This window comes from Macrosteles quadrilineatus, unplaced genomic scaffold, assembly GCF_028750875.1.
Source record: "Macrosteles quadrilineatus isolate MER2022 unplaced genomic scaffold, UCM_ALF_1.0 Scaffold_2__2_contigs__length_208266976, whole genome shotgun sequence".
NCBI lineage: Eukaryota > Metazoa > Arthropoda > Insecta > Hemiptera > Cicadellidae > Macrosteles > Macrosteles quadrilineatus.
Window position 1 is genome coordinate 30,999,524 of NW_026542595.1, and position 72,089 is coordinate 31,071,612.

Genomic DNA, 72,089 nt, shown 5'->3' on the forward strand with positions numbered 1-72,089 from the left:
CTTAACTATATGCTATTTTTTTTACGTGTATGATAGAGTGACAACGCTTTGGCAATAGCAATTATCATACAAAAAATGCATGTATAAATTGATAGACACTATAAAAAACAAAAAGATGCAAATTATTTATTTGCTAATTATAAAAGATTATTGGCTATATATTCGACAAATATAATATTGTTTTATTAATAAAAATATCTGACGTGTTTCAAAATATATTTATAAATAATTTAAATATATAATATAGTTTCAAAAATATTTTATATATATATTTAAAATATTCTCAACACATAATTTTTTTAAATATGTAATAGGAAGAATATACATATAAAATATGTATATTATAGATTCTATTCTTGTTTTATCAATATATATTATGAATCTATTTTATATATTCAAAACTTATATTTAATTTATATTTTGCATTGCTTTTTGGTAATATTTTAAATATATATTTGAATATATCAAACTATTATTAAAGATATATTATATATATATTTTATTCTAGGTTCTATCAAATACAACTTTAAATACATAAAATATTTATAAAATACATATTTGTGCTACTAGGGTGCTTAGCTCTATTGACCAAGTTTGTCAGACCAGAACACAACGTTGTACCTACTAAATTGTAAACTAATACATCACTTTGCCTACCCATAATCTCTTTAGGGAACTGTGGTTTTATAAATCCATAAGTAATACATATTAAGCTTTAACTTGTCCATAGATATAAAATACTTAATGCTTAATGAGTTTAAAAAAATTAAATTTCTCTCAAAATAGTATTTTTACATCACATTACAATAATGTTAGAATAGGAACATTGGAATTCTGTTTGATACAATTTTATAGGTTAAAATAATCTTTAAAAGTATTTTATATTTGTTGTAATTTCAAACTTAATGACCAAGTGCCCAAAATAACCTTTTTCATTGCACCATTTCCCAAACGGCCTAGTTTTCCTTTAAAATAAGTTTTCCTTTTAAATAACGTTTTGTTTTAACGCCATCGATTTATAAATACACCGACGGTTAGAACAACCTAGGCGTCTATTCGCAATGCTGATATTTTTTTATTTTTTTATTTTGGTATTATTTGTTGGTATACTGATTTGCATTTGTTTTAATGAATTTAGATGAGAAAGTTGTAAATAATACATTTATAAATACAACCAATTCTTGAATATGATCTAATGTGTTTATAAAATTAGTTTAATCACATATAATGTACAGTATTTTATAATATTATTGCTTTTTAACGAAAACTAAAATCCGTTAGAAATCATTAATACGCATACAAGTTAACCTATTAAACAAATTAAATACCACGGAGCAATGTCTGGTCCTCTGGTACAAAATTTATGATGTGCTAAGCGAAACCAGTCTGAAAAATATATTTTTAAATTAGCTATCATAACCACGAATTAATCGACTGTTTTCTGAGTTTTACAACATTGAGAATCTGTAGTAAACATCCACATATTCATAATACAGTTTTGTTGATTTTTGTAGCATTGGTTTCAGTGTTTTACTACACTGTCGAAACATGTTACAGTAACATTTCAGGCACAACAAACATCAAAGCAAATATAACCCCTACGTTCGTGTGGACAGTGTTGCCATTCCGGGTTTGGTTTTTTACATCTTCAAATATAATCTGTAATGTGATCCGGTAGTCAAACAAGAAATGCAAGCAAACGTAGGACAGGACCCAACGTCAATAAATCGTCACCTGCGGAAATTGAACAAATAAATCCCTCTGACTTATGACAGTAACTCGGACTTAGGAAATAAATGCACTGTCAAATTATTCTTCGTTTGAACTTAACTCAAATCTCTTCAGTAGAAATAGTAACTTGTGGCAAAGAAATATGAAACAATCATTAATCCTTATAAAGAATTATCTTGCAACTGATATGGTTAACAGAGTTACCACACGTTGAGTTTTAACGATTTGTTTACAAAAGAAAATCTAAAAACCATAGAACAAGATAATCAAATACAAAAGAGTATTACATTTAAATAACATGACGTTTATTGAAATCGACTATATTATTGTAGTACGATATAAATGTCAATTCAACTGATACAATATTCCGGTTAAATGCTTGACTGCTGCAAGACATAAATCAGTTCTGCCATATCCAATTACTTACCTAAAGTAGTTGTGTCTCGCAACGCTTTAGGGCCTGTTCTGTGGCAATAACCTTTGACAAATGATTTCGAAGAGCAAATAGTAGTCCATCGATAATATAGTATGTATTTTAATGCGTAGTATGTGTTTTCAAAAAATCTGTATACAGAATAAAGTTGTTAAACCATAATTTATGGCTTAATTTAGCATACTAAGACTATTACGCAATATAGTGACTGGTTATGAGAAGCGCCAAGGGTCGAAGTCTATGATTTTTTTTTAATTTACCTTTCTCTACATAGCTCATCGGGACATAAGCTGTTTTCAATGGCATCCTTAAGGAATCGAACATTTATTATAGGCTACATACGTTAGCCAAGTGTCACAACTAAATTATCCTGTGGATATTACATCATTTTAGTAAGTAAACTGTACGAAAAGCCTGAACGGATGTAAAAAGGAAGAGTACTGAAGGGGCTTTCGGCATCTTAAGTGCCACTGACGATGAAGCATTACTTTTTATTGCGAGCTAGATGGCTTTTACACTCACGCGCTCTGTGCTATATTCGTAGCCACATAAGCGTTAAGGGTTGCCTTACTTTCTTCAAAGTCAAACCATCAATATATTTATTATTTTACTACTTTTACTATTTTAACAATTTGTCCATTTTGCATTTTCAAAACCATTATTTAAAAAACCCCTATTTTAATGTATTTTATTTAATATGCATACTAATCAACTACTCCTAAGAGTGAGGCTCATCTGGTGATTGGAGCGAAAAATCTCTGTCCTGTAAGCCCGGGGCTCAAATCTCGCCGATCACTGTTGGCCATAAAACGATTCCAGACCTAGAGTAGTTAAGGTCCTAACTTAAACTGTCCTAAGGTAGGTGTGTTAGATCTAAAAAAAATATATCACTCAGGTCTGGAGAACTTTCTCTTTGTGACAACTGCTTTCACTAGCCTTAAACTATGATTATAAACAGTTCAAAACAATCGTTTTGCAAACCAAATAGAAAGTTAAGAAAATATTTAGATATTGTGGACCCTAATAGTTTCAAAATAAGGTCCTTAGGGGATCTCAAACGTGGCAACATTTAGCTACAGATTGTACGTATGAAGAGTATTCGTCTACCTATCAACGCAAGAAGATATTGTTCCATGTTGTTCCCTGCATTGTTTCCCTCAGCAGCCCTTCTATTAGGCATCATAGCCGATCCCTTAAACCAAATGGTCAAATAGGCCTGGAGAGAAATTGATAGAATCCTAATGGTCTAAGCAACATCATTAGTTTGCGTTAAATCCAAATACCAGCTGGAGATAACTTGATAAAACGTTTGCAACACGTTGAAATACAAACTTGTTTGCTTTAAAACTAACAATTGAGCCCATTAAAATCAAATTTGAAGAGAAATTAAAACCTAAATCTTTGAATTTAACGAACTTGTGTATATAAGCGGAAGGGGTTGCTAAAGATGGTTGAATTAAACCATCAATAGAGCATTCACAATGAAGGACTTGAAAAATCTAGTAAAAGAATCTTTTATGATTGCGGTCTCTTAAAATATCATTATATTTAGTCTGTATAAACTAACCTCGGTAACTATAAACACACAAAAAAATTACCAGCAATGAAATAAATCGGTGTATAAATATACAAGTGCATTTCCACTCACATTTTTTGATGACTGCTAGTTACCATGATTACCATACATGACATTTGTGTACATCAAACAAAACTATCAAATAAGTAAAAAACCAGTAAATTGAATTTCATATTAAAGTTTAATGTACTCCCTTTTCGAGAGGTTTTATTGGCACGGCCAGCGTCATACGGTGTAATAGAGTTCAGTGAGCTATGTTTATTTTGTCAAATACCTACAGTATCTTTATATTTTACGTTTTAAATCGGCGGTGGGGAACGCTGGCGCCCAAAGCGGCTTATAGGAACCGCTTGGTTCATTTAGGATTACATGTCAGTTGTATTGGCTCCACGAGATTGAAAATTGTACTTACTGTATTTTTGAAACATTACACACCCTTTAAAACTGACTACAGCAATACATTACTACTCATGAAATTATTGTAATTTTTTGCATAACTTTATTTTGAGTTTTCGGTAAGATGAGGGTAACAGGCTTAACAAGAAAACGTTTATTTAAGTGTTTTGTCCTACACATAGATATTAACGCTACAGTACTTCCTACGTACAGCAGATGGCTGTAGTTTATCGGTTGTAATGCCACTTGGGCTTGACAGGTATATGGAGGTAAGCAGCTTTCAGTCGCCCGCCATAACATAACATCTTACAGCCAATATCATCACATACGGTAATACTGGTTGCTATTCATGGATCAAAGGTTCGTTTGTGAATCTTTATAATCTTTACAATCTATCTTTTTTGTTAATTAGACCATAATAATCCTTACCCAAATTTGAGGTGGGGAGTAAAAAAAAAGAATCGTTCAACCTTGTTACCTATTGAATAGGCAGACCAATCTCAATCTCAATACCGCAGTTACTAGTGTACGAACTATTTAATGAATATCAAAAAGTTTTAAAATATTTTTCTATCGATCTCCAATGTCAAGGAGCCCCATACAAAAGATGTTAGCAAACGCGCGAACAGGGCCAACATTGAATATTCTAAATCTATATGATTGGTCTGCATGGAAAGAAAATACACAAGCTATGTGCACTACTACTTTGTTTCTATATTTGCGGCGGATTCCTGCGTTTTCGTGTCTATAAAGATTGTTTGTTCGTGGTAGTGAGATGTACCTCAAACTAAATAGGCCTATACTATATAGGTCATATAGGGGTAATGTTAATTAGAATTAGTTAATTACAACAGCTCTCCATTTGCTCCCGACTCCTAGCAATGGTACCTATACCTAAAACACTAACAAACTCTACTTAAATTCATCTCACAGCTCTCAATCTTAGCTATCTCAGGAGGTTTATCGGTCTACACTACAAGCAGCTTCCAGTCGTTAGAAACTAACTTTCCTTCCAAAGAGAGTCCCATACAAGTGGCGTCTTCTTGCGTATCTTTACTTCCGATCCAACCGCAATGAACGTTCATTTAGTGAAAGCAACCGCATCTAACGATAGGATTGGTAGCAAAACAGACGTTTGTTTGGGGGTAAGAAGGTAAAAATAAGGTCATTGCTATGAGAGATTATGTTGTCGTAAAGCTGAGTCTGAAATTATGGAGCAATTAGTCGATAGATGCTGGATTGCATCTTACCCAAGAGGATTTGCTGGTCGACAAAACTCAATTGAGCCACCACTCTAATGGTTTTACTTTTCAGAATAATAAGATGTTAATTTATTCATTTTTTATTGATATAGATATATGAACTTACACGGCTATCGTGTACTTATAATATGTACTTTACGTATTCAGCTACGCATGATGCTGTATTAAACAGTATCACAAATTAATATTCAAAATTGCTGGATAACAGACATAATCATTTAACTCAATTTATTTGATATAAGAAATCGTTGATTTAGAAACGAAATAATAAACATAAAAAGGTGAACAGGCACGATTATAGTGTTGTAAAAATCGTAATTAAACTAACTCAAGATAATACAATATGCATACTTAACGAGCAAAGATATCTAATGGCAGGTTAGTATAGCATGCAACACGTAACATGCTTAACAGACGGCCTTTGATGTGGTGATAACCATCATGTCACCCGGTGATATTACCTTTGCCAATGTCATCACATCACACTAATCATTTAGATTGGGATCAAGTAGTGTTCTACAGACTTTCAGGATATCACAAAGGAGATGTATAGCATCTTAAGAGTGCGGTTCTCAATCCCCTAAGTAGAAGTACTGAAGATTTCCTAGGAGTATTGAACTATCGTTTAAATAGTACAATACTTTAAATTAATACTGTAGGACAGTATTTCGCACCCCAAATTGGCATGTATTGTACCCGAATTGCTTGTGTGGTATGGTTTTGATAAAATTTCTATAAACTATCGGCCAAATTATAAGTCTCGTACTGTGCTAAAGGGAATTTAGTTTCTAATTTCCACCAACATGAAGAATAGAAATGCCTTAGGGCTTCTACAATGCTATAACTAGTCAAGCCAACACATAGTAAAACTTCCTACTGTCAAGATGTCAGGTAGAGTGGTAATTGTATATATTGTTAAAGCTCTCCAAGAAAAATGGGGCACAAATGTTGACAAACAAATTCTAATAGTGACAATCTTTTGTCGTTTTATGCTATTAAGTATTGAAAAGGTTATTTAATAAAATGATTTATTTGAGAAGTTTTACTAATAGCAGAATATCGAATATACCTTTTCATAATACTAATTTCGAATACCATTCAATATTTATACACCATTATATAAGACTTCAAAGAATATTAAACACCTTAGAAATTAAGCCACACGTTGTTTGTAATTTAGATTTAAAAATTATCATTCATGTAGCATTTTGGAGTTACAGTACTTATGGAGTTATGGAGTTAGTTACTTATGGAGTTAGTTACAGTAAATTATGGAGTTATAGTACTTACCAAAAAATGTTTGGAAAACTTGTATTCCATCTAAAGAAAATATAGATTCTAAAAAAGTGATGGTAAGCTCCTTATTGCCGGACAACATTCTATCGGTTCAGACATCGGCTCTGCTGTCTTGGTCCAGCTCCAGAGCTACTTACGCTCTCTCAGTCCCTTATACTTGTCTGATAACAATAAACAATCTTCCATCATAAGAATTGCAAATGATTGTTGGTATTATAAAGAGTTATTATAAAGCATTCAAGATGTATTGAAGAGTAATATGAACATTCAAATGCATGTTTTATTGAAGATATAAAAAATTTACATAGTTATGAAAGGATAACAGATCTTGTAATTTTACAAGATAGTTAAACTTAAAATTTATTTTAATAATAAAATAATACCTTGATATAAAACTAAAAACAAGCTACCTCTCATCACGGGTCGTTGTTCACTTCAACAAGCAATGCTGACTCATGAAACTGTAATTGTTTCTGTCGTCTGCTGGACTTGTCACTGTCGTCTGTCTAGAAATGCGTTATTTTATACATTTAGACATGTCACAAATGCAATTAACATCGTGCAGTATTATGATTTTTCTCTTTTTACCTTTCTTTTAAGCCAATCTATGATTTCCACATTTTGTCTTTTCCATCACATAGAATATCACTGTAATTTGTTTATTTTCAAAATGAAAACAAGTTTTTTTTACTTAAAAGAAAGCAAATTAGAAATAAATGTGTACTACAATATTGTATACAGTTTAACTACTCTTATAATAATATTGCTCATTTTTTGAATAATTTTTTCATGATTTTTGGGGAGCTAAATCATCCATAGCTTAAGATATTTAGAGTAAACAATAGATTCCAGATACTTTAATATTAACATGAACTAATGTTGAATTTGATCATTTCGTCATAAAGGAATAACAGGTATACTTGTGTTGTATATTTTAATAAGTTTTTAACACATGTAAATCTAAATTAACATCGCCAGCGCAACTAATCAGCACACTAAGCCTTTTTAAGATTTGTTTGATGGTATTATTACAAAAATATTTCCATAAACAAGTCTTATTTATTCTATTCAAATAGCATTTAGGTTTGTCTTAGGTTCCCCTTGTCTACAGGGGAGGAAGCACGTGTTTGATTATCGGAAATGTTAATAGTATATGATGAAATGAATAAATTTGCTAAATGCGATTAAAACACATCCATAAAAACTACAGTTTTCATTTTTTTCTCTATAAGAATAAAATAAGAATTAATAAACTAAAAAGTTTTTTAGCGAATTTCCCATATATTGAATAAGCTATTACCGTAGGTCTCATGGTAAGATATAGACCCGGGACCGATTTACTTTTTCGTCTTTAGGTCCCCAGAGGCCAAAAACACCATCCGTTTAAATTTATATATATTTGATTTTGATGAAATTTGGTACAAACGTGTAAACCTACGTTTATTCGAACGATTTCGCGAACCAGCATAATCGGACAATGAGAACAGGGTTTTATGGGGTGAAAATGGGTTTTTCTCATTTTTGACCCTAAAAACAAAAAATTTGTAATTTCTTTCTAAACCATTTTGTAGAGCTTAAAAAATGAAATGATTTAGTATAATGAAGCGTTGTTGTATGCTTAACGGTCACGGAGAAAATAAAAAAAGTGTAATATAAAATTCCCATGTTATTCTTATGGAGGAAATGAAAACTGTTGTAGTTTACTTGTTTATGGATATATGTTGATAAAATTTGGCAATTTTTTTACTATTGACGTATGGTCATAAAAACAATTTTTACCTTCTAATAAATGTGGGTATAAAATAACCGTAGCAGCAAACGTAAGCACTCATTAAATCTAATGTTATCATAATTAAATGTAATCAGACAAGTTGAAATTCGCTTAGTCTGCAGGTTTGCTGTGGCAGTAGTATTTTAGTTTTCTTACTTCGGGATTAATCTAGTGGATTTTTAGACCCCACATTATATAGCTGTGATGAAAATTTGACATTTCCATGTTTCAAGGGTTGAAATTCTAAAAGCACATATACAGGGTGTTTAGTAGTCAGTGTCAAATATTTTAAGGCATTATTATGCACACAAATTTTGCTATAATAATACGCAATTTGGGTAGTTATATCTCACTCCTACTTTCGGCAACAGCCATTTTTAGAATTTTCTCAATTTCTTGACATTGCCTAATAAAACCTCATATTTCTCAACTTTTAACCAACATAATGATATTTTCAATGGCATTTTTAGAATCTTCATTACATTTTCTATCAAAACACCTATAATATGGTACAGCTAAACCCATTTAAAAGTTCTTAAATTTGACTTAAATAACAAATTTTGAAAAATCAATAAAAAGGGCGCTACAACTCGCTTAAGAAATTTTTTTACCAAGTCGTGTAAAAACTGTCAAATAGTATAAAAAACATATCTACATTTTAAGGTACAGTTTAAAATTATATGCAATATGTGATATGTTATGTCAGCCTAAGGGGAGAAATATTGCTTTAAACATAAAATTAATCATTTTTTCATTAACTGCAATCATTAATTACAAGAACGCATGTATTGAATGTTATGTGCAAAAGGTATCTGTATAATAAAGTTTACCCCAAGTAAACTTATAAAATCTAATATTTTAGTACATATTGAATACCATAGTACATAGTCAAAGGGCTTTGAATTATTTTATACCAGGTTAATATAGAGAATTTTATAAATGCACAAGTCGGAGGTAATTAAGATAATAAATATTTAACATTATTTTTAAAATTTAAGTTATTTTACAGAATAATTTTTAAATACAAGGTAATATTTTTTATATAATTGAATACAAACAGAAACATGGAAAAGTTGCACCTTAAGAGTTTTATGTGGTTAAAACTACCTGACTTTGCGTGTTCTTTAGATTTTCTTTATTGCTTTAACTGTAATCTTATAGGAAAGGGTTTCTCTCAACTTTTGTGCAACTACTGTCAATTATAGAACTTTCTCAAGTCCTCTTCACTGTATACATCTGTAGTATACACTTCACCATTAAGGAATGCCCAAACAAGGAATAAGATAGGCATAAGATCAGAGAATCTGGCTGCCCATGCAAAGGGTCTGTCTCATCACAAAAATCCATATGACTAAGTGTCTTACCACATTAGTGTAATGAAGAGGAGTGCTATTTAAATCTTTGTTTTACTTTTTATTTAAGTTTGACCAAAATCTATGTGATCAAAGACTGAACATAGGGTGTGTTACAAAAACCTAGATAGGTTTGTCGATTAAGTTTGTCGAATAAATATATGCCCCATTAAATCAATTGTTTGTAAAATAATTTACTTGTGCAGTAGGCCTATATGCATCAGAAATAATCTGTATTTAAGATTCTTAAGGTGTAGCTTATCCATGGTTTTGTATGTTTCAAATAAGAAATATATTAGGCCTACCTTGTATTTGAAAATTTGTTCGGTAGAATATTCTTAATTATGTACATATGATAAGTATCTTCGTAATCACAACTAACGTGTGTATTTATAAATGTCACTACTTTTACGAGACATTCAAAGCACTACAACTAGTTTGGGCTGTACTATACTACAGTATTAATTTTTACAAGTTTACTTGGGAAATACTTAATTATACAGATACCTTTTGCACACAACTTTTACTAAATGCGTTCTCGTAATTAATGAGTGCAGTTAGTGAAAAATGATGAATTTTATGTTTAATGCAAATTTTCCCCTTAGGCTGACATTACATGTCACATATTGTATATCATTTTAAAGCTTAAAATGTGAAGATGTTTTTTATACTATTTGACAGTTTTTAACACGGCTTGATAATAGATTTTCTCAAGCGAGTTGTAGCGGCCTTTTTATTGATTTTTCAAAATGTGTTATTTAAGTCAAATTTAAAACTTTTAAATGGGTTTAGCTGTACTATACTATACGTGTTTTGATAGAAAATTTAATGACGATTATAAAAACGCCATTGAAAATATCATTTTGTAGGTTAAAAGTTGAGAAATATGATTTTATTAGGAACAGTCCAGAAATTTGGAAAAATTCTAAAAATGGCTGTTGCCGGAAGTAGGAGTGAGATATAACTACCCAAATTTCGTATTATTATGGCAAAATTTGTGTTCATAATAATGCCTACCTAGTACCTATTAAAGAAATAAAATTGTAAAACCTATGAAGGGAATCAGCAATAGAAAAATATGAATTCGTACACAATACTTAGTAGAATCTTTTATTGACTGGGTAGTGTATGAATAAATTGATTCAATTGAAACTTAAATTAGAACTCAAATGTATCCTATTTAGGGCATTAAATACAAATAACACGAAAACAATTATTCTCACCCCTCCTGACATAAAAAATTACATTAAAACGATTCCACAAGCTGTACGATGTAATAATTGTTCCAAATAACACGTTGCCAGCTTTATTGCTTATTAGAAATGTTTGGCTAACATAAAACAAAGGAATTGTGAAAGATGTATCGTCTTACATTGTATTGCGTTTGCCGATTGTAATTCACAAATCTATAAAGTAGCTAAATCGTGTGTATAAAATGTCCCTCTGTCAAACAATGGATGGTTTTGTGTTCGTTCCGCCATATCGTAAAACACCAACACGATCGTTCCGGAATTTTACTCGAATGTTTTCTAAGCCATTTTGCGTTACAGGCTCAAATAATTTTTAGTGAGCTACGGCTACAATATCAAAAACGCCACCCAATAAGTTTTCTGTTTCTAATTCAGTGAAGATACACACAAATTCTAAATACAATACAACTGGTTTTACTACCTCTGTATAGTAAAAGTTGGGGACACTCAATCTTAGGGGAAAGAAATTATTAATTGAATTTTATAAATACGATATATTTCCGTTTCACTCCAGGCCTTCATTATTCCGAGGAGGATTTTGGCAGGTAAACTGTGATTGAATACAGCCTCGATGTTATATTGTACATGTACACTGAGTGTATAACCACTTCTTTATTTTTGTTTAATCTGTAAATAAATATAAAATATATTAATCAGACCTTGATAAATAGCACGATCAAATTAAACAATGCTACCAGCAAGAATAAGGTAACCTGACAAATAAATGTTTTTTTATCAACAGCGGTACAAGTGCTTTTTCGTGGTAAATTTAGAGAACATCATTTTCTTTTGTGCTCTCATCCCGTTGAGAATCATATCATAGAATATCTTTAGTTTGGTCAGGTCTAAACAATTAATCTCTATGTTCAATTTTAACTAAACATTTTTAGCATTGGAGCTGTGATAGTAATTAAAAATAGGTATTTACCTTCCAGGGATCAAGTTCAGATCGCGGCAATGTCAACCGGTACCGTGTGTACGACAGGCCTGTTATTCGTTGTAGTTATTCGTTGTATTTTCGTTAGTTGTAAAATGCTGTTCGTGTTATGTGTTTTGAATATGACGACGCTACTTCAGCTGAATGTTTTACGTCTGGCGATGGCATTATAATGCAGAAACGGCCGTAACTCAAGTTACAACAGTTTGAACTCTAGAGAGGAAGATAAATACCTATTTTTTATTTCAATTTTAGCCATTTTTATCATTTAAACTGAAAGGACAACTCGTACTTTAAACTATAGCATCTTTTGTGAAACGACCACTATTATCGTTACAAAAATACTAACGAAACAAATTTAACTAAGCCTGTAGTACAATCTGTGGGTAACTCATTCAACTATGATATTTTCTAATAAAACAATTGGCTCAAGCTAGTTTTAGAAATCCGGTGCCAACTTCAATATCTAGAAGTTGATGTTATTATTATTTAGATAAGCGAGGAATGCTGCAGTATACAGATATTTAACTATGTTTCCTCTGCTAGAGAATGAGATTCAAGCGTTAAAAACGTTCGAATCATAAGTGCTAATGAAGATCCAATTGAAATAATTAAAATATACACATCAGCTGGAGCAGGTCGCCATCACACAATGGCTGTAATGTGAGTGACGTCATCTGGCGCTTCTCCAACGCCTAATGGGCTTTTACGCCATTACAGACCCCATTAAAGTGGAGACGTATCATTTGCAGGCTTTTAACTGTGTTATCATTGATTTATGTCAATAATCGTACACGAATCAATATTAGTAAGCAATATGTGTTATCGAGTTATTTAGTACAGCGTAAGTTCAATTGAGATATAATATCAAACCTAATGAACCTTTGTAAGAATCGATTAGGTGCTTAAACAATTATTGGTTGCTGAGTACGTTGGAATGCCTTGACTTGAGAATTTGTCTCACTGTTTAAAAGTAAATGTACCGTATGCAATTGGTTTTCTACGAAAACCATTTTATTAAAAGAGAAAAAACCTTTATTAAATTAGTACGATGTCAGGTTTCCCGATTCTTGGACACTATAACCGAAATATAGTATTTTTGCTTTCTCCCCCTTGTAAAATATATTTCGAAAATTGTTTGGGATTACTACAACAATAATGTTATATACTAAACGTCTAATCAATATCAGCAACAATGACTAACTTTAACAGTTTTAACTAGATAAAGCTATTAAAACAATATTATGTATTGCAGTGGATAGAGTTAAACTCAAGGAAACCCTATAATGTAAACACTTAAATCGGAAAGGTGATTTCTGTTCGAATCGTTGGCTATTATTGACGTTCTTTTAAACATACGTGTATCGTACGAAGGCTGTTACAGCTATTTCAAACGTTGGTTTACTAAAACTAGTAGTTATAAAAAGGCTATGATTCCAAATTAGTTTAATTTGATCTAGGGGTTTTGTAGAATATACTAATTTGGAGCAAGGTCCAATCAATAAACACAGTTTGCCATTGGGCTTGTGTTACACTAACTGAGCTCTTGTTTTGTTCTTGGTATTGGAGCTTCCGGCGGTCTTACAGCTTAGTCTATCGATTTGTCTAAACTAATAATTAGCTTCCAAAAACAAACTCAAACGTTAACATACAAATGTTGATCTGTATGCAACTAATATCGTAATTATATGTTTGTTTTAGTTCTGAAACTGTACTTTAAAAGTCTTAGATAACAATTGCTTATCATTTGACTTACAGTTGGATTATTTTTACTAGAAGCTGTTAAGTGGTGGACAATCTTTGACAATGAACTTCTTTGTCTATTGTGTCATCATGTGATAAAATTTATCAAATTTTGAGATTAAATCATAACAAACAATCTGTTATTTCTATGGAGCAAATGACAAAACCATTGAAGATAGGCAATGTTAGATGGTAGCAATGTACTTACTACTATATATAATTCATCACTAATGCCCTAATTAATAGTTTGTCCTGTTCTACAGACAAAAATCCTCATTACTCTTTTAATTTAATGCCAGTTTAATTTTACAACAAATTACATACAATAGTTTAGTATTGTATTAAAATCAATCTCTCTAGAATTTGGATGACTTATTTATTCATTAGTTGATTTCTGATTGGAAACACTTTAATATACTAAATTATTTGTTTTTTTAAGCTCCTTAAAAAGACCTGGAGAGAAATTGGGAAACATATTGTAAACAAATCACGTGACCACCTATTTCTTTCATCCGAATATAGGTCTATACGATATGCATTTTAAATCCGATAATTTTACAATAAAACAGCGATTGTGTTGATTTGAAAAGCCTTGAAGAGGGTTTGGTGGTCGAATCACACACACTGGTAACTGGTTTAAAATATAGTAGCTAAACCACCTTCCATTGCATACTATCACTTACACCGTACCTCATTTTACGTCAGTGGCCACGGAACCCCAAGAGGATTTTGGTCTCCCGTTATAAATAAATAAGGTCTTTATTCATGAGCGAATTTCAGTAACAATACTGTTTTACAAATTGACTCAAGTCAGGACTAAAACTAAACTTGAATCAAAAAATTCGTTCTCTTCTATCCATTGCTTCTTTCTAATGTTGATCCCAGTCTGGAGAAGTTATTGTGATATTTTAATTCTTTATAACACTTTCATTTACCACGATATAGCAGAAGATTACCTGCTAATAGGCAAATGCCAATATAACCAAGCAGACTATTTGCTCGGTCGTTCATAAACTAAGTTCAATTTTGTACTCAGATTTCTTGACCGTAGTCCATCTGCCATGACATTGAACAGATAAATCTTCTTACCCTTGGATTAAATGCAAAACATACAAGCTAATTTATAGGCAAAACTCGACCTGCTGTACAGTTCTTGTTCCTCTTCGACTTAATAACCAGACAGTTTCAGAATACTTAAGTAATGACGACATACCTTAAACAAGAAAGCTACCCTAGTATAAGAAATGGCATGTTCTCGGAATATACCTAATGAAGGTTACTGTTGGAGATATGATATTAAGTAATGTTTTGTGAGAAGACGGCTTTAAATTAAATTTTCTTCTTCCTTTGTCAGTGGTCTGTGTCTACTACACTTTCCAGGCTTCGTCCGTCCTTTTGTTTTTACAATGACAACATATAGTTTATGAAAGGATATTATTTTTCAAGAAAATTTCAGATTTAGCATTTTATTCACTCTACTAAAACATTATAAGTGGTAAATTAATAGTGAATGCAGACACTTTATACATTATAAAATTAAATTTAAATTTAAAAAAGAAATATAAATTCATGCTATAAAATTGCGAATCTATTGAAAAGGGTATTTTCATAAATCTAATAACAATTAATAATATTTGACATTAATTTTACATGTTTATAAACGTGTTAAAGGCGAATCAAGTAGGCCTTCACAGTTTGTAGCACATATATTTATAGCATATATCTGTTTTCAAATGTACTCTTTAACCCTTTCAGACCCAAAAGATTTTCTGCTATAACAATTTTACCTTCAAATTCCTTTAATTTAAGGTCGAAAAAGATGCCAGATGGCATGATTCAAAATTTAGACTCTTGTTACATTTTTTACAACGTCCACAAAAATGGAGACTGGCCGTCAATGCTTGAAAATTTTAAGTAAACTGAATTGGATTGAAACATTGAATGGAATTTGATCAAAAAATTTGAATTACATTTGAAAATGTATAATATTTGGAAGATACTGTATTACCAATCGTCTTAAAAGCGTGTTGCCCAAATCATAGAACTTGGTGTCTTATTCCAGAAAAAAAAGTTATTGGAAATGCTACAAACGTACTATTATAAGTCTCCAGAGACGGAAGTGTAAACATTTTTAGTGATAGCTTCGTAGAGAATTAAATATCAAAGGTCCAAATAGATTGGTTATGTTGATTATTAAATAACCTTTATAATAATAAAGTTTGTTCAGCTGAAAATAAAGTTTCACAGAAACGTGGTGTATAATGTTTTGAATTCTTCCACTACAAGTTTGTTTAAGGTTTGGTTAATTGTAAATGTTGAGCCATGGAATATAATAAACGTGGAGAGATATTCGCACACATTCGCCACGCAAAAGTTGAGTTTTGGAATTAAATGTCTACTTATGTTGGCTGAATAAATTATTATACGCCGACTACTACACACAAAACTATACAGATTTAATGGAAAATGAACTCATTATAGCTTACAAGCCCATTATTAAAATGTATTCTTGACAAATAAGAGACAGTTTTGGCCAATCATATAGGTGTTATCCTGTGACTAGTAAACAATTATACAAACACATTAATAATGTTTTGTAACTGAAAGGCTTTTTGCTGTTATTTGAACATTTGTGTATCGCTGGGGAAAGAAATGTACTATGGTAAGATAAGTAAACTATTCAGCTTTATGCACGTATATTCAGAAGATATTCGTAAAGTATACTTTCAAAAATAAATATTTGAATTTATTTTATTTTTTACATCTTAAAATTTGATTGTGTAAATAGACTTGTAATATCACATGTGTAGGCTAAGCCAAACAAATGTCACACCACAATAACTATAAAACTTGTCATACGAATTAAATTACTAAAATACTCCTTTAAAATTAAAAGCCATTTTATAATAATTTATGTTATAAGTGAAATTGAGTCGTGAAGTAAAACAACGGTTATATAATGAAAAGCAAACACAATTTTTGTAATTTATTATAAAAAAATGATAAAGGTCATAGAGTAATAGGGTGGTTGGTTGTCATCATCTGAGACATCACTGTGTTTCAATATTACAGACAACAGCAGCACGTACACTCACCACATGTCTTCATTCGCTTGACGTGGATATGAGGAAACGTGTGTCTTTGTCTGTGAATTGTAATTTTTCTTCTTCTTCTTCTTCTGCTGATGGATATTCGTGAGCTTCATATTTTACAACTCATCCAAGGGGTATTAGTTTCGTCAGATGTAAATCAATATTATTATAATTTACCTGTAATTGCTTCAGCGCTTTACTTCAATCAAAATCCATGTACTTTTTCCTAGTATAAAAACACATATCATCAAACGATAACATATTAGCAGTTTACAAAAGAAATATCCTAAAATATACACACATAAATAGAATATTATCACGCTAAACCGAATGCCAAATAATAGATGGCAAATATGTTCCCATCTAAGAAGATTTGTATGTTATTTACAAAACTGTCTTTACATTTTGTGGTCAAAATGTAAAAAAAATCATTTAACTTAATAACCTACACCGTTGAGCTTTGTATTGTGGAAACTAAATAATAATTCTATAAAATCTATTGAACCTGGGTATATGATGTTTGACAAACATAAACCCTATACTCTGACGTTTCTATAGTAAAAGTACTTTACAAGTGCATACAATTGAAAAAAGCGAGTAACGTATTATCTTAATTCAATGGCGCCGATGATTCTTCCATGTTTGTGGCTGAGGAGGAACCATTACCATGTTTTAGCCAGTACTGAACTTTGTAGAATGTTTTATTTCATGCTAGTATCACTAAAATAGCATTGCCTTCGTATCATGAAGAGGATCCATTATAACAATGACCGTTTCTCTTAGAGCAGAAAACAGTGTATTACACGGTTAAATATTGGTCACTTGTGATCAATGACTAACTAATCTTAAGTGAAATGTTTAAGTTTTAAATAATTCCAGCAATTTGTACAGTAAAGCATTAAATCGGCAACAATGATTTCATCAAGACACCTTAAGTAATAATTGATTGGTTGTATGCACACAAGCATAGCTTGTAAAAATATCTTCTAGCATAATCCATGATTATGTATTGTATTTGTGTATTATTAAAAACCGTGAATAGACTTTTTCAGTAACAGCATTGCAATATATGTACCTATAGATGTCTTCGCAAGTGTGTGTGCACAAGAGGATATATGTAATTTATGATGTTGTATTGAATTGAATACTATAAGTCTAAGCAATCGCTTTTAGCCACAATAACGCCTCGGGATTCCAATTCAGAGATCAAAAGACAAGGTCAGTTCAGTTTGTGTTACAGATGGCTGTAGGCTTCAATCTGTGTTTATCTAATACTAGTAGCATTGGGTTTTACCATCCTGATTATAATCTCCTACAACCCATTTCAACCCTCAAGTACATACACCTACAGTCTACTGACTCTATTGACGTCTTTACTGCTCATTTAAAAACACTAGTAACTTCACTAGCTGGCTACTTTGTTTATTGATATAATTCGTGGAGATTTAGATTGTACAAGGACAATTTTCCAATGGCAGTTTGAGTTGAATCCTACGACGCTTACGGTATACATTATAGTCCAAGCATATAAAATAAATCAATGTCGATAGCCAAATTATCTATATACATAGTTCATACGGCAAATATATATTATAAATTATGTAAACTCTAAATAATAAGAGTAAATTTAAAGTTAAAAAGTATGTATGCATTATAATCGTAATGACTCAACCAAACTAGCACACTCACGATTCGTGCTGAGCTAACCAGACAACAGTCGACAGTATCTGTGTAGAAAAGAGATTATCCTCTGTCAACCCAGGCTTTCTGTCCAAGTAGAAAGTATATGAAATTGCACATATAAGTGAGAAATTTCCCTAATTACCACAACATGGTTGTCGCTATAACATTTATTTCAGTAGTTTTAATGATACATTTTGTTATGATAACTACTGTGAATGCGAGTAAATGCGTGTAACTGCATATTATGAGAGGTAGAATTTACCTGAAACCTACTTCTTTCCTTCAAGCGAATCCTAACTATTAGGCTAAGGGTTTTGTTTGCAAAGTGTACATACGTATTTTTTTATTACCAAATTTTAAACTATTTTATAGAACTTAAAAATAAGCAATTTCCCCAATGGTGTTTGTACTACACCAGATTGTCATAGGTGAGGTGTTTTGGAGTTTTAAAACTGTTAAACATGTGTGTTTTTTTATTATACTTTTAAAACAAAAAAATCGCATTTATTTTTAATACATTTTTTATATTAAAGCGATGTTGTATGATTAAAGGTTACGGAGGAATGTCAAACAATTGTATATTTAAATGTTATTCTCATGGGGAAAGATAGAACCTGTAGTTTGCTTGTTTATGTATATATTTTAAACTAATCTGGCCGATTTATTCATTTCATAGAATACTATTAACATTTTTCATTAAAACCCCCTCTTTCCTTCTTAGTAGCAGGAAACCACGGTACTCGTAAAATCTAATGGCATTTAAATAGGTAGGGAATAAATCTGACATGTTTAAGGAAATATTTTTGTCAAAATCCATTATGACAAAAGTAGGCCTAAATCCGGCCAACATTCTCTTAACCTGCAGGTTTGCTACGACGGGATTATTATAAAATATAAAAATGAGTATAGTTAGTAGCGCATTTTAACACATTTTAATTACGAATGTTTATCAACTGTTTAAGCCAGTAAACGTGAGGGTGTAGGCCTAAATTGAGTCTCCGGATCCGTCAACATTTTCTCATGTTTTGTGGTTGACGTCAAGACAGGCCCGGGGATTATTGCATTCCCAGGCAAAAGTTGGACGTCAAGCGTACGTCGTTCCTAAGCGTCTTTGTCCAACTTAGAATTTCTTTGAAAGTGGCTTAAAAGAATGCTTATTCGTGAGTACAATTGAGTAGTCCTAAAGTAAGAGTATATTTACCAACTAATAGTATCATATCTTGTAACACATACATTTTGCAATACCTGTTAAGTTTTTTTTTTTACTAAAATAAGTAGCCAATGTTGGGAATGATAAGTAAATTTGTAAAAATTATATTTGGACCCTACAATTACTCAAACACCTTTTTTTTAATCACTTTATTGGTTTTAGACTCTTTATTTATGTTAAAGGCGAAGCAGTATCTACAAAATTTCGACAAACATAAAACGCATAACATGTTTGTACGCGCATAAAAACGCATGCAAATAACATTTAAGACTTAAACATTCAATAATATACCAGCTTTAGATTTTTTGTTTGGTAGGCAAATACGTCCGTATTATTTAGTAATACTGTATAGTAAACGCGTATGAAGTAATTATTATTAATTTATACAGTATATTATAAATACTATAGTTTAAAACAAGTTGTTAATTTTCAGGTATGGAGGCCAGCTGAGCACTCATTGGCCCAAGCAACCATTGGTAAATGCACCAGTAGCTGACAGTGCTCCAGAAGCTGACAGTTTGAGTTTCTTTACATTATAATGTGGTCTCTTAAAAATATGTACACATGATTGCATTGTTAGAAGAACATATGTTTATTCTTTATTTGTTTAAAAACAAATCAGTGAAATTTAGCCCATACTCGCTGAATGGTGGTGGTTTGAAAGCGACCCAGTCTGTACACATCACATTTAGTCGATTCCCTTTATGAAATTGTTAAGAAGATAAGTTTGGTTTTTTGTCATTTCGCTAAATTTCTTAAATAGTATTAATGATTAGGCTCATTATTTTTTATCAATTATACCTTTGTTGACAATTTCATGATAAAATTGGGGTGTTAGGGGTTTTGGATTTAAAATTATATCAATGTCAGGCTTTGGTACACAAAAGCCATACAAGTTCCACTTGCTGACAGGGGATATTTGCTACTTGCACAATATTAAATTGGTTTTACCCATCGAAATTTGCATGCTATTTCACACATTTGAATTTTTTAATTAATAAGCCAAATTATCTTAATTTTTTTTTATATATATAAAACATATATATTTTTTAATGTAAATATTTTTTATTTTTAAATATGTAAAATAAATTTTCTTAATAACGTTTTACATGATTTTATAATTTAATTATTAAGTTAGATTTTATTCGTCTTATAAATTATAAAACCCTTAGGTTTAGCAGCTATATAGTATATAGTACATTTATAGTTCCAGTGTCAGCTACTGGGACAACTGACAGTCAGCTACTGGTACAAGCACTTTTTCACTGTCAGCCACTGGAACACGTACAAAGGTTGAAATAAGTTTAAAAATGTTATTAAATATATTTTAAAAAAAAACCTTTTTGTATGACAAATTTGAAAACTACACTAAATTTAGAACCACATAAAATCCGTAATATCTCTTAAGTTCCTATTTATTCAAAACCACGGATTATTAAGTGCGTATAGTTTCTTATACTGTCAGCTACTGGTGCGTTTACCTTAGCACTCATACCTTGAATCTGAACAATTCAGAATAACATTCGAGTTTTACACAAATGATAAGTTTTACATGAGGCATTTAGTTGCATTACTTGATGCTTGATCAAACCTAATTGTAAATCATATTTTCAAGGCTCTAATGTTCATGGTGTTAAAGAATAACCCATATTGACCATCAACGTTTCTGAAATCAAGTATATATTGTCTTCATACTCTAATTGATACTAGGATCAATCAAAATAATGATACAAAATAAAAATTAAATTAGAGTGATCTCAAATATGTCCTTTTGTTATTTTGCAATGTAAATAAATGTCACAGCTTTTGAGCTATGGTAAGAGTTTAAAGCTTGATGATCATTTTGTTGCATGGAATCATATACCAGGTCTCCCACAAATAGAGTACATTTTTTTTTTACAAAACCGACGCATCGAATACGGTGCAAACGTAAAACTTTACAGCTACACCTAAGTCATGTGAAATAATATAGCCCACACAGTTACTCTTGATTCCGACCACTCGTAACAAAATGGCGCTCCGTTGGAAGAATTATGCGTTTTCGTTAAAGTAATTGTACTTGCAATACCATTTAAAAAATTTTTTTGATTTGATGCCAAATTATTTCAGTAAATAGCTTTATGAAATTAAAAGATTAGCGGTATATCATAAATGCAACAAATTTGATTCATAACGATCCAGAATTAATCACATGTATGTTATAACTGTTGAGTTTAAGTTTATGACGTCTTCGGTACATCTAGTATAGGCCTATTGATTCAAAAATAAAAACTTTTCCGTGGAGCACCCTGTATGTTTAATGAGAATTTCTGTCTCAATTGAAAATCCCTTAGTATTAGTGGCTTTGCACGACTTTATAATCAGAGGTGTAGGCATAGTAATATTTCAGATCATTCAACTTAACAGGGTTTTATTGGCTTAGTCTGCAGGTTTGCTGCAGGGGGATGTTTACTTTTTTCTCATGGGTAGTTCTTAGTTTGTTACCAACTAACTCATGTTGAGCCGATATTAGCTTTCAAAGCCCCATTGTAAATGATCGCACACCATTAATCTCAATTACGGACAAAGCAATACTAATTGGACTGTTGATGATTGGATATGCCCCGTATCACGGCGGCCAGTATATATACCTTCCACAGTGTGTGTTAGCAGTCAGTAGTCAGTGGTCAGTGGTAGCAGAGATGGCAGCAGCATCAGCAGCATTGTGTTCTGTGGTGGTGGTGGTGGCGATGTTGGTGACCACAGTGGCTGCCAGTGACGTAATGAGTGACGTCATCAAGTGTGGTGGTGACCAGGACGCATCCTCGTGTCTCAAGATGACGGCTCTCAGACTGCTGGACACGGCATTGGCCGCGGACTCTCTGAGACTCACTGATGACGTCACTGTGGACCGTCGACCTGACGTCACTGTACCTCGTCACTTTGGTCCTCAGAACGTCACCTCTCTGGACGGCGTGCTCCTGGACAGAGTGTACGAGCTCATCACTACCAGGACTGTCCACGTACACGAGCAGCCCGAGGACGCCGAAGGTAATGGAAAAGGATTAATCTGTTTATTATAAAAAAGTAACTATCAGAAAAATTTTATTCTGCGATACAGTAATTAGAAACCAAAGTAAAATATAAACCGGGAAAACGTCTAAATGATTTTATTCAATTTTCCATTCGTGGAGAAAGCAACGTATTATTACACGGCAGTACCTAACATTTAGGATACTTGATCATATCCCGTTATCATCACTAGAAACATAAAACACAACACTATTGCCATGTCACGTATCATTCCGCTATACCCATGTTAACGCTTAGTCAGTGGATGGATACAATATCACAAAGCTGCAAAAAGAACATTATCTTTTAAATGTATGTTTTTAATTAGAACAGTAATATTAAATTCCACGCAAACGAGCCACTTCAGCGCTCATCATTATCTGAATATTTCACATGGAAAGGCCTGACATGATTAAAGCAGTGTCTGGAAATTAAAGTGCACGTCCTTATTTTGGTATTTTTGTTATTAAAAATTTATATGTGGTATGTCATTTATGGAGAATTGAAAAATTGCTTTATAGCTTTGTGAATTCTCTTAGTAAAAGTTGTGATTTAGCATTTCAACTAAAAATAAAAGTAAACATCTTTATATAAATTTAAATGAATATTGAAAACATAATATTTGTATTTAAAATTAAATATAAAATTATCTGTTGTTGTTTCAAACTGTTGCTCCGATTAGTTAAACAAAACAGAACGTTGTCATCACGAATATTGAAAACTTAATAGAGCCATCAAGATACTTGTTTTTTTGTATATTTTTTTCTGTCGTTCTATAGGTTAAAAAGTTCATGACCTTACCAGACCTTACCAGGCGTAACCAGACGTTTTAATTGCCATACGATACTAGGTTATGTGTTGAAAAATGTTTAAAAACAAAACCTATTGGGTCCTATCATAGCCATTAAATATTACTATCTTCAATATGCACAATTAACATCACTCAAGAGGTGTCAGACTTATCAATTAGTCAGGACTACTTATACATCTCAGTTTCCTATGGCATTATGGCGGTATTTACCTACCTATTCTATACTTACTAGAAGCTATATACATTTATTTATTATGTTTAGATTACATTTACTTTAGGTTGTAAATATGTAATTGCTTATTCGGTGAAGACAGTTTCCCGAAGTTCAAACCGATGAAATTTATGCTTACGGTTTCTTGACCAATGTAATAAAATTGAAAACAAAACACCATATCTTTGTGGTACTGATTTATTCTATGGAAGCTTGATTTTAATCTTAATTCGTTTATACCATCAAGATTCTTATTCTTTCTATGGCTGCAGGTCGAGGTAGGAAGAAGAAGAAGGGTGGTGGCATCTACTTAGCCATGTTCGGTGCTATGGGAGTGATGCTGCTGAAGCTGGCCTTGGCCACTCTGGCGCTGCTGTCTGGCAAGGCTCTGCTGATAGCCAAGGTGGCGCTGCTGCTGTCAGCCATCCTCGGCCTCAAGAACTTGCTGGCGCATCAGCCGCAGGAGAAACACGCACCTCAGGTTAGACATGTCGTACAGTTTTTTAGACTCGTAGACACTAAATACACCACCTTTCTATTAAATAGACTGCAATGATAAAATAGTATTTTTCCTAAAGTATGCCTACTCAGTGTATGGTTTCAAGCACACCAATGTGCAGTAGCATCTGCCTAAAGTGTATTGTAAAGCAGTTTTGGCGATTCTGGGGTTAGTCTGAATATGTATTTGATTTGTTTTATGATCCATACAAAGACATTTATACAACCAATTGATTATCAATAACGTGGTGGAGTTAATATACTTATTATGAATTAGTTTTAAAATTATTACTTTCTTATAAATAGGTCCTTTGTCCAAACAAGTGGACACATTTTGTAATTCTGGATCCATCTTAACGCCACGTCACGCCGCGCCGGTTGGTTGAATTTAGTGTATTGTTAAGAATCAGTTTTGAAATGACTTGAATGTTGGTAAAACAGTCTTATAGACTTTGACTTGGACGGGTGGAGGTAATGGGTATGGTTGAGCTTGCTAACATCATCAAACATCAATTAATGAAAATTACCAACTATTTTTGGTTCAGATACCATTTATAAGAAATATGAATTTACTATACGATTCCATACGCTGATATGCCGAATATTGTGAATACTTTAATTGTCACACTAACTAAGAGGTAATTCAGGTTGCTCATAATCTGTGATAGAGTTAGCAGCCAATCAACTCCTCTAATCAAATCCCGCCAATCACCAATGGGTTCTATCTATGTGATAATAACGCTCTCTAGGACTAACCTGAAGCAATGAGTAAAACAGTTCCGAGCTAGAACCTAGCGTCCTAGGCTGTAAAGATGGGACAAAAAAGGTAGCATCTTTTCTATGAACGCATAACTAACTGTCTATCTAAAAAATGTACACTATTTTTAAATGTTACTCAGTCAGTTATTTGACAACAAATTTGACTTGTGGCGCTGAATTTTAATTTGAAATTGGTATTTGCCTTGTTCATAGACATCTATTTATAAAGTTTTTTATTCAAAGATCGTTTGTTATCAGGTTATCTACGCAGAGCCCGAGGCCCCTCACTCTGCCTGGTCCCGCAGTACACAGGTTCCCGAGGCCGCACATGATATTGCCTACAGAGGTCAACGTTCCCTACACGCTCGTCGTTCCTAATTGTTTCCTCTATCCACAGTCACCCCAATGTGTATCTAACAACTGTTTTTACACATTTAGTCGTGCATCTAATAGATAGTGTCGCATTGCATAGTATATTAAACAGATGTCACACAATTCCTTATCATTCCTGATCATTCTCTCCCCACAGTCATCATAATCTTTTACATATCTCGGTCATACAGCCCTTACATCCCTTATATAGCTCCCTTGGATGAGTTGTCACATAACATGTAATGTTGAGGTATTTTTTACACATTTATTATTTATAATCATTCTCCACACATAATCATCTCCATATGTTAAACATTTTAGTCACCAAGCCATCAAAACTTAAATCACACACTTTATTCGGCATTATTGTTCCATTCACTCTCGTTAGTCCATTCCACAAAACGTACCACAATTTCCTTTTAATAATTCTTTGCTGCACACTACGATATTTTCGTTACTGTTTCATGTTTATCACGAATACTAGAACAGACACGGTATGGATCGTAAACATAAACAAATGATGTTACTGAACCAAAAGTAAACATTATTTAACTTTGCTCAAATAGAACTGTATAAACCAAAATTTTAATGCTACTAGTATAGGGTTCGGGCCAGAAACGTTATTTGTTTATGTTTATGATCCATACCGGTTTGTTTAAGTATTCGTGATGTGTATATAGTAGTTTAGTTCCTAGCATTAGCCTCGAAGTAAAATTTTTAATTATTGTTATTTTATTTGTAAGTGTTTATTTATATTCTGTTACACTAACTGTTTTACTTGTTACAATAAATATTTCTTTAAAAAATATTGTTTTTTCATAATCCGAAACATGTTTTTCGTCATACTGCAGCAAGGACAGCCGTTTTTTATACATTGTGTACTCTCTAGGGACACAGGGTTTGTTAACAGGTTGTAAATCATGATTGTGACAATCGCATGAAGGAATACAATCACAATAAACGAAAAGAATGAATAATTTACTAAACAACTACTTTTTTACATTAAAAGAATTCAAAACAAGCTGGAAATCGTTATGAGAGGTTATCTTTACATCTTTTGTGAAGCTTTATTTATATTTAGGAAATTTGTGTGTTATTTAGTAAGAGGGTTGGTTAAGAAAGGTAGTAAACGTTTTGTAGATTTTTGCTAATAGTATTTCTTTTGTAATTTATGTGGTAAGCTACAGGTACAGATGCTTGACTAAAATTTTAGGATTATGGTAAAACATTTGTTTCATGCAAAGCGTCAATATCTAGTAATTGTTATTCCACTGTATGTTGTTAGATTAGCCCACCTATGTGTTATGTTGGTATACTTTAATGCTTTTCTTTGAAATGGCGACCATACAAAGTAGGTATTTTAAGCCAAGTATGAATGGAGATGAGTGTAGGCAAGCATGTTTCTTAAAATCCGTTTTCTCAGTTCGTGTGCATGGCAGGAAAAATATATGCATACCGTTAGGAAGATATGTAAATGTGCAGAATCCTTTTATAAATTAAAATAGGCTAAAAAATACACAAAAGTGAATATAAAATTTAAAAAAAATTAACTTGGGCCTTATGGGTTGTTATGCTGGTGACTATATAACAACGAAATATAAACAGAAAATCTAAACGAATGGAATAAATTCCAATCACATGTTTTATTTACAGCTTGGGGTGAAAATAGAGAAGTTTGTACATTACATATTTTTGGTTGAGTTTTTGACCACTGGACGACATCTAGTTCTTTTGGATTTATTGTCATTAAAATATAGGTAGTTTGAAAGTAAGTAGGTCTACACCTTTAAACAAGTTTATCTTTTAAAAAATCATAGAGTTACAGCAAGGTATTTTTAAACACACACGAGCACCACTTGTATACTGTAATGGCTGCCTAGAAAAATTTAAACTCCTTATCTACATAAAGGAAAACATTGTAGGCTACTTCACCAGGTGTTAAAATTGAGTTTCTATTCTTAAATTTATAATAGATGTGTAACTAATTTATACAGAAGATCTAAAGAGCAGCATTATTCTCTTCTCGGTGTCTTGCAAAGTACGGGTAAAGTAACTCGTCTCAATAAATATTTGTATTTACTAATTTATCAGATTTTATGTTGCATAACTGTTTGGGAGTGAACAAATTTAGAGCTGGTTTTTATAAACATATTTCTTGATATTTCAAAATAGTAAGCTAAAATTTTACTTACTGTGTGTAGGTTTGAAAACAATAATATTTAGGCTATTCTTAACTCACCAAGGGTGTGACTTAAAAGTGGTAAATAAAGAAATCATAAGAAATTTAAATTGTATTTGTGGTCACTGACGCTCTTTGAGGGGAAAGTTAATTTGAGTGATTGTGATTGTTGTGGTTTGGTTAAGGCTTATTGAGTTAAATGTTATTGGGACTGAGAAAATGCTAAAAAGTACTGAACAATTAGCAACAATTCGTTAATGGGGACAAGTAAGTAAGTTCGCCTCGATCGTACAACTTGAGTTCGGGGCAAAAAGAGTCACTTTACGCCCTTGTGATGAAATATACTGTTAAGTATTATTTTACTTTGAACACTTTTAGAGACTATGTTTATTTACGATACCTGCAGTTGGTTTAGATTGAACTGCATATTATACATCCTTTGTTATTTTAATGTTTCATGATCACCGCACGAACGAATATATATGGCTAAAATGTACCTACGTTTAAATAAAAGAATAAATATGCATAAAATGTTATTTTAAATGATGTTTCTTCTTGTTGCACTGGGTCTCCCTATAATATTTATTCCTGACTACTTAATGAGTATTTTTCAATCAAGAATGATGAATTGTTTTACAAGAAGCAATTTGTTTCGGTGAAAGGCCAGCTTATCTAGCAATCTCCTTATCTGACGAGCCTTAATCTAGACAAAAGAGCGTTCTTTCTCTGAGATAAATAATGGACTTGTCTGGATGAAAAATGTACTAGGATTGAGTTAACTTGATTGAAAAGAAGTTACACTATTGTGCAGAGATCGATAAGCTATTGAAGTCACAAATTTCCTTAACGGCATCAGCTCTTGTAAACAAAGTCTTTTTTGCAATTTTTTCGTTTTTCTTTTTCATTTTTTAATGTTTTTGTTACATTTAGTCAAATATTTATATTCATCTTCAGTCTATTAATTTAATCTTGAAATGTTGGAAATTAAATAAATATGATGAACTGTACAGAAATTGCTGTATAAAATCATATTTATAAAACATAGTCACATTCAAGATCAAAGTTCTTCGATTTTAACGAATTTCCCATATAGAGAATAAGGTATTGCCGTCCGCAAAATTGCCATGTTATTCCTATGGAGAATTAAAAAAAAAACTGTTGTAGTTATCTTATTTATGGATATTTTTTTATCAAGTTTGGCAATTTCGTTTATTTCATACTAAGCAATCAACACATTTCAATTTTTACAAAAACCTCAATACCTTCCCTGTAGCAGCAAACCTAAGTACTCATTAACATTAATGTTATTTAAATAGGAAATAAATCTGAAAATTGTAAGGGAATATTTTAGTAGAAATCCAGCCAGACAAATGGTCTACAAGGTTTGCTTCGGTGGGGGTATTTCTCCTTTTTTACCCTCAAAAGATAAAATTTCCCAATTTATCTCTTAACCATTTTGAAGAGCTTAAAAAACAAATGATTTATCATATTGAAGTGTTTTTGTACAGTTAGTTTTTGTTACAGAGAAATTTCAAAAAGATTTTAATTTAAAACTCCCATGTTATCATTTTGGAGGGTAAGTAAACTTGTTGTAGTTTGGTTGTTTATGGATATACAGGATGGCCATGAATTATTGGATATGTTTTAAGATTCAATAGATAAATAAACAAGCATTTTAGAAACACGGGAATGTTTTCATTAGATAGAAAATTTAAAGCGGTTTTATACAGTAACTGCAAACAATTATTTTTTAAATGTCAATAATCCTAAAAAGTAGTTATAAAAAGTCTTATTGTAAGTTCACAAATAAATGTTCTGTGGCTAAATATATGGTACCACTATGTCTATACTCGTTTAAACTATGGTACTACTACAACATGGCCAAAGGGTGTCCAGCCTAAAGTTTTCCAATAGCTAACTTTTTAATTTTAAATCTATAAACAACTTGTTATGGGGGACTTCCCTTTATTTTTTATTCTGCATTTTGGGGTGATTTCGAAATTTTTATAAATGGCCGCCATTTTCCAATATGGCGGACAACTTTGTTTTTTCTTATGGAACACCCTGTATTTTATGGTGTTTTTGGATACTACAGGTTATTTTAAGACATTTTCGTTCTTAGGTATTTTTTCATAAAACCAATGGTTAAGAGATATGAACGGTTAAAGTTTATTTTCCGCCATAAGAAATGCCTTAAGTTTTCCAATAGCAAACTTTTTTATTTTAAATCTGACAAACAACTAGTTATGGGGGACCCCCTTTATTTTTTATGCTGCTTTAAGGTATTAATTTAAATTTTTGAAATTTCTCGCCAGTTTTAAAAACGTTTTTGTACTTGGTATTTTTTTTCCTAAACCCAACCAATCAGGCTCTAGTGCATTTAAAGGTTTAATTTCACTGCTACTTTCACGGAATCATATGGTCATCAGGCACAGCTGTGCAACAATGGAAATTACACATGTTCAAGTAAATTAAAAGTATGAGGTTTCCTGTTCCTGTTTATTCATTATTGTGGTGGTATATGCTGTCTTAGGAGTACAATTTAATGTGAGTGTGTATATAGTTCAGTGTTTTATTGCCGTTATAATGACTTTTAACGAACAAGTGGATATGTTATTAATCCTAGGGGAATGCCACAAAAACAAAAGAACCGCTGCTGAACTGTATGCCACTCGTTTTCCTGACAGGCGGCATCCATCAGATATGAGCTTTTTACACCTTGAAAAAAAAAGCTCGTTTAACAGGCAACTTAGGTCCCAAAAAACGGAATCGAACACATCCTATCACCAATGTTGATACCGAAGCAGATGTTTTGGCTTCAGTTTTGGTTGACCCGCATCTCTCTACTCGAGAAATTGAAAGGTATACTAATCTAAGTAAAAGTTCAGTTTCAGTAATATTACGGAAACACAAATTTCACCCATATCATGTCATTCTTAATCAGGAGATACGAGAAACTGATTACCCTAGAAGGTTAGAATTTTGCACATCGATGACAGAACAAATCCAGTTGCAACCTCGTTTTTTGTCAACTGTTTTATTTTCAGACGAGGCAACGTTCCTCAGCACCGGGCATTTAAACAGGCATAATATGCATTATTGGTCTACTGTCAACCCTCACTGAATGCAGACTATTGACCATCAAAGAAAATGGTCAATAAACGTGTGGTGTGGTATTTTTGAAGGCAAAATTGTCGGACCTCACTTTTTCGACGGCCCGCTGAACGGACCCGACTACGCTCACTTTATAGAACACCACCTTCCTGCACTTTTAGAAATGTTTCCTCTTCAGGCCAGACTGGAAATGTGGTTTCAACAGGATGGTGCTCCACCACACTTCTCCAGAGTGGCTAGAGAAGCCGTCAATGATATGTTTGAAGGATGTTGGATAGGTAGAGGAGGCCCAGTTGCATGGCCTCCAAGATCGCCAGATCTCACACCACTAGACTTTTGTCTTTGGGGTGCGATTAAAGACAAAGTGTTTAAAACCCGACCAACGACACCTGCAGACATGAAGTGCAGGATCCAGGCCACCTGCAGAGACATTGATGAACAAACCATTATTCATTCGCAAAGAGCACATGAAGAGCGCTTGGCCATGTGTATTGACCAACATGGTGGGTTGTTTGAGCATCTAATGTAGAACTAGGATTACTGAGCTCTCTTGTTGTGAACGTGTACATAATTAAATCTAAATGTTTTAAACTGTAAATAAATAAAGATAAGCTGTTATTTCCATTAAAAAACTGTGTTTTACTTACCATTGAATTTGAAATTTTTTAGAACTCAAAAACTGCTTAAACTGATTTTACATAACTATACATAGAATTTTATGTTGGGTTTAGGAAAAAAATACCAAGTACAAAAACGTTTTTAAATCACGTTTTCTACCGAAAATCGTAATAAAATACAGGGTGTTCCATAAGGAAAAACAAAGTTGTCCGCCATATTGGAAAATGGCGGCCATTTAGAAAAATTTCGAAATCACCTTAAAATGCAGAATAAAAAATAAAGGGAAGTCCCCCATAACAAGTTGTTTGTCGGATTTAAAATACAAAAGTTTGCTATTGGAAAACTTAACGCATTTCTTATGGCGGAAAATAAACTTTAACCGTTCATATCTCCTAAACCATTGGTTTTATGAAAAAATACCTAAGAAAAAAATTTCTTAAAATAACCTGTAGTATCCAAAAACACCATAAAATACAGGGTGTTCCATAAGAAAAAACTAAGTTGTCCGCCATATTGGAAAATGGCGGCCATTTAGAAAAATTTCGAAATCACCCCAAAATGCAGAATAAAAAATAAAGGGAAGTCCCCCATAACAAGTTGTTTGTCAGATTTAAAATTAAAAAGTTAGCTATTGGAAAACTTTAGGCTGGACACCCGGGTATACCCACCACTGGTGAATAAAACGACCGCCAGATCTAGGGTTAAACCAAAGTATCCTTGCATATTTTATCTTTGCTATATTTACCTCTTTCAGTATTAAGTTTTGGAGGTTATTACATCATATTAGATAGCTCTTGACAATATAATATTGTTATACAATATTTTTTTCAGGATAGGCCTACAAGAGTCTAATGCAGGTATTTAGTGTCTGTAAAATCGTTGAATATCCCTCTTCTGGAATAGTTTTTAACAAAAACGTGATTAATAGTTCTTGGAGGTTATCGGCCATCTTGGATTTCTTCCGCACTATAAACAGATACCAAAGTCGTTTTAGTATGAATTGCAGAGTCAAAGAAGGATACAGTTTAAAGCTAACTATTTTGTATTCTTTGAAGAAAGAGGCTTTGCTTCGTACCTTATACCTCAACCGTAGCATAGATGACAACTAGGAAGTTAATATTTCTTACAACAACAATCACTGATATTTAAACACCATTTATGATAGAAATTTAGTCGTGTGATGTGAAAATGTGGTGTTGTCAACTTTAAAATATTCTTCCTGCATAGGTCACTTATTCTAGAATCGTGGTCTTCTGGTAACGACAGTGTAAAAAAATTTAAAATATTTCAAATGTTTACATCCTTTTTCTCTTAGCCATATTAAATAAGTGGATTAACATTAATTATGATTTTTAAATTTTAAACTTTATTCATAAGTATATTTTACGCCGTTTAGGATACAGGATGTAGGCGTCAGAGAGAGTCGTCTGAACCCAGGATGACACAGACACACGTGACACACAAGATGGATCGCTCCCTGAACACCACTTCTGCGCTATCTACACTACATCGAGGGAACACATTTGTTTGTTGTCGTATTCAAATGTCTTGTTTTCAAGCTGTTACGTTCAGCCACAAAGATTGTCTTGAGTTGTAGTAATATGTAAAAAAACTCATTTAAAATCGTTTAACCGTTCCCGTACAAACTGAACTCTTATAACTTACGTGACAATGATTGTACCCTACGCATGTTATTGGAATTTCTTCATTTTTTTATTTTCTGTTTATATTGCGTTGTTATTACGTCACAAGCTTCGCAACCCATAAGGTCCTTGTTACTTTTTTCAATAGTTTTAATTAATTTTTGTGCTTATTTCTGAGCCTATTTTAATTTATGAAGGGATTCTGCACATCCACAGGAAAATATCTTTTCAACTGAATGCGTATATTTTCCCTGCGATGCACACGAGCTGAGAAAAAAAAGGTTTTAAAGAAACATGCTTGCCTATTAATGTATAGATTACTAGGTGTACAATGCAGTTGTCTGCTTGCAATATTGAGCGGAGCCAGCATATTCAATATCAATGATTTTTTTGCATTTTAAATAGAATGCCTATTTGCAGAGGTATCCAAAGTCAATCATAAGTCAGGATTAAGTGAATGAATCGTCTACTTGCAGGAACCGTATTCTATGTTTCATCTGGTTCTCATAAATTAAATGTCTACTTGCAGTATCCAATGCCAATGATATATTTGGTTCGCATAAATGGAATGCCTATTTACAGATTCTAAAGTCAATAGTACGTATGGTTCACGTAGACGGATTGTTTACTTGTAGTATCCAAACCCAATGGTACATGTAAATGAATAGTCTACTTGCAGTATCCTCAATAAATCAATGGTCCATTTATTTTGTTCACATAAATAAAATGCCTAATTGCAGTATCCGAAGTCAATGGTAGGCTTAGGCCTACTTCTGCTTCACTTATATGGGATGTCTATGTGCAGTATTCAAAGTCAATGATACGTCGGGTTCAAGTCAACGAATTGTGTTATATTTGGTTCACATTAGTGGAATTCCTATTTGTAGACTGCAAATAGGAATTGAACATGTTCCAATCAGATAGATATTCAAAGTCTAGATTAATTGCACGTCTTGCTCACATAAAATGCTGTAAGTTATTTACAGATTCCAAACGCAATATGGTGCATCAGCCTAATTCCGGCAACCCTTATTATTGGTTTAAGTCCTGTGGTCCGAATATTACCATTTCAGATTTATACCTTCCCATATGGTTGGTTACATGACTGTGCCAAATTTCCTGCAGATCGCTTAAGCCTGTCGGGTGGAGCCTGACCTGTATTTGTAAAACAAAGGCAGTGAGTGTAGTATAAGAGCTTCGCTTCACTCCGCTCAATAATTTCGATACTGCAAATGAATCATGGTAGGCCTAAGCAATACCTGTATTATTAAAAGGCAATAACGATTATTATTATATTATTATTACCCATTGTATGTAGAATTTGCTTTTCTTTATTTTTTTTCAATGTCTTCTTTCTTCATTATTAAAAAAAAGAATCATTTATTTGTACAGAAGACTTATTTCCATTGAACATTCATAAAACTCACCAATTCAATTACCTCAATAACTGTTTACCAGTATTATTGTTGTGAGGGATTGGGGTTAGCCTCACTTAGTATAGGCCTATAACTTAGGTCTAGTTTTATTTTAGCAGTTAAAAGTAAGAAATTGTCGTCAACCACTTTCAAAATTTCCCTATTGTGCAATAAAATTTATCAATACAACTATTTTATTGTCTAAGTTACACCATTTAGTCTTAAACCTTACCTGTAAACCACGTGGTTGTGATTTCATTTCGTAAAACGATTTTGTATTTTTAGCTACAAGAACATTTTTTACAAAGTTTCTTGCAAATCAAGGGCGGTGTGATTTTTGTTGGTATAATTATGTTGTAGTGTTTTTTTAATGACCTCGTTTTATCTTCTCCTTCTCCAAGCAACATAAACTTAGGCCTAATTAGTTAACTATTCATTGTTGTTAAAAAGAACAGAACCATTTTACAATTAAATATAAACGGCATGGAGTTTAATCACTCAATATAGAACTGATTGTTAATCATTTCGTATTACATACAATATACTATAATATGCTCTTTAGTATTATCCAATTTTTTCTTTTGTACTGTATTTATCATGTGGTAGATTTGTTGACTAATGTTGAGGCTCTTGTTTACTTTTTAGTGTTTACTCGCAAATAATGACATGGCGACCAATTAACCCATAAGGCCCATGTTAAATTTCCAAAAGTTTGCATTCATGTAGGGGAAAGTCCTATGGTCCGATTTGTACCGTTTCAGATTTATACCTTCCCATGGTTGGTTACTATGACTGTGTTAAATTTCATGCAGATCGCTTCAGCCGTTCAGGAGGAGTATTTATAATAAAAAAGCAGGAGTGTAGTATAAGAGCTTCGCTCGCTTCGCTCGCTCCGCTCAATAATGTGTCATTAGCACAATAACTCATGCAAAGATTATCGCATTTTTATGAAATTTGGTACAAACAGGTAAGCCTACGTTTATTCGAACCAGTTTGCGAACCACCATGATCGGACTATGATGACGGGGGTTTATGGGGGGTTTTATGGAGTAAAAATTTGGTTTTCCCATTTTGACCCTAAAAACATAAGATTTCACAATTTCTTTCTAAACCATTTTGTAGAGCTTAAAAAAGAAAGAGTTTTGTATATCTTTCTGTATATAATTCTGCGTTGCTGTATTCCTAACGGTTACGGAGATAATTGAAACAATTAATTGTATATTCAAAATTACGATATTATTCTTATCGGGAATAAAAAAAAAAAACTGTTGTAGTTATCTTGTTTATGGGTATGTTAAACAAAGTTTGGCAATTTTGTTTATTTCATACTAAGCTATCAACATTTTAATAAAATAAAAAAAAACTCAATACCTTTCCGTAACAGAAAACCTAAGTCGAATTAAAATTAATGTTATTTAAATAGGAAATAAATATGACAACTTTAAGGGAATATTTTAGCATAAATCCAGCCAGACAAATGGAAATTTTCTTAGTCTGCAGGTTTGCTGCGGCGAAAGTATTTAACATGTTCTTGAATTTATCTTTGTTTCCTAATTACGGTAGCAAATATCTGTTTATGAGCTGTCAAATTGAAATATACACTTTTTCACAGTAAATTACTTTACGTTAATAAATATTTGCATTTTTTAGCACGGTAAGGCCTACACCCGATTTACTTTATCATGTCCCTTTAATGGTCTAAAACGCTAGCCATTCAAAGTATTATACATGTGTAATACGGACGGACAAAATACTTAAACAAGACAATTAATAGACTTTATCTGTATTTAAAAAAAATGGACAGTATGATTTGTTTTATCATAAAATATACAAATATTACGTGCGTCCGTGAACACACCTCGATTAGCACACTTTAATTAAATCCAAAAACAGTAATGCTTATTTTTTACCACGCTTAATATGAAGGGTCCAAGCACGATTAATGATTAAAGTCAGGAGTGAATATTAAAAATAAATCAGCGTCAACCACAGAACTCATTAACGTTGAGTTTGAAATAACTTGACGTTTTTACTTAGAAACTTTGAATAACTTTCTGGTTAAGTCCTAATGATTTTCACTCTTTCTTTATGAGTAACAACTCGTAAGTAATCCTATCGCTACCAAAGATACAATTATTTGTAAATATAATGACATCAATCATATTTGTTGTTCTTTGTTTACTGTTTGTATTGTATTAATCTGGAACAATATTTGATACTATACATTGCTTCTTTACAACTTTATTTTTTAGAACAGTGCATATACATTTTGTCCTCGCCTGTAGAATGCGATACAAATTACAACTAAACTCAGTTTTGTTAACACGAGATGTTTTTGTTCCACAGTCTACATCCCACATTCTGAGAACAGGTATACTCGAAAACATTGTTTTATCATCACCAAAATCGATATCTGCATCTGAAGCTCAAGCCACTCTATCCAAGTACATTAAGAATCATTTATGAAACGCGAAGAGGACCAAATATTCTCAAAGACTCAGTACAATTAAAAAAATATTAATTGGAATTTCACGATTTGTATTTATACAGTATATATTTTTTTTTTGCTTATCCACACTGGTTCTTTATAACATGTTTTTCTTAGTGAATCTTTGAATATAGTCTATTGGTCTAATAATAAAAACTAAACCATGGGACCAATTTACTTACCTTATATATTGATGTTTACAGAGACCAAAAACAACATACCTTCAGATTCATATATACAGAGTATATATCATATGTGTATCCATTTAGTTCAATAACTCGATCAAAAATCATCGGGTTTTTATTACATATTTGGTACAAATGTATAAAACTACGTTTATTAAAACGAGTTGGTGAACCAGCCGGATCACACTATAGGACGGAGTTTTACAGGGAATGAATTGGTTTTCTCATTTCACACAATTTTTTACAGCTTAAAAAACAAAAGATTAAGCCTAATGGAGTATTGCTGTATGTCTAATTAATACTGAGAAAATTCTGTAAACTGTAAATCTAAAATTCCTATTATATCTTACAGTGAATGAATAAATAAGCTGTTGAAGTTTTCTTGTTCATGGATACCAGCAGCCAGCTTCACTTCATGACTTCTAGATTCGTGATATATTATTTGAATTTATTTACATTTTTCTATTGTAAATCCTATCTCAACACAAAATCGAACGTTAGTCATTTTCTTCTTTACATTTCATACAAATAATGGCATTACAATATTTCACTTGAACCCACCAAAACATCACCAACTGTAACGATAGCTCCATTTATGGATGTAAACAAAATTGTATCATGGCCACCTGTTTTGATGAAGACAAATGTTAACTTGAAATAGTTCGGATTATTGACAACGGAATTCAGCACAAACTCTGAAATCTTGAAAATAGGACGAAGGGCTTTCACGGAATATCATGCAAACCCACAAAAGGCACATCTAGAGGTTAAGAGGTTTAAATTAATAGCCGATATGCCTACAAAAAATTATTTAGGGATCGATTTGCTGAATAAAAAAGTTCAACCAATTCTTTTAATAATATAGATTATATTTTGATCGGATCGGGCAAATTTATTTATTTCATACTAAGCTATTGACAGTTTGTAAAAATAATGTTATTAGGCTACATTCCCTCTAGTAGCAAATTAAGTACTCATTGTGCCCAATGTTATTTGAAAGGAAAAGAAATAAGGATTTCTGAGAAAATTTGTTCCTGATTATTGAATCAGGCAAATGTAAAGTCGCTTCGTCTGCATGTTTGGCTGTGGTAAGGGCATTTTTGAAGATTTACGAAGTAGTTAGAAAAAGTGTTACATCAATAACATTTTTGATATTTATTGTTTGAATTAAAATTATTTTTTAGTTAGAAAAAAATTGAAAAATCTGAAAAACCCACTTTGATTGAAAAAAAAAACTTGAAAGAACTAGCAACAATTCGTGAAAATTAAGCTTTAAAGTACCAAGAATTGTGACTTATATTCCTTCTTACCCTTGATGTTCGAAAGATTCAAAGAGAATTCAACTTAGTCGGGTCGTGATAGAGCATCAAGATCAGAATCGTATTCCTGGAAACTATAAAGGCTCGATAGAAACTCTAAGCTTGTATTGAGTAATGCTTTACTGTTGCCTGTGAGAAAGCTCCGTTTCATTACATAAGTACGTACGTGACATTATACATTATACCATGGGAATAGTGTATCTGCATCCACTAATCTTCAGTACTGCACGTTTAACATGGGTTTTATATGGGCAATTGAAGTTTTTGGTTAATTACTAGAAAACGACCAGAGATAGACGGTAGGTCTAAATTAAAAAGTAGTTTGCTTTTACAAGACCTTCAAAATTATACACAATTTTACATATGTTGCCATTTAAAATTTTCATTTACAAGGCTACAAACTAAAAAAAAATTTAAATCATAGAAAGAATATTTAGTTTTTAAAATGTTGGCTTGTCGTATATCAAATTAAAGCTGAACCTACGAGGATTAAGAATTTTCAAACAGAACGAAAATAAGTTTAGTGATTTTCAAGATACAGGGTATTCTTTAAGTATCAATATTTTCTATAAAAATGGCCGCCATTTTGAAACGGTCAAAGATAAATGAGTTCTGTTTTCACTCGATTGTTTGTCTAGTCTAGAGCTTTAAAATGATGCATAACATGACATATGTTTACATTCGAAAACTCTGAGATTCGAACCCATGACCCCCAGTTTCTTGAACACCCTGTATTTTAAAAATTGTAAAAATATTTTTACGTTGTTCCTTGGGTATGAATTAGTGGGGAAAAGTTTTGTTTGATCTCTGTATGTGAAGCCGTTCGTCTGTAATCTGTTTAGGACAGCTTAGAAGACTCACCCTGTATACCAATGATGTATAGTAAAAAAACCCTTTTTAAATCTGTTAACTTATAATGCCAATATTTACTTATATTATGGCACTAATGTTGGTGCAATATATTAAACATTAAATAAAAATATAGCTTGAAAAAGGAATTCATAGAATTAAAAGATTAGTTCTTTAAGTTAAGGTGTAGTATTACGTTTCGGTCATATACGGATAGTAAGCGTAATAAGTATTTTTCATTTAATTTGTATAGTAAACACATTGAGTAGCTTAAACATGTTCTACCTTCTTACCCTACTTTTGACTTAACCAAAAGACGTCTAGATGTTTATAATTGCATCTAATTTAAATCAAACTAAAAGTAGATATGCGTTTCACACAACATAATTCAAATAAATAGTATGTGAAGACTTGTTGTGATATGAGTATTTGGTATATTAAATGAGTTCCAGTAGTGGTGAACCCACAAAGATACCTCACTTTCGGCATTTTTAGGCTCATTTTTAGAGGGCATGAAGACGTTTATAGGGGCACTGGAGACGTTTTAGAGGCTATATGTTGGCATTTTTGCACTTTTTCTATGAGAAAAATTGAGGATAATTTTTTAGCCACTAATTTCAAAAATCCTGATCTTTGCCCATAAATCCGTTGTAAAACCTTATTTCTTACTTATTCCCTATATATATATTCGAAATCAAGCTTAAAAAGCAATTTCTTATATTTATTGATCCATACAAGTGTAAATTTAGAGTAGTGGTGAACCCACAATATGACCCCACTTTCGGCGTTTTAGAGGCACTTTTAGGGCACTTTTTATAGGGGAAAAATGAGAAAAAAATGGAAGAGCTTTTTTTGGCCACTTTTTTAAAGACCCAGCTCTCGACCTATACACCCCTATATAAATTGTCTACTTTTTTAATACTGAAAAACACGTCTGGAATATGGCTCATTTTTTTGGCCACTTTTTTAAAAATCCGGCTCTTGGCCCATACAAGCCTATATAAATGTTCAATAGTATTGTACAACACCATTAACATTTCGAATCCATATTTATTCACATGTATATTCTCAAAATCATATGAGGTTTGCACGAGAACTCGGGTGCGCTCTCGACCCATGGCGTGCTCACGGCCTATGGTCAGGCTCCTGCTTCTTGACTCTAGTGGCGGGGCTGTGAAATGGCTTGCTCCTTGCTTCTTGTCTCCAGTGGTTGCTCTTGATTGAGGTGACACCAATATTTTTTAGTTATATATATAAAAATGAAGACCACATGTCACCAGTGTTCTGCTTCTTTTTCTAACAAAAGCAACCTGATTCGTCACTACAAGTTTATACACCAAATGAAGGTAAAACTGTGCAAAGTTTGTAATTTAATCTGTGATAGTAACATAGCTCTAAAATCTCATATATTACAAACTCATATGACTTGTAATTTCTGTAAAAGAAATGTTGTTGGTCATTTTAAAAGACACGTAAATTCTTGTAACAAATGTCCATATACAATGATTAAATTTGTCGGTGAATCGATTAAAACTGAACTTAAAAGTACTCTTCAGTCTTGTCCTCTACCGATAAAATGGACTTTAGTAAGGAGAATCAAATTTATAAAATATTCAATGGATCAAAATGGAAAATTAGTTAATGAGAAAGAATGTATTGCAGATTTTAGAAGCCTTACTATCCTAACCATTGAGAAGAGAGATTTAAAGCATCAAATTGAAAATGCTCTTTTAAAGATTGACACTTCCATGCACAAATACCAAGCCGAAGGTAGTGGATGGATATATGACTATACTAAATATTGGCAGTTGCACGTTTACAAGTATAAGCCCCTAACTCCAAAGTCATATATCCCCACACCAAAAAGTATTAAATTGACAAAAGCAGTTTTAAATATAAAGAATGCTGATAATAAATGCTTCCTTTGGTCAATTTTAGCAGCTTTACATCCAAGGAACTCCAATGAACATGCTGAAAGGGTATCGAAATATGCACCCTATGAAAATCAGTTAAATATGACAAACATAAAATATCCCGTAAAAATATCTGACATAGATCAATTTGAAAGAAAGAATAATATAAGTGTTAATGTATTTGGAGTTGAAGACCGAAAATTTATATATCCATTAAGAAGAACCAAACTGAATAGTAATACTCATATAGATCTATTATTATTACAACAAGGTCGTAAATCACATTACTGTTTAATTCGTGATTTTAATAGGTTAATGCTGCGGTCTACAAAAGATGACCATAAGAAGTATTTTTGTAAGTTGTGTTTACAACATTTTTACACTAATGATATATTAGAACGTCATGCAACATATTGTAAAAACTTTGATGCCCAAAGAGTGGAAATGTCTAAACAAGATACATTACAATTTAAAAATTATAAATATCAACTTAAAGCCCCATTTGTGATTTATGCTGATTTTGAGTGCTTTATAAACTCAAACAAGCATATTCCATCGGGATTTGCATTCGTTGTAGTAAAAGATTCTAAGATTATTTCTGAAGAGTTATATAGTGGCGAAAATGTTATGGACGTGTTTTTCAAAAGGTTATTTGAGACTTATGACTTCATTAAAAGTCAAATGGCGATATATATTCCCCTTGTAATGACTCCTGAGCAAGAGGCATCTTTCCAAAACTCAACACATTGTCACATTTGCGAAAAGCCCCTATATTTTGATAGGGTACGGGAACATTGTCATTCAAATGGCCAATACCATGGAGCTGCCCACAATGATTGTAATTTAAACTATAAAGTAACAAAGAAAATCCCAGTATTCTTCCATAACTTGAAAAATTACGATGGACATTTAATAATGCAACACTTGGGAAGGTTTAATCGTAAATTAAATTGCATAGCCAAAGATATGGAAAAGTACATTTCATTCTCTGTTGATGATTTAGTATTTTTAGATTCCTATAACTTTCTGTCCCTTCCATTATACAAATTAGCTTCCAATTTAAATACATTTAGATTCATAGACAATCCACTACTACAACGCAAAGGCGTATTTCCCTATGAATATATGACAGGACCAGATAAGTTTACAGAGTCTCTACCTCCAATTGAAAAATTTTACAGTACTTAAACTAAAGAACATATTTCTCCCATTGAATATGAACATGCTAAAAATGTCTGGACCCATTTTAATATCAACAATTTACAAGAATATCATGATTTATATCTTAAAACAGATGTATTGCTACTGGCTGATGTGTTTGAGACATTTAGAGACCTGTGTTTAAAAGATTACAAACTTGACCCCGTACATATGTATTCACTTCCTGGATTAACATGGGAGGCCTGTCTTAGAATGACTGGCATAAAATTACAATTATTTCAAGATATTGACATGCATTTGTTCATAGAAAGTGCAATCAGAGGAGGAGTCAGTATGATTTCCACACGTTACGCTAAAGCCAATAATAGATATATGGGTGAACATTATGATCCCTATCAAGAAAGTGTATATTTAATATATTTAGATTGTAACTCGCTATACTCCACAGCTATGTGTGAGACACTACCCGTGGATGGATTTCGTTGGACGAATGAGATAGACTACAAAATATACAAAAACAATCAAAATTATGAGTTTGGATATATTTTAGAAGTTGATTTAAAATATGATAAAAGCTTACATGATTTACATAATGATTATCCATTAGCACCTGAGAAAACGAATGGCAAATTAATACCTAATTTAAATGACAAAACTAAATATATTTTACATTATAAAGCATTACAAAAATATGAGGAATTGGGTTTGGTTGTTACAAAATACCATAGAATTTTAAAATTTAGACAGTCCAAATGGCTTGCACCGTATATTAATTTTAATATTGAAAAACGCAAATGTGCTAAAAATGATTTTGAAAAAGACTTTTACAAATTATTAAATAATAGTCTCTTTGGTCGAACAATTATGAACCAACGCAAGTTTCGTGATATATATCTCAAGAATGAGTCACTATTAACTAAATATGTTACTAATCCAAGGTTCGACTGTAGTAAAAAGTTTGATAACAATTTACATGCTATACATTTAAATAAATTAGTTGTAAAGTTTAATAAACCGATATATTTGGGAATGACCATTTTAGATTTTAGTAAAGTAATAATGTATGATTTCCACTATAATTATATGTCAAAATTTAAGAATAAAAGATTTCTAATGACAGACACTGATTCTTTAATGTATTCTATAGTTACAGAGGACTTTTACAAGGAAATAGAATGTGACTTGCACTATTTTGATACCTCTGGATATAGTAAAGACCATTTCTTATACTCTGATAAAAATAAAAAAGTCACTGGCAAATTTAAAGACGAATTAGATGGTCATATTATGTATGAATATTGTGGTTTAAGACCAAAGTTATATTCTTATATTCCTCTAAAATGGTTATATGAAGAAGACAAACAAGCTTTAGAGGTGAAGAAAGCTAAAGGAGCTGATGGTGCTACAGTTAAACATCTCCTTAGACATCAACATTATTTGAACTGTCTTGCCACTGGGCAAGATTACTATGAGAATGTGACAAGAATTAAATCTACAAATCATCATCTTCAAACCTTAACTATGAATAAGAAAGTACTATCGTTTGACGATGACAAGAGGTTTATTCTGGAAGATGGTATCAATACTCTTGCACTTGGTCATTATAAAATTGATCAAACATAAATCTATATTTGCCATTATTCTTTGACCTTTCTTTGTCTATTACAAAAAAGCCATATTTAGTTTTATCCCAACATTGATGACAGAGATTTTTAAATTGTTCAAATGAAAAGTCATTACCAACATGATTGTGATATACATGTTTTAAATTTAAATCATCTTGTTTGAATAATATTAGGAAATTTACATTATCACGTAAATGTTTGTGTACTTTGCTGTAAGATTGACACAAGTAAAAACAGTTAATATTTTTATGTCGACCCATTGAGAAAAATTGTGTAATATTTGGACTATTTATGTCATCAAATACAACAACTGACTGTGATTTTACATCATTTGGTGTGATTTCACAGTCAGTAAACGTGTGTAATTTCACTTCGTCACACAAACTAAATATTTCAATTATTTTTTTATATTTTTCTTGTTCTAAAGATTTTGATATTAAATATAAGTTTGTAAATTTTAATCCTTCCTTTTTCACAATTAAATTATAAATTACAACCGTCTTCCCAATTCCACTGGGACCACAAATAACACATCGAATATTGGTAGGAAATAGACCCAACTTTTTTGGTATATTTTCCTTAGTATGTACTATTTTAAATTTGTGTTTTTGTTGAATAAAAGACATTTTTTATATAATAAAAATGGTAAAAAATAATAAGAAAACATGTAAAAAGGGCAAAGGTTTATTCCTAAAGCCTTACAGGGGTCGAGGGTTATTGAATACTCTTATAAATAACCTTCCATTTCCACTTCACATACCATCATATCGGTACTGTGGACCTGGAACGAATATACGTGAGAATTTAGCTAAAAATGTACCTCCAAAAAATAAACTAGACTCTTATTGTAAAGAGCATGACATATTCTACATGAATAATCCCGATACCGCTGCTCGGAACAAAGCAGACATGAGATTAGCAGACTTAGCTTGGACTAGAGTAACGGCCAAGGATGCAAATCTTGCTGAAAGAGCAGCTGCTTATGCCGTGACAAATTTGATGAAGGCAAGAGCAAAGATGGGAATGGGATTAAAATTTAATAAAAAATATGGACAACTACCAGCTGTTAGAGGCCGCAAAAGACGTGCCTCACTTCCGGGGGGTGTACCTAAAAAACGAGCTAAAAAATCTAACACCAAGAGTAAAAGAGTGCGGAATAGTTAATTTAGACAGTTCATCTGGCACACATTGGACAGCATATCGTAAAAATAAAGATATTGTAATTTATTTTGACCCATTTGGAATCCAACCTCCAAAAGAAGTAATTAAATATTTTGAGGGACATAAAATCTTCTATACTACTGATCAAATACAAGATTTAAATAGTTCCATTTGTGGAATTTTATGTTTATCATTCATAAAAAATTTTTGTTTATAAAAATGGATTCATTTACTATAGCATTTTCGGGTACAGAGCCAGAGCTAAAGTCAGTGTTCTTTCCTCCCATTGAATTAAATGATGATTATGTAATTGGATAAGTAGATTTTCAAAGTTATAATTCTATATTTAATGTTAAAAAACCACTAAATACTTTAACATATTACAAAGTAGAGAAAATAACATTACCAAAGGGAGAGATCTTAGTTGATGATTTAAACCAATTATTAAATGGTAAACTTAAAGTTATAATAGATAAAAATGGAGAAGCATTAATTAATACTAAATCCAAACTTTTATTTAAAGGGCTTATTCCAAAATTAAATCAACTTAAAGGCAACAAATTAACCATTGGAGAAGGTGATGATGTTTTCTATTATGACCACAATGCTCCAGTTACAATAGAAATTTCTGAAGGAACATATGAGGTGGTTGAGCTTGCAAAGGAAATTCAAAAGCAAATTCCAAACTTTTTCCTTACAGCTAATAATAAAACTATGAAAGCGACATTACTTTCTAGCCACGTGTTTGATTTTACAAAACCATGTTTAGGGTCTTTTTTATTGGGATTTAAAGGTGTTTCTACTCCTAGTGTTCAGTTTGAATCTACAAATAAAATAAACATTAATAATGTAAATGTGATTAGAGTAAAATGTAATATTGTAAACGGGTCCTATTTAAACGGAAACAAATCACACACCATACATAGCTTTTATCCAGAAGCTCCTCCTGGCTACAAAATTATCGAAGTTCCAAGAAATATTATATATTTTCCTGTAAATAAGAGAAGTTTAGATGTTGTCAGTATTACATTTGCCGATCAGCATGACAAGGCAATTGACTTTAATGGAGAAGAAACTACAATTACTTGTCATATAAAAAAGATATGAGAATTTATAAGAATTTATCTATAAGTGTACAAAATGCTAGGTTCCTAAAGTCAATAGGACTAAAGTTAAAATTTTCTATTAATAAAAATGGAAGATTTTCTAGACGTTACAGGGAAATCCCAATTCGACGATAGTTTGGTTAAAATTACAAATCACTCCTATGTTCCCCACAACACTTTGGCAATAAATAATTCTGATGAAATTCGAATATGTATTAATAATCAAGATTTGCTAACTCTCCCATGTAGGAGTTATCTGTATATTAAGGGAGAAATTGAGAATCATGATAAAGGTCATTTTATAAATAATGCATTTGCGTTCTTATTTCATGAAATTAGATATGAAGTTGCAGGTAAAGAAATAGACATTGTAAGAAACCCAGGAATTTCTAGTCTTATGAAAATATTGAGCTCTTACAATAAAACTACTAAATTGTCAAATGTAGCATTTGATTCTGACACAAATTTAAAAGAGTTCCATAAAGGTGGCAAGTTTAGTACATGTTTGCCATTAGAGCTGTTAATGGGTGTATTCGAGGACTTTAATAAGGTATTAGTAAATGTCAAACAAGAATTGGTGTTGAAAAGATCCAAAAATGATTTGAATTGTATATTAACAACCACTAGTGCTCCAGCCAGTGGTACTGCTGATACGATTCCTAAAATTACACCTAACTCAATTCAATGGGTGATGCCACACGTGATACCATCAGATGGGGAAAAGTTACAATTACAAAAGATGTTATTGCAAAATAAAAATTTGCAAATTGCATTTAGAAGTTTAGAGTTGCATGAACTTCCATCATATCCCAATACTACAAGACATACATGGTCAGTAAAGACATCTTCCAGTTTGGAGAAGCCTAGGTATATTATATTTGGTTTCCAAACAGCTAGGGATAATAGTGCACGAAAAAGAACTGATGGATTTGATCACTGTAAATTAAAAAATCTCAAAGTATTTCTAAACTCTGAATATTATCCTTATAGTGATTTAAATCTCGACTTTGAAAATGGAGATGTCTCTAAAGCTTATGAGATGTTTATGAGATTTAGAGAGACTTACTATAATACTATCCCAGATCCTATGATTAGTAGGGCTGAGTTTATGAAGAAATATCCACTAATTGTAATAGACTGTTCTAGACAGAACGAAATAGTGAAGGAAGGAATTGTTGATATTAAATTAGAGATTGAAACTGCAGAAAATGTGCCAGCAAATACATCTGCATATTGTTTGATAATACATGATAAAGTGTTTGAGTACAATCCTTTGTCAAATGAGATAAATAAAATGTAAATAAAAGATGAAAAACATTCAACAAGAATTGGTTGACTCTGCAAATCAAATACGAGAGAAATATAGAGCTTTAAAACGTGGCAAGTTTCTAGAGGCTGAAGAGAGGTTTCAAACATTCCAACCTTTAATAGAGCCATTACAAGAATTAAAAAAAATTGCCAAAACAGAGAGGCCTCGAATGGAGATTCTCCCAATGACTCCATCTAGAATACCAATAATACCAAGATTGCAACCATTACAACAATCTACTCCACAGAAATTAGATTTTGGTCTTTTAGCATCAGACTATTTAGGAAATTACCTCAGTAAAAGTAGTATGACAGACACTACATATGGTATTAGACGAGAAGCAAATACATTTTTTATTGGAAATAAGGAAGTTAATATTGCCAATGATGATGTTACAATTGCAAATAAAACCTACAAGGGGACAAAAGGTTTGTGGCAATTGTTAACTTTAAAAAAACCTGAGAACTATACTCAGGCTGATTTGCAAAATTATAAAGAGATTTTGGAAGCTACAAATGGACATTTAAAGAGTTACAAAGATGGTGCACCAATTTCAAGTAATAGACATACTAAATATCTTAATATAATTAAACCTCTTTTTAAATCTGTTGGTGAAGGTTTGAGACAAGTGACTGGTAATAAAATAGACTATATTTATTGGGATGATCCTAATGAGCTTGTAGATAGGTTAAGACTTCTTTGGCTAAGTCGCCAAGCCGGTAACTCAGGAGTGGATAATGAAATAGATTCCATTATTGAGGAATTAAGAGAAAGTGGAATTATTTATTAAATAAAAATATGTTTATAGATAAATTTTATCGTTTATATAATCCATATAATAAGCCTGCAGAACCCAGGGCTAGTAGTGAACCTACTTTAAATTTACAAGACGATAGTTGGAATGGTTTAAACCGTAAAATTGGTAATGTTAAAGATGGGGAGTTTGTAGATGATGTATCAACTTTGAGACAGACATTAACTAGAAAAGGTGATGTCTTTTTACAAGGTAAAACTAAATATGAGTTTTTAGAATCTAAGAATAAAAATTGGAATGCTAAAAAACAGAAAATTACTAATGTGGAAAAGGGTGAAAGTTTAGATGATGTGCCCACTTTACAACAGACTTTAATACGAAAAAAAGATGGTAAATTTGTACAAGACAATAATAATTATGAATTTTTAGAAACAGAGAATGGTGTTTGGAATGCTAAGAAACGGAAAATTACTAATGTAGAAAAGGGTGAAAGTTTAGATGATGTGCCCACTTTACAACAGACTTTAATACGAAAAGAAGATGGTAAATTTATACAAGACAATAATAATTATGAATTTTTAGAATCAGAGAATGGTGTTTAGAATGCAAAGAAACAGAAAATTAGTAATTTGATGGAAGGTACAGATAGTAAAGATGCTGTGAATGTTTCACAAGTTCCAAAAATGGAAGCAGGCTATTGGAATTTTAATAATAAAAGGTTAGTACGTGTTAAACCTGCCATTGATGAAACTGACTGTGTTACAAAAGAACAGACTATAACATATAATAAAAAACTATATTGTTGGGATGCCAAAAAACAATTTATAAGAAATCTACCAGAGGGGGAACATTTGGATGATATTTGTCTAATGTGACAATCTATGCATTACGATGGATCAAAATTTGTATATGGAGAAAAAAAGTTTAATTTGATGGAATATAATCCTGATTTATTAGTTGCTGACCCCACATCTTTGAGTGGATTTAAGTATATAGATAATAGACCATATATACCAGAAAACTATGTATTTAAAAGAATGGAAGATAATCTATTGATTAGGGCTAATGGTGATGTATTTAGAGTTACAGGAAAGGATGATGTTATAAAAAATGAATGAAATTGCATACGAACTTCATAAACCTGCAAGAAAGAATTTCATAAGAAGGTCTTTCAAAGTATTAGGTATAAATGAAACCGTACAAATAGATTTAATTGATATGCAAAACTATGCTAGAGAAAATTCTGGCAATAAATATATTTTAACTTTAATAGATACATTTTCTAAAAAAGCTTATGCTGCTCCACTAAAGAATAAGACAGGGTTAGTGGTTACAGAAGCCATTAAAACCATTCTACCAAAGGGGGTTAAAAACATTCAATCTGACAATGGAAAAGAATTTTTTAATCAATATTTTAACAAACTAATGAAAAAATTAAATATTAATCACTATCACACATTTTCTACAACTAAGGCTGCAATTGTGGAGAGGTTTCAGAGAACTTTAAAGAATTGGTTATATAGGGAATTTAGTGCTCAGGGGAGTTATAAATGGTTGGATTTACTTCCAAAGTTAATTCGAAAATATAATAATAAAGTGCATAGATCTATAGGAATGAAGCCTAACCAAGTGAATGTTAAGAATAGTAAATATGTGCATGAGAGGTTGACTTCTAAAGTAGAGCAAGTTAAAAAGCCAAGATATAAGGTAGGTGATAGCGTAAGGATTTCCAAGTATAAACATGTTTTTAGTAAAGGTTATACTCCAAATTGGACAGGGGAACTATTTACAATAGCAGAAGTTAAGAATACAAAGCCTGTGACTTATATCTTGAAAGATGAAAATGGCAATATAATCAGGGGAGGCTTCTATACAGAGGAGTTGTTAAAGACAAAGTATAAGGACATGTATTTGGTAGAGAAGATAATTAGGAGAAAGGGTGATTCGTTGTATGTCAAATGGCTTGGGTTCCCAAGTAGCCAGAACTCATGGATTTCCACTAAGGATGTCCAAGGGAGCGCGCCCGAGTTCGCGTGCCGAGAGCCGGGTGGCCAAAAAAATGAGCCATATTCCAGACGTGTTTTTCAGTATTAAAAAAGTAGAAAATTTATATAGGGGTGTATAGGTCGAGAGCTGGGTCTTTAAAAAAGTGGCCAAAAAAAGCTCTTCCATTTTTTTCTCATTTTTCCCCTATAAAAAGTGCCCTAAAAGTGCCTCTAAAACGCCGAAAGTGGGGTCATATTGTGGGTTCACCACTACTCTAAATTTACACTTGTATGGATCAATAAATATAAGAAATTGCTTTTTAAGCTTGATTTCGAATATATATATAGGGAATAAGTAAGAAATAAGGTTTTACAACGGATTTATGGGCAAAGATCAGGATTTTTGAAATTAGTGGCTAAAAAATGATCCTCAATTTTTCTCATAGAAAAAGTGCAAAAATGCCAACATATAGCCTCTAAAACGTCTCCAGTGCCCCTATAAACGTCTCCATGCCCTCTAAAAATGAGCCTAAAAATGCCGAAAGTGAGGTATCCTTGTGGGTTCACCACTACTAGTTCCTGTTAAATTATTAGTGTGAGCATGTGTTTAAAGCCGCTTTCATCAAAATTATTATATAAAATTATTGACGAAACTCATTAAGGTTAATTTAAAAATATGAAACAACTAAAAACCTGATAAAAACTATTTGTGAAAAAATATTAAGGACATTTATTATGAGCAAAAATTAAATACAATACAGCTAATGTAATGACTCGTGGTTGATACAACAAACCATAACCAAACGCTCGGATGTATTTTGGGGAGTTAAAGTTACCAATTACACCAAATAATACTAAACCTTCGTATTGCCCTTGTAAAAAAAAATAATTATTAAGTGGCAATTAACTGCATTACACTGCTAGCCATAAGAAACATAAAAAGTTCTGTATTATTAATTATAACAATAACTTTTAGGAGAACAACGAAAGACCTGATCCTTTAAAATGTTTGATGTTTGAAACTCCTGAGCAATACTAAACAGAATCGGTTGTGCGAACGTTTCCAGAGCAACATTACTGTCCAGTAAACAAAGAATGATCAGCAAATCCTGGAACATAAAGCTGAAACAGGCATAGTTCGCCAGGCAGGTCTGAATAGACGTGCTGTACTGTACATACTTGTGGTTACTGGGTGAACATTAATCTGTAAATTGGTAGGATTCTATTTAAATAATTTCACCCAATCTAGAATAATTCGAAACAAATCTTTCAAGAGAAATAAAAGGATTCGTTTAACGTGTTTATAAAGCAATAAATTACAATTTATTATATAAAATACTGAATAGTTTCGGTAATAAATATATATCTGCACTTAACCAAAACAATAACAACACCATGACATCTTTGAAAAGCACATCTTTAATATAAGTTATGATTTTTATTTGGTTTTTCTATTTTTGTAAAGGGGCGTATTGACTACTTTTTGATCGTTTAACTGGTGCACTGTTTGAACGGTTGTACACAACCCTTTATATACTGTACTTTTATACGAGTTCCTATAACTCTTGATACATCTTCCAATATCCGCTAACATGGAACTCGTGGGCCAAGTGTACACAGCACTCCACATCTTCAATAAGCTACATCTCAATATTACCAGCTATGTCAAAGATATTAGAGAAGATAGCTATTCGCCAAATAGTCAGCTACATAAACACACAAAATATATTACCCAAACTTCAGTCTGGATTTAGACCTAACCATAGCACGTGTACAGCCCTGACGAACTTATTTAGTGATATGATTGACGCCAAAGACAAGGGTAAATATAGTTCTCTAGTTATGCTGGACTATTCAAAGGCATTTGATTCAATGAACCATGAGATGCTATTGGCCAAAATGAAATATTATGGCTTTGACGAAAATATTTTGAAATGGATAAGGTCATACTTAGACTCCAGGCTGCAAGTGACGCAGTTAGAGAGTGAAACATCAACCCCGCTTGTCAAAACCCAAGGAATTCCCCAAGGCAGCTGTCTTGGGCCTGTTCTGTTCAATTTGTACACGGCAGACCTTCCTAGCTGTGTGCAACATTGTACAGTTCATTTGTATGCCGATGACTCACAGCTGCACTTGTCTTATGAGCCATCCCAGATTAGAGCTTCACTCGATCTCATTAACTCTGATCTGAGAAAAATCCTTTTGTGGTCAGAAGCAAATGGGTTGAAACTCAATACTGGCAAGTGTACTGTGATGCATACGGCGCCACAAGACTTGGTGCAGTCCCTCAGCGAGAGAGGAGTGAGTGTTGTGCTCAACGGGGAATCTTTGACTTTGTGTGACAAGTCAAAGACTCTTGGCGTTGTGCTTGATAGCAGCCTCACCTTCTCTGACCATGTCACACATGCTTCGCAGCGCGGGTTAGGAAGGCTGAGAGGGCTGTACAGGTTTAGAAGTCTGCTGCCAGAATCTGCGAAGCTGCGCCTCATGCAGTCACTAGTCCTGTCGGTGTTTACATATTGTCTCCCTGCTTATGGAAACAGCATCTCTGGAGTAGACATGACCCGAATGCAGAAACTGCAAAATTCAGCTATTCGCTTCATATTTTGCCTCAAAAAATTTGAACATGTCTCTCCCTATAGAGCTGTAGCGGGGATGACAACAGTAGACACTGTTTGCAGGATCATGACGTGCTGCATGGTGCACAAGGCTCTTGTCTTACAGGAGCCACAGTACCTTCTTGAGAGGCTCTCTTTCCGGGAGGAGGTCTCTCAGCGCAGTACCCGCCATGGTGGTCTCCAGCTTCACTTTCCAAGAGTGAGGCTTGAGTTTGGGAGACGAAGCTTCTCGTACTTCGGTCCAAAACTGTACAACGACCTCCCCTCTGGCCTCAAAAAGTATTCTTTATCATCATTTAGAGTTAAGATCAAAGAATTGTGCACTGATGGTTAATTATTGTTACTCATATTGTCTTGTTTCTGTTTTGTTATTGCTCTATTTATTTGTTGTTAGTTTTATATTGTTTTTGACGAAAGTTGTTCTGAGAAGCAGTATTTGTACTGAGAAACGCTTAATAAATAAAGGCATTTTTATTTATTTATTTATTTATTTATTTATTTACATCTTGAAAACTTATTATTGTTTTATATTGAGGAAAGTCATATCGAGAAGATTAGATTTATCGTTATGACTTAATGTTGAAAATATATTTTTACTAAAGTAAGTCAAACCAATCAACGTATTAGATCTTTAACTTTTAATCAATCATTTCAGTTGAATTCAGACTAAATTTCACAAATATTTATTTAGACAAGAAAAATTTGTACAAAGATGATAATGATAATTATAATATAATTTTTATAATAACAATAATTTTTATTATAACGCCATAAGTCTGACAATACAATAGTTAAGATAAATAACATCATAGTTTAAATCGAGTAATAACCTATATAAATTTTAACTTGTCTACGTTGATATACCGGTACTAATCATAAATACCAGTATACAAGATGGACGATATTTGTTGAAGTAACAGTTCAAGGTGGGATAATCATTATTGTTATACCTCATGCAAAGCAATTTGTGGCTTTTCGGGAGTTCCTACAACTCCGGACTGTTCTGTATGTAGGAGGTGATAGAAGCACGAATCTTCTTTAAATTAGTACACTATTACATTTAAGTAGATCATTCAAGTCATCTTAAAACGTAACTTTGTTATATCTATAAATTCTGTTCAGCAAGAAATTATAATACCGTAGGGAGGTGTTGTTATTAGTTAAACTAAAAATAAAATAAAATAGTTTCCCCGTTGCTGTATCGAGTACGTTGTACCATTATCCCAGGTATGTGACGCTGTAATTTACACTGTTATTACTTGCCGATAGCTCCGACGCACCGCGGAATCCCAAGCATTTAATCGCATAATAATGGTTAAGCTTAAATCACGTGTTTGCCGACGGCACCCTGTGTATCGTTGGACCAAAATAAACATATTTATCTACGCGTTTTAGCTTGTAATTCAGGATAAAAATAGCTTTCAAAGCTCCAGCAAAACTAGGCCTTTCGATTTTTTTTATATTTTTAGGACAGACGTCTTTTTAATATGGATCGCCTTTCTGGTAATTAACTGTTCGTATTTAGTACACAATTATAGATTGAATTGTCTGATAATTGATTGATTGAGCTTTTCACGGAAATCTGTATCCACGTTGACAGCTATGAATGAAGTTACTAATATTCCCAGTACTGTGATGAAGGAATTCGTAGTATCAAAAACCTATGTTCGACAGTCATCATCCGACTGCGTTCTCTAATGAATCCCTCTCTAGAATATCAAGTTTAAATGTATAACGACACTCGGGGGAACATCACGGCTCGATAACCTAAGCCTGAGCTTCATACTAAGTGTTGCACCTCTGCTTTTGGTGATCTCAAAATCTAACTAAGGACACAGTCAATTGAAATACTTGCTTCACTAACTCAATAAGATTATTAAAATACACTACGTATTAAATAAGCAAAGCAAATTAAGTCCTAAGTTATTAAACTTGTTGAAATATAATCTCTTAGTAAAATAACCCGTTTATTACTGATTATAATTTAGATTACTCCAAAAATAAAGGTTTGCGCCCTATTTTAATCTTGCGCTTGTCCTTCCACATGTATTCAACGAATCTAGCAAAGCAAGTACAGTACAATGTACAAGGTACTGATACAATTTAGGGGCTTTTACCAGGATCCTAAACCACGACATCGCTGCCATCGACATTTGCTCAAGCTTAATGTATTAAAGCTCTAACTAAAAATTAGTATTATCCAGATACAACGAGCCCAATACAACAAAATAATGTAAAATATAGATAGTCTATACAATATCATAGAGAAAGGTAGCCCATTACAATTTTAAAGACAGTTAATTTATAACAACGTGAGATACAAAACCTATATCACCACTTGACACCCTAGTTAGAGAGGTTACACTACAATCTGCTAGTTTCTCGGAGCTGGTATTAGCATGGAGTTACATAAGTGTATCTCAAAGTATCTTTGAAGAGCACACATCGTCGAGTAGGGGTAATATTTATGAGATTATTGGTATTTCCAGAAACTTGCCGTCTGGCATCGAGACTTATGGCTCTTTAGAGCTTCGTTAACGAAAGTCAGTATATATTACCACAGCCATATTCATCTAATAAAATGCCTAGAATAAACAAGCCATCATTGATTAGGAAATATAATTATTGGTGGGACTTCGAAGCCATGAGCTATCACTGAGCATTCTGGACGTGTATGATAATCGTAAAGTAATCCTAAATAAGGTAACGTTTTAAATGTTTCCTGTAATGAGACAAGCAAAACTGTGGAGAGGAAATATAGACTTCAAAAACATTTATTGAAAATTTACTGATGTAGAATACCATTGTTTTCGAACGCCAATAACGAGGACCAATGTGTATTTAGTAAAAAGGGTTAAAAGTATCTTCCTTGGTGTTTGAAAGGTGAGACATAGCACATGAGAATGACATATCCCTCTTTGATAGGTCCGTCATATAATTATTTATTGTAACATATCCGAAAGAGTAAACCGTGAAATAGTTTTTGTAAAGAAAGCAGCATACCAGAGGGTACCTGGCCAGTAAATGCTATTTAGTAGCTACACTATCAAATAGCCAATGTTTGTAGTTATCAGATCATAGTCCGCATTTCAAACATTTACTATGCATTCTAAAAAGACTCTTTTACTGCTAAAACCATTATAGTGGCGATATTCGACTACTGTTACAGCTATGAAAACAGGTCCATAAACAGCTTAACGCTATTCAGTTTAGTATTTCAACAATTCCGATTATACGCTTTGTTTTAGTAGTAGTGCTGTAAATACAAATCGTCAAATCACTAGTCTCCTTTCGCGCGGTAACAAAAGGGATTTAAAGTATTATTCTCTCACCTGCTCTGTTTGGCGTGTTTTACGGTCATCTCTTTGACGTAGAATCTGCAATAATGTGGTGAGATTAAGATATACATGAACACACGCATGATAACATATGTTTATTGCACTTTGCATTAAAAACACGCAAAACCAATTAGGTTGCATGAATTTTGTATTTAAATGCCTGAAATCTACGGTTGTGTAAAACTAATCTTAGTACAATACTTTTCCACAAAATAAATTCATCAAGTTTTACACTGGCATACTTCATAAAACGTTTCTTCATATTTATCCAGCATCACTTTAAAGTGAAATGTAAAGTGTTTTTGTACTGATGTAATGAAATTCACATTACCCACGCAATTCTCTATGGATTCGTTTTGACAAAGTAATTTGCTCCATGACCTGCAATTGCTTTAGCGAGGAGATATTTCTTTCCTAGAATCCGGTTGTATTTTCCAGACATTTCATTGAGCTGCAATTTCAACCGTCACTACAGTGAATGAAAAGTATAATAAAGTTGGTTCAAACAACTATTAACTGTATCTTTATAGATTATCGCATAAAATAGATTAAGGTTTATACATGGAATTCTGTAACAAATTGTTTGCACATTTTTAAGTTGTATATTCATTTTAAAAATTGTGTGTTGGGGGGTATATTTTTGATCACATGTCTAGTCAAAGATGGCTGTTAATTGAATGCATTACATTTGAAACCGGAGGATTAACGAGGTATTATATTCACATAAACTCTTGTTCTACGTTTGTTGTTGTACGTATATTATATTTCAACCCTTTCTGAAGAGGATTGATGATTGCTATTGTAAACATAATAGTTCAGATAATATATTTTAACTCATGATTCAAGAAAAATAGGACGGCGAATCAACGCCATTTTAATGACGCCATCTCGTTAAGTTTATATAGGTCAACGCTCGTTTATGGATTGACAGTATTATTTCTTTATTTGTAGTATTTGGAAACAGAATTGCTGTATTCACGTGACCACTAATTGTCCCAATGAACTGGATAAGTCGAGTCTCGAGATTGACTATAGATGACTAAACCTAGGCAGTAAAATCGTGACATTTAACGCCACAGTCAATGAATCAATATTCCAGAGATATTACAGAGATAAATTGCTAATCAAACTGCTTATAAATTAAAAATACAATTACGATGGGATTTTTTATTATAACTGATTTTCAAATATTAAATACTTTACAAATGGATTTCACAATAGAGCGAGTATAGTTTTGCAGTTTGTTTAGTAAAAAAGATGAAGAGTATTTCAATTATTTTTATTTTTCCAGAGTTTATCTTTGATCCCATAACCATCAGTAAAGTTAGACAAATTTGGTTCAGCATAGACTTGATTTAATTGTTTTCAGTATGATACCAGTTGGACAAATTTGTATATTGCCAAGGTTAAGTCGTTGACAAGCACTGAGCCTAGGTTATTTAATTGTAGCACTTGTCATAATTAAGATTTGTTTTAATTACAACTTGCTTATTATTAGCGTATCAGTAAAAGTTTTTACTATCCTATATTTATCTAATTTTATAGATTTATATTATTGTCATATCCAATTTTAAATCGTGAAATAACTTAATATAGTTCAAGAAAGTCTTATATAAACTATTAATGTTTTACATTTTTGTTTAGCAAACGTAATAGGTATTTGTTTTTATTTGTCTACGTATTATTGGTTTTTAGTACATATCTTTATATGAATTTAACAGATAAATTGAGGGCATTTGTTCAGAATTAAAATAGAAGAGCTCAAATAACCCTATATAAATCATCAAGTATTTAATACACCAACATATAAGATTAGCGGCAAATTTGAATTAGTGAGGTTTATTCAGTTTTATTTCCTGGGTAGTCTACCGCTATGTTATATTTCGTTGAGAAGTACTCACAGTCGTATTTATGAAGGTTAAGAGCTTCCTTTGAGCCTCGGTGTTATCTCATCTTGTCAAAGAGTTCTGGGCGGCAATCTTCTGAGATTATTCCAGACCTTAGGAAACTACTTCAAAGGTCAACGAATCACGAAAACCACACTCTTAGCTGTGTGATTTGTATAGCATTGAATATAGCAAAGAATTAAGTTTCATTTTCATTATAGCTGAATGCCTGTTCTCATTTCCCAACACGACATTTTTATTATTTCGCATTTTTTACGTTTGAGATATTTTCTTCAGACCCGTCCATATTGGTTTCCTTGTACAGAAATCAAGCTTTCACAAACCTTTTAAGTCATTCATAAAAGTTGACTGTGATCAGTTGGTCTTCTAATTTTTGTTTTTAATTTTGTTTTAAACTTTCATTGCACTTAAATAATCGGTTCGCACATCGTGAATTCCTAAACTAAATAATATTTCTTGAGAAGTCGTCTTATCTTTAATCACAGGAATGTAATTAAAATAAAGAAAGATTTGTGCTTGGGAATAATAAAAGACGACAGTTGATGTTGACACGATAGTTTAACTTAATTGTTTGCTTTAGTTCATTACATATCAATCTTAATTATTGGTCGACTAATAGCTCTCAAGTAATGAATATAATATGAACTATGTTTTTAATGCCCTTGTTTTGATTTAAACTAAAAGAGAATTAGAGTAAAAAAATGTTAATGCAAAGTTGTCTTAACGTTGAAGTGTCATTTACTAAAATTTCTGTTTTTTACGATTGATTTAAAGATTTTATCAAACATAACATATTTTTAAACGATTGACTAATTTTTAAAAATAGTTGTTCTTTGGCTATAGATTATTTTATAAACGTTATGGTTTTGTAAGTTGTCATCTATCATATGTCACTATTATTTGTGAGTAAGTTCTAGCATCTTAATTATTATTACGATCTTTTAAAAAACTAAAAAGACATCTTATTTTTTCATATAAATGAAATGATATTGTCAATCAATAGGGCATAACGATGTATTCAATCTTCTCGATATGACTTTCTTCAAGATAAAACAATAATAAGTTTTCAAGATGTAGCTTATTGAAGATGTGGAGTGATATGTACACTTGGCCCACGAGTTCCATGTTAGCGGATATTGGAAGATGTATCAAACATTCTAGCAACTCGCACAGAAATATCCGATACTGTATACATTTTACAACTAGCTCGCTTTCTTGTCTGTTCGGTACAAATTTTGTAATAGATTTTAAACTAACTTCCCGATGAGCTCGAGACTTGAAACTTGAAACATATCTCACAAATTGATGACAATGCAATATTAAATCACTTGATTTAAATAACATAATTTTGTTCAATGTTTTAGTTCAGTTTATACTCACAATAACACAAAATGTAAATTTAAACAAGCATTTTAAAGTAAATATAAAAATTTTTATTACAGATAAAAAGGTTTTGGTTATGTATAAGCTATTAGCACATGGACGGTGTTATGCATAAAGGAACCAAGCGCCATTAACCTAAATCTGAGATATGGGACATATTATGATTTGCACCCATGCCAATAATTATACTTTTTTCGTAAACTACTGCCAAACAACTTTTTTAAAGAACGTATAATGTATATCTGCCATTAAATATTTCCCACATGTAAAAATAAAAAAATAGATTTAACACATTTTAACATTTAAGCCTAAAATGTAAAAAATAATTAAAAGAAACTTTTTAAAATACCACTTTTTAATGCAATAAAAATTAATAAATAATTTATTCTCTCCACATTTAAAATGTCTGGACAATTTGTGATTGTAAATATGTCGTAGCTATGAAAATACTCTTAAGATTTAAATCGAAAAACGTGGGGCGATTACAATGATTACAATGAGGTCAGCTGTCGATAGGAAACAAACATATCTACACAGTACATCCATTTTTTATGATTTACATCCATGTTTCTTAATTTATGTAAAAAAATAGCTAATAATTCAACAGGTGTAGATAATTGTATATTAGCTATTGCATGCGACCAACGTTTTTCGTTTTAAATCTTACAAGTATTTTCATAGCTACGGCATATTTACAATCACAAATTGTCTAGACAATCAATATGTGGAGAGAATGTATTATCTAATGATTTTAGTGTCATTAGACTAGTGTCATAACTAAGACAAGCGCAATAATATGAGAATAAGTTGTCTTGTAAAGACGAGTCATACGACTTTATTGTTATTATATAACACAGTTAGAAATAAAGAGAAAATTAGTGGTTAAAGAAAGTCGGAAAGAACATAATGTTAGTTTCGTCTCAAAAAAGGAAAAGTGCTCGAAAAGAATCAGTATATAACTATTATTAATTTCAAAAGTAATAGTATAAACTATTAATGAACAAATATTCAAAGCTCTAAAAGATTTTTTATGAGTACATTTAACTTAATTGAATGCCTTTTCAAAGGAAGTGACTGCTACCATTTAGTACCAATAGGACAATCGGATTCAGCGTTAATTTACAGGGTCATCCGTATAACAATGTAAAGATCCGGGCAACGATGTAAAGATTAAGTGCCTCGTATACTAAGTGTGATTTAAATAAAATGTGGTGTGGTACGAACATTTTTTACTGACACAACAGGAAATTAAGAAGTTATTTTTATCGAGTGTTTAACGAACTTTCTCCAATGGCATGCTGTATTGGGGTAATCTGTTTGCGATCATTTCCTTTAACCATTGATGAAAACGTTTGCGATTTGACATAGAGTAAATCTTTATTTAGTGGTGATTAATATGGAGATCTATAGATATTTGCATCGGTTGTTTATTAGATTGTTCTAACAGGTGAACAGTACAGTAGTTGTCCCCTCTGTATGGGCAGTTGACTTTGTTGTGGCGGAAAATTACTTAGGCACACCGCGAAACGAAAACGGCGCTTGAAAAGTCAATGGAAAGAAACGTACTAACAATAAAAATACTCGTATCAGTCATATAACATTTTGTTACCATTTTAAGGATCAAAAGATACACCATGGATTGGTTTATGGTTCTTTAAATCAAACCAAAATTATACAATTAGTCATTAATTTAATTAACAACGTTGTCCTGTGAATAGAACCCTTCAATATGTGGTTTACCGTTGATTATGTGAATTATTTAACTGACTGTGCGTTTCAAACAGTCATTGTTGTTATATAACAAACTTCCTGTCATAGTGCTTTTATAAAAAGTGTTTTACTTCAACTTCCAAACCAGTCAGTCTGTATTTTGCGAGTATATGCTAATTAGTGAAGGAAATTGTTCCAGTGTAATGAGCCTAAACACATTTGGTCACAAATTCTAGAGATGCATGCACCATACAGAAATTCAGTGATAAGGGACTACCTAAACATAGAGCTGTCACCTAAGTACTATTTCCTGCATAAGCTCTCTGAGGCGGCAATCGTATTAAATGCCTTCAATGAGAAATGCTCAATGGCAGCTTCAGCGTTGATCGCTAAAATCAGAGCTTGGCTTATTTCTGGTTTCATTCACAGTATTTGTTAACACCTACGCCCTAAGCTGAAGCCAGTTGCAGCATAAAAGGTCAATCAGTGTTTTGTTACCTGTATTTATTAAACATCGATAGATGGCTTACTGACTATCTTATATATTCTTCTAATATTTTGTGTGATATTGTTTATAGTATCAAACATCAAACATTGTATACAGATGTATATTAATCTCCTTATTTAGGGTACAGCTTATTTTCCTATGTGTAAGTTAAAATAAAGAATTAATTGTTGATGTGATATTTTTCATTGTAAAGGGTGCAATATACAGGGTGACAAAAAAGTCTGGAAACGGCTTAATATCTTTTTAGCTAAATCCATTAGAAAAGTAAAACTTTTCACATCAACTTACATGAATAAAAGCTACTTTTTCCAAGCATTTTCATGTTTTTGCCTCCACCAGGGGACGACCCATGAGGAGTAGGTACATAATCTTTAATGTAAGCATAGGTTGATATACACATCGTTTTAAAGGTCTGGTCAAGTGGAGTTCATTGCCGGAAACCGCGTCAAAAAAGGTCCATTCGCTACAAAATGGCGTCAATTCAAAGTTCTTGCGGAATATACCTGCACAGGCCTTAGTAATGGTAAATACTCATAGTCAAAATTAGCCGGGAAATCTGAAACCCGGTTAAATTTGTTTTGAAGATTGAATAAACTTAGTCTATGAGCTAGTTGACTTTAAAATACCATTTCAGCTCTCAAGATAATGTTTAATACGAGTATTTACCAATACTAAGGCCTGTAAAGGTATATTCCACAAGAACTTTGAAATGCCGCCATTTGGTAATGAACGAACCTTTTGAGATGCGGTTTCCGGCAATGAACTCCACTTGACCAGACCTTTAAAATGATGTGCATATTAACCTATGCTTACATTAAAGATTATGTACCTACTGCTCGTGGGTCGTCCCCTGGTGGAGGTAAAAACATGAAAATGTTTGGAAAAAGTAGTTTTTATACATGTAAGTTGATGTGAAAAGTTTGACTTTTCTAACGGATTTAGTTAAAAAGATATTAAGCCGTTTCCAGACTTTTTTGTCACCCTGTATTAACGGCAAGAATAGAATTGTAAAAAGGATCGACAATATTTTGGGCACTGCAGCTTAATACAATTTTAAATACATTTTTTTCTGTACCAGGAATGAATATACTTTTATTTACAAATATTATGAAGTGGGCCAATCTCAATCAGTATACAGGGCGAATAAAAAGTCAAGACCCCCCCTCTAAATTTTTTCCAAGTAAATATACAGAGATATCCTTTTGGTGGTCGAGCAATCTTAGCAGGAAGTTTCATTTTATCATTTTGAAATTTTTGAGTGTCCCCCCAAAAGAGGGGATTTGGGGGGCAACTCAAATATTTTAAATGTAAACCCCCTTCAAGTGACACCTCATTTTGAGGTGTTTACAAAGACTTAAAGAATGGCGAAAACTAGAGGTCGCTATCTCTTCTCTATCCAAAATGGTAGCCCGTCAAATGTTGTGGAAAATCAACGGTAAAATTGTTAATATTGGCTGCCATTTTGGATAGAGAAGAGATAGCGAGCTCTGGTTTTCACCATTCTTTAAGTTTTTGTAAACACTTCAAAATGAGGTGTCACTTGAAGGTGGTTTACATTTAAAATTTTTGAGTGTCCCCCAAAAGGGGGGATTCGGGTGACAACTAAAAATGTTTCAATAGAAACCCCTATCAAGTGACACCTAATTTTGAAGTGTTTACAAAAACTTAAAGAATAGTGAAAACCAGAGCTCGCTATCTCTTCTCTATCCAAAATGGCAGCCAATATTAACAATTTTACCGTTGATTTTCCACAACATTTGACGGGCTACCATTTTGGATAGAGAAGAGATAGCGACCTCTAGTTTTCGCCATTCTTTAAGTCTTTGTAAACACTTCAAAATGAGGTGTCACTTGAAGGGGGTTTACATTTAAAATATTTGAGTTGCCCCCCAAATCCCCCCTTTTGGGGGGACACTCAAAAATTTCAAAATGATAAAATGAAACTTCCTGCTAAGATTGCTCGACCACCAAAAGGATATCTCTGTATATTTACTTGGAAAAATATTAGAGGGGGGGGTCTTGACTTTTTATTCACCCTGTATGTTAATCTACAAAAACCATTCTGGCGATTTGTATGCATATTATTGTATACCAACAGTCATTTCATACAAAGAAAACAACTATATCTCCTCGAAATCAACCAAAATAAGACGATGATCCTGCATACGATTGTATAGTTACTGATAGTTTAAAACCCCAGCCAAAATCCCCATTTTCACCCCATAAATCCCTCCGTTAAACCACGTTCCCATGGTCCGATCATGCTGGTTCGCGAACTCATTCAAGTTTAACCTATCTTGCACCTTCAAACCAAATTTTATCAAAATCTGACAAAAATTACTCAAGTCATCGTCTTCACGGACACACACACATCTGGGTATGAAAGTAAAAGTAAATCGGTCCCGGGCCTAGGTCTTACCATGAGTCTTACGGTAATAGCTACTTCCCTATAGGGAAATTCACTAAAAGCTAAAGGTGGCATTCAAGCTTAACGATGAGATACGATCAAAAAGCGTGAATAGTGCTTTAATATGTTTGATAAAACTGTGAGTTCTAATAACAATAACTGTCTGAACCTCTATAACTATGGTATAACTCATAAATACTCTGGAGAAAAAAAAACATGTTTACAAATACAGTTGATTTTATTTTAGGATATGGTTGGAAATTGTCCCTTGTTAACCACTTAACAATTGTGAAAAAGTTTTAAGATTTCTTGACAAGATTTGTCAAAACATAGTTTGATTAAATGCTATAAACGTTATACATTATACCAAAATTAAGTAAATGTTTTGTATTTCAGGACTATAATGGAAATAATATAAGTACTGTACAATGTTAATACACACACACACACACACCACAGATCCAGTTAATAATTTATTCAAACTATTTAGTTTTCTTTTGATTTATTTAGTGTGACAGTTGAAATGAAACAAAGAAAAGAGAAGGGAAATACAACCAGTAGTGAGGAAAGTAAAATTTCCTGCCTAAAGTAATTGCAGGTTCATGGAGCAAATTACTTTGTCAAAACGAATCCATAGAGGATTGCGTGGAGGGGTGTAATGTGAATTTTATCTATTCATTTATTTTATACGAAAGGATACACATTCTGTTGAAAAACACAATTTTTTCTTTGAAACGTTGTATGGTTAATGTGATTGCATAGTTCCTTAATCAAACATTAGTAGAACAACCGTACACAAGTTATTCAAGACAAGGCAGCCATTCTAAATTTTTACGTTGTAAAAACTTATCATAATAAAAACAGGAATATTGAAATAACATTTTTTCTTGACAACCATCAAGGCATTTTTAAGTGTATCGTTATCAAAGCAAATAAATAAAATATTCCTGACTCAAGCAGATATTTTTGTAACTAGTGAATTTCCAATTCTTTACTATGATTGATTACGTTCATTCTATTTATTATCCTACACGTTTTTTTTTGTCCTAGGACGCTAGGCACGAGCCTGGGATTGTTTTTCACAATACTTCAGGCTAGACCTAGGGGTTGCGGCATTATCACTTAGATAAAATCCATTGGTGACTTGGCTGGGATCGAACCCGGGACCTCAGGGACTGAACTCCCGCGCTCTAACCACTACGCCAGCTCGCTCCCCCGTTCATTCTATTTATTATACTACAAGTTATGCGGAACGGAAAATGATTTTTTTTTTGTTAAACTCGACCTGTGTAAAATAGTTTTTCAACTTATCCATTTATTATTTTACTTCAACACGATATTCCAGTCTTTCTATTCAATTTTTTAATAATGTAAAATGTTTAACTATCTTTTTACTCGTAATAATGCGTTAGCTTTCAAATACTTTAAAACTGCTTTTAGAACTGTTTGCAATAAAATTAGGATTCTCTTATTATTTTACATATTATCTTTAGATCGACGAGATTTGTATTGTTTTAAAACAAAGCGAATAATCGGAATCGTTGAAATGAAATACAAAACTGAATGGCGTTAAACAGTTTACGAGTCTGATTTCATAGCTGTAACAGAAGTCGAATACAGAGCCGATGGCAAGTCGTAAAAGTCTTTTTAGAATGCATAGTAAATGTTTGAAATGCGAATTACATTCCGATAACGACCAGATAGCTTGTACTGGCCAGGTATGGCGTATTTATATGGATCAACTATCTCGCCACGCGTTCGGTTTAAAGAGGCACATTTAATAATTTAACACCCATTACAAAACATTTTATTCAAACTATTGAGTGATTTGAGACTGAATCTGTTGTATACTAAAACTATTATACAGGCTTTATACCCTGTGGTTAGAATCAATAATATGTATAATTTACAATACAATACACATGTTAACGGATATACCACCGGTTCCACTAAAACAGTGTACCATGCTTAAACAAACTACTATCAAGTATTACAGTAGTTACATGTGTGTTCTTCGTACCTTACAAGCAATGCTGGTTTTCTTTACTGCTTATCAGTCTCATCACCAAAGGCTATTGGTCACCTTTGATAATATCAAGCTTGCAGATAGACGTTCTTGTTCTAATAGTTTCATATTTTCTTGCTGCCTCAAGCTAGAAGGAAGTAACAAAGATCGATTTACAGCAATCAATGAGGAATGTTTTAGGACACAAACAACCATCAAACAGGGTAAAACAGCTCACATAGGAACAATGTAAAATCTGTTAAATCTGTTTACAATTAATCATAACATTATGATTGTTAAATGTTGTAACGGAGATTAACCTTTGAATTGATGTTAAAAACTGTTTTGCGATTTTATAACATAGTGAGTTTAAACTAGTGACAAAAATAGAATATATTTGGGGGGGGGGGCAAGACCAAAGTAACGTTAGGTTAAGTAATTTTAAGTACATATCCGTATTTTATCTAACTTTTGCTGCTTAACTTCAGAGGGTAGTTTGCGCTGAATGTCACTTTTACTTTACCTAGATCACGCTTCTTTATTGTTAACGAGTACTATTACGTACGTATTTTTCCTCATATTCATTATTTTGTCTTATATTCGCACCTGGTTTAGATACAATATATCCAATAATTGAGAATCAATGTTTCTTTTTTTATGATTGTACATCTAGCAATATTATAATTTTCATTGTAAAAACTAAAGATAATTTTTTTATAATTACATTTTATTATTAAAAAAGGTCTAGTATGGTTATTATAAGCTCAGAATTAAGTCTTAGCAATTATTTTTTTCTAACCAAAGATAGATTTGGTTAAATAATATGATTTGAATATGAATTTGGTTTGAAAAAGGGGGAATGTTAGAACACTGGAGTAGTTCCCGAAATTGAGTGGTTGTGTCAATAAATATAGACTCCCTCAACTTAGCTCTAGAGGGCAATAAGTCTCAACGCCTGGTGGTAAGTTTCAGGAAGTATTGAAAATTGCAGCAATAATACTGCTACTCGACTATATGTTCTCGACACAGACTCTTGAACTCCATGCTAATACCGGCTCCGAGAAACTAGCAGATTGTTGTGTAACTCTATAACGACACTCGGGGGAACAGCACGGCTCGACAAACAAGGCCTGAGCTTCGTACTAAGTATTGTACTTCTAATATTAGCCATCTTCAAGTCGAACACAGAACAAAGTCAAGGACAATACTTGTTTTTAATTGCAAACAGAAAATATTATTCAGAAAATGTATAAATTCATTAAAACTGCAAACACCTGACGGTAAAAATGGCTCTAGTGATGATTCTCATAGGTGTATCTCTATCTCTGGCATTGAATTGCAGATGCAATGGTATGGCACAGTAGAGTGATTGCTTATACTTTGTTTTGGAACTTACTTAAAAAAATAAACTAAAAATGATTGATGGGTTTCGTTAAGAACTGTAAAACAACTTCATAACACAAAAGAAAATAAGAGGGATAAAAAATAACAAGAAACATTTTTTTCATTCAATTGTTGCAAGAAATAATTTACAAAAATTAGTTGCTTAAATTAATTGTGTTGAGGATTGCTAGCGATTGTTTAACAGAAGATTAAGAAAGTCTAATTTAATTTTTTCTTCATTTTCGTTAGTACATTTTTTAAATGCGTAAATTTAGGAATGATCAAGTTGAAAACTAGCATAGGATTCTTTAGCATAGGAACCACAAAAGGCTTCTTTACTTTAATACCGAAATAAACTTATTCTACTCTCTAAGCTACAGGCTTTAACTGCAAACTGTCAGTATTTTTGACTAGTTAAAACGAACCTGGTTAAGCATATTTTGGCATTCCAGTTCATCAGAAAAAAGTAGATTAATTAGATTGATCTAACGTGATGTGCCATGATGTTTTTGTTCCAACTCCGAGAGTAGCGCATTTCCCTAGCTAATTGCAAAGCTCGATGACATTCCGTTATATCAACGTGCGATACAAAACCTGGTTCACCTCTTGACATCCCAGTTCGAGAGCGCTAATTAGTCAACTTGATATTCAAGAGATGGATTCATTAGAGAACCAAGTCGGATGATGGCTGTTGAACATTGGTTTTTATACCACATTGACTTCCTTCAAAACAGTACTTGGAGTATTGGGATAATCAACTTGATTCACATCTGTCAATGTGGGTACAAATTTCGACGAAATGCTTGTTGTCAGTTGTGATCACATTGATTATCAGACCATTGATTGTGAACTACTCACGAATACTAGAATAAAACCGAACTAGGCTACTGTATTTATGAAATGTTACTTTCTAGATGAACGAGCCATATAAATAGAACGTGGGAAGCTATTATTATCCTAAATTAAAAGCTAATTCCATTCTAAAACGCGTAGATAAATGTTTATTTTTTACCAACGATACACAGGTTGCCGTCGGCAAACACGTGATATAAGTTTAACCATTATTATGCGATTAAATGCTTGGGATTCCGCGGTGCGTCGGAGCTATCGGCAAGTAATAACAGTGTAAATTACAGCGTCACATACCTGGCATAATGGTACAACGTACTCGATACAGCAACGGGGAAACTATTTAACCCATTTTTATTTTCATTCACGATAAAACCTCGTCAACAAATTCAGTTTTAGACGAAATGGTTGGATGCGATGAATCTTTATTTTGAATGTTTACCTTTGAAGAGAGTAGAATAGATTTTATTGGTGACTACACCAAGTGTATAATCAAAGAACAACGTGAACATTTAACTAAAACCAACCGAATAGTTATTACAAAGCTATATATAAAATTGCACCGTGTGAATACTATCCTAAGACCGATTTAGAAGCTTATAATTTTCTTATTTACTACTGAGTATCGGGGAATTGACAAATGATTGTATTTTGTACGCATTAATCAGCTCATGAAAACTTGTATATTAGGTTATCTGTGTCTTCCGTTTCGTTACAAAACAACGCCAAGGTTCTTTCAAGATATTTGTGCAGAAAATAGGTTAAACTCTAATTGTTTCCTAATAATTTCCTATCAGATTCAAGCAAGACATGGATATTACTAATAGTAATAGAAGAAATGTATGCTATTTTATAACTTGTTATGTTACAAACTTTATTGTATTTTTTGTCGATCTTTTATTGTTATTATTAGTTTTTTTATAGGATGACTGTAAGAAAGGACCATGAGGTCCTAAGTTTTTATCAATAAAGATTACTGATATCATTCATTCAATAGTAAATTGTACAACCTATTTAACAGTTTACTTACACATTTTCTACTCTAGTATATTTTATTTTAGTTAATGCACTGTGTGTAATGACATTGTAAATACAAAATTGGTGAAGACATCCGTATTAGGCGTTGAATAATTATTAAACTGAATATTCCTAAATTTGACAAAAATATATTCAGTTGATAACAACACCACGTAGAGACAAGGATGGTAGTTTGGCGCTTCGCCACCAGGCCGCGTCCCATACGATTAATTACCGCATTAACTTAGTGAAGCTACAACAGTTGCAGACTTCAAACTAAAAAAGTCCAGTTTAGTAACTTTTCTAATTTGTGAGTTTTTTGTATATTTTCATTTTAAATTTGTAATTTTGACCATAATTAAGAGTAACACGAACAAATTACATAATACAGGGTGTCCACAAGAGAACTGAAACATTTTAAAGGCAAATAGTGATACCAAATAAGAGACTATGTATAAGGTTGTTGGTTGTATATATGTATTTAAAGCTAAACTTCTCAAGTAATTTTTAAGAGTTGTTAGCCAGTAATCCAATATGCTGCTTGTGGCAACTATAGTTTCGGTTCACAGGGAACCGAAACTATAGTTGTACGGCCTGAAGATGGTTCCTTGTGAACCGAAACTATAGTTGCCACAAGCAGCATATTGGATTACTGAATGCAGGTATTTAAAACATTATAAATTCTCAAGTAAGTATAACTCCATATGAGCACCTTTAGTGGCCCGGCATAAATCTAATCGAAATTTGACCTCTTTCCATGTTTTGGTCGGAACTTCAGGGGATATAAACGGTGACATTTATTGTCAGGCTTTCCATGCATAAACCTCCTTCAGATCCTGGACTAAATGGATGAAAGAGCTATTTTGAGGGTTTTAATCGGAGCAAGAATACTGTATATACATGTTTGGTGGCTACCTGTAAAATCTGTTCTCAATTTATAAAGAGAAAAAGTAATGCAGCGCTCTTGATATCTTGGTTGCCTGAGACATCTTATGTGATTCTCTATCCAGTCCCACTGAAGCCGTAGAGTGAAATTACAAGGGAAAACATCAGAGAGTTGTCTTCTGCCATTATATCAAACAGTTGCTGGAAAGGTAATAACTGACAATATTTGAGGTCTGAAATAATAAGATTAAAACATTTCAGCACAGCCAGGGCGTTACTGTTGCCTCACAAATCACATAACTCTTTTCTGATTATCACTCTTTTCTTGCTTTACTGACACAACTCATGATAAGCCTACATTAAACAGAGACCTTTCTTATTCCCTTTTGTTATAAGAAAGACTTAGTAAACCAAAAGAATGGCTTTTATCAATTCAAAATTACAACCATGTTTTCTGGGGGGGGGGGGTCTTTTAATTCGCATTCTGCACGGGTCCCCGACCCCTAAAGAATTTTTTAGCCTTAGTTTTGGTAATTTTTTACTATTAAACATCGTATTTTCAAAACATCAGGACCTCATCATTTCTATTATTAGTTAAGATCAGAATAAATATAACAATAACATATTAAGAGGTTTATTTCAATCAATATTTACAAACAAATCAAATAATAAATATTATCAGGTGATAATGTTCACATCACCACACCTTTATTTGTGCGTTTTCTGTTAACCGGCAAACAAACATTTGTCAAACTACATTGGTTTAGTATTAGCTACTATATTTAAAAACTAGCAGAGTACCCGTCCTTCGTACGGGGTTGGCATATAAGTATCAAATGCTTATAGCAGTTATGAGTGAGGACATGGTTTAAGAAATTTCGGTTCTTTTTGAAGTTCGTTCGCTACGCTCACTCACCTTTAGGTTGGAGCTCGTTCGCTGCGCTCACTTTCCTTTAGGTTAGCTCGTTCGCTACGCTCACTTGCCTTCAGGTTAGCTCGTTCGCTACGCTCACTCACCCTTTGGTTGCAAACTAGCTGTTGTCATACATGTAAAAGAAATAATGCTAGTGCTGCACCCTGTTGGTAATCCTTGTAACTTTAATGCTATTGAAAATCATAGAACAGAACCAACTTGTTTAATTGAAACAGCTGTTAAGATTCATTAATTCCATTTCTCATAAGGTTAACATGGGAACCTTTGCTCCAGAGCCACTGGGGCGGAGCCCGGAAGGATTTTTGGGATAAAAATATGCCTATATGTTAATCGGGAATATGAGCTATCATCATGCCGAATTTCAGCCCGATCCGACCAGTAGTTTTCGCGTTTACTTTTCCCATACACACAGACACCACCTCTTTTAGCGAATTTCCCTATAGGGAAGTAGCTATTACCGTAGGTCTCATGGTAAGACTTAGGCCCGGGACCTATTACTTTTTCATTTTGATGTCCCCAGAGGCCAAAAACACCATTCGTTAAAATTTTTATATATGTATATATATATATATATAGGTATATATATATATAGATTTATATATATATATATATATATGTGTCCGTGAACACGATAACTTGAGTAATTTTTATCCGATTTTGATGAAATTTGGTTTGAAGGTGTAAGGCGGGATAAACTTGAATGAGTTCGCGATCCAGCATGATAGGACTATGGGAACAGGGTTTTATGGGGGGTTTTATGGGGTAAAAATTGGTTTTTTTTTTCATTTTTGACCCTCAAAACACAAAATTTCCCAATTTTTCTCTAAACCTTCTTAAAGAGCTTAAAAAAAACCAACAATTCAGTATATCAAAGTGTTTTTGTACGG

At 32.5% G+C, this 72,089-nt stretch overlaps 1 protein-coding gene across 1 annotated transcript; it reads left to right on the forward strand.

Annotated features, from left to right (window-relative positions):
• The first annotated feature begins 22,402 nt into the window (after positions 1–22,402).
• Positions 22,403–26,135, forward strand: LOC128987748 (uncharacterized). Its single transcript, XM_054408755.1, has 3 exons — positions 22,403–22,762; positions 24,078–24,286; positions 25,321–26,135. Exons 1-3 carry the CDS (start codon positions 22,414–22,416, stop codon positions 25,438–25,440), a joined length of 678 nt encoding a protein of 225 aa, XP_054264730.1. The 5' UTR covers positions 22,403–22,413; the 3' UTR covers positions 25,441–26,135.
• The last annotated feature ends 45,954 nt before the right edge of the window (positions 26,136–72,089 follow it).

What these genes read in the sequence shown, in the direction of transcription:
- LOC128987748 (XM_054408755.1), top strand. Translation starts at nt 22,414, where the DNA reads ATGGCAGCAGCATCAGCAGCATTGTGTTCTGTGGTGGTGGTGGTGGCG. An exon ending in GCAGCCCGAGGACGCCGAAG is followed by an intron (nt 22,763 to 24,077) that starts GTAATGGAAAAG and finishes CTATGGCTGCAG; the next exon opens with GTCGAGGTAGGAAGAAGAAG. An exon ending in AGGAGAAACACGCACCTCAG is followed by an intron (nt 24,287 to 25,320) that starts GTTAGACATGTC and finishes GTTTGTTATCAG; the next exon opens with GTTATCTACGCAGAGCCCGA.